Below are 72089 nucleotides of genomic sequence, written 5' to 3' on the forward strand. Positions count from 1 at the left end.
GAAAAATGAATGTCAACAAATATAGGCTGAAAAAACTTTACATCATGATCAGACTTTCAACACAGCCCTGTCTCCCAAAAATGACATTCCGTCACAACTAAACTGCATCCTCATTTACATGTTGAAGGAATCATCTTACATTACATTAGGATACATTTCAAACACCTTGTCTTTGTCATATGTTTTGTTACTCAGTTTTAGCCAACCAATCCTATATAAGAAAGGATGGCAACTAGTAACCCAGAAAATGAAGAAAAAGTTTCAGACATATTGTGAGAGGGATATACACACACAAAAAAAGGTTGCAGACTCTAATATTTTGTTGGACTGCCTTTAGCTTTGAGTATGGCACTCATTCGCTGTGGCATTGTTACGATAAGTTTTTGCAATGTCACAGCATTTATTTCTGTCCAGAGTTGCATTAATTTTTCACCAAGATTTTATAGTGATGATGGGCGAGTCGGACCGCTACGCAAAGTCTTCTCCAGCACATCCCAAAGATTCTCAGTGGTACTTAGATGTGTAAAATGATGTTTCATGCTCCCTGAACCACTCATTCACAATGTGAGCCCCATGAATCCTGGCATTGTCATCTCAGAATATGCCTGTGCCATCAGGGAAGAAAAGCTCCATTTATCAAAAGACCTGGTCATTCAAGGTCAAGGTCAAGGTTTACTTTATTATCTCCAGTGGGAGAAATTTGTTCTAGACAAAGGTAAAACAGCTGCACAGCAACACATAAAACAGAACACATACTACTAAACACATAAGATACATGATATATAATAAATAAATTAAAATAAGTTAAAATAATATAAAAAGCCTAGAATACACACACACACACACACACACCCATACATACATACTTACACACATACAGACAACTCTATGTGCCCACCATTTGGCTACCTCTCTTTGGTAGCTGCACCTAACTGCTCATTGATGTGCTTGATTGAGAGGGGGATGAAGGAGGTTTTAAGACGGTTGAGCCTGCACAGCAGGACTCTGTACCTTCTGCCAGAATTCAAAAGTTCATACTCTGTGAACAGGACATGTGATGAGTCAGAGAGAATGTTGTTTGCCTGCCTGATTGTGGCCTGTATAAACAGTTTTTGTGGCATGAGTGGAGCAGGAGTACCCATGATCTTGCTTGTCAACTTGACCAGGTTATGAATCTGTGTTTTCGATTTAACTGTGACAGCCCCAAACCAGCAGGCGATCCAATACCTTAATATGGACTCGATGATTGCACATTAAAAAATCACCATGATTTCTCTACGGACACCAAAAAGTCAGAAAATGGAGGCGCTGATGGATTCTGGCACAAACTCTTGTCACCTGCATGCGCTAGCTCAAGTCGCTATCAATGTGCACACCTAGGTACTTAAAAGAAGTGACCTGTTTAATGCCGTTATCATGTGTGGACACTGGACTATGGTCTCCTAGTGATTTGGGGTCAAACAACATCTCAACAGTTTTTTCCATGTTTATCTGCAGTCTATTGGTGTCACACCAGTCAACAAATTTATCCACTGCAGTTTTATGACTGCCTGCATTATGGGTGAGCAAACTGAGAAGAACAGCATCATCAGGGAACTCGATGACAAACTGATTTGACTGAATGCTGGCACAGTTGGTATACAGAGTGAGGAGGAAGGGTGAACTGACACAACCTTGGGGGACCCCAGCTGCTTACAGCTGTGCTGGAGAGGACAGAGGTGAATTTCACCTGCTGTGAATAGTTTGAAAGGAAGGAGTGATACCACCTAATTAGAAATGGGTTGACCTGCAGCTAGACCATTTTTTTTCAAAGAAGAATGTGTGGTTGTACAGAATTAAAAGCAGAACTAAAATCGATAACAAGCAGTCTGGCATATGCTGCAGGCTTTTCTAGATGCTTTAAAACCAAGTGCATCACAGTAGCCACGGAATCACTAGTGCTGTGTTTCTTTGAATAAGCAAGCTGAAAATGATCCAGCAATGGCTCCACCTCTGTGAGTAAAAGACCTATTAGGAGTCTCTCCAGAGATATCATGACAATAGAGGTGAAAGCCACCAGTCGATAATCATTGTCCACCTGGAGACATGCGTTTTTAGGCACTGGAATTATGATAGACTTTTTCCAAAGCTCTGGTATGGAGTGTGTGTCCATGGAGAGCTGAAAAAGTCTGTGCCAAACTGGTGAAAGCTCTTCTGCAAATGTTTTGAGAAGAAAAGCGGATATGTTATCAGGTCCCATTGTTTTTCCCACTTTCATGGTTTTAAAAACTCTGGTGACAAATTGAAGGTCAATAATAATTCTGTCCTCATCCCCACTGCAACATACATTCTCTAAAATTGCATTGCTTTCCCTACCATTGTCCATTTCAAAATGTGAATGAAAGTTATTTCACTCATTTGCTCTGGCTGTTTCATTATAAGTGAACAAGGCCTTCCTTTTGGTGTCCACGTTGGTCATGTCTCGGATAGAGTGCCACAATTTCTTTGTATTGGAATTGGACAGCTCCTGTTCTGCCCTCTTCTTATGGTGCAGCCGTGGTGTTCTTAGCTGCTGGTTGAGGTCCTTCTGTGCAGCTCTGACTCCTGCCTTGTTTCCTCATTTGAAGGGTAATTTCTTTGTCTTTATACATTCCTTTACTCCCATTTTGTTATAGGGTTTATTCAGTATCTTCAGGTAGTCAGCTGACCTCTTTCTTTGTGAACATAACGTTGCTGAACCTGACCAACCCCAGATCATAACCCTGTTGAAGAAATTTCGCTCTTGGTTCTTCAAAGTTTGCTGTAATGGTGTGTTTTTTTAGTATTTCCAGTAATACGGTGGATTTACCGACACAGAGTATGGGTCTGATAACTGAATTATTGAATTGGCAAGTAAACTTAAAGCTTGATGCATAAACTGACAAATATTGTTAATGGTGAAAAAAAATACTGTATATAATTTTCTTCATAATGCTTACTATTCTTCCAAATCATGTCTTCAAGGTAAAGGAGACGCTCAGGGGTGTCAACAGTTTCCTCACACTGACTGCTGATGTGTGGACCAGTGGTGCAACAGAGGGTTACCTTGGAGTGTCTTGCCATTTCCCGAGTGAAGATTGGAAGATGAAGACCTTCAACCTTTCCACCATGCCTCTTGAGGAGAGGCATACTGGTGCAAATATAATGACATGGATGGAAGAGGTTTTAGCAAAGTTTGACATCTAGCCCACCAAAATAAAAGCAGTAGTTCATGACAGTGGTTCCAATATGGTGGCAGCAATGTGACTGCTTGAAGAAAAACATGGACGGGCCTCTATCTGCTGTGCTGGACACACACTCCAGCTCATAGTCAACACTGCTCTCAAAGAAACCACCATCAGCAGAGCACTAGGTGCTGCTAGGCAGCTAGTGGAGCACTTTAAGAGAAGCGAGCTGGCTAGTACAAAGTTAAAGATGAAACAGGAACAAATGAATGTTAAGCAAAATGCATTGATCCAAGATGTCAGTACAAGATGGAACAGTACATTCCACATGACTGAAAGACTCCTTGAACAACGCTAGCCTCTCACTGCCACTCTGTCAGATCCCGAGGTAACTCCAAAGGGGAAACACTACTTTGACCTGAAGCCAGAGCAGTGCGAGCTGCTTGAAGAATTGAAGCAAGGGTTGGCACCTTTTGAGACTGTTACTGTTTACCTTAGTAGACAGCAGTACACAACCATTTCAGGTCTTCCACAGGTGGTCAAAGGGCTGACACAGGCTGTACACCAAAGCCAATTTGAAACAAGCTCAGGAAAATCCTTCATTTCCAGTGCAGAAAAAAGGATAACACAGAGATGGGGGAGTATTTGCAGGAGACAAAGAAAATCCAGTTGTTCTTGCGGCTGCCTTGGACCCGAGATACAGAAAGCTGAAGTTTTTGACTCCTGAAGATGGCATCAGACTGCAGGGGAGTATTGAAGTGCTTGCTGTCAAAGAAGCAAAAATGACTGGGACACAGGATGCAAAACTGCAGAGGGCCAATGGTTCAGGTAGAAAGAGTGCTCTGGAAACCCTTCTTCAGTCTGACACAGACAGTTTGAGTGAAAATGAGGGTGGAGAATCTGAAGAGGACAGAAAGATCCAAATTGTGATAAATGAAGTTCGGCTATACTTTGGAGAGGCCTCACTCCCTAAAAAGGAGGATCCACTGAAATGGTGGAGCGAAAATGAGGGGCATTTCCCCACACTGTCAAAGCTAGCTAAATCTTTTCTGTGCATCCCTCCAACCTCCACCCCATTGGAGCGGATTTTCTATGCAGCAGGGAACATCTGCTCTAAAAAGAGAGCAAGCCTTTCTCCAAGACATGTAGAAATGCTAACTTTCCTGGCTATGAACAAGAGCCTTCATAAACTTTCAACAAGAGACAATAATATCCCGGATCAGGTCTACTGTAACATTCCCGGGGCATACAAGGCTGTTGCAGCCACATCTCTGTGAATCTCATGCCAGCCTATAAATCCCTGATCTGCAGGATACGACCAACCACCAGAACCGTACAGGTATGGGCTGATGAGGCATCCTCAGTTGATAGCATCTCACAAAGTATACGGAGAGGCATCAGGACCATAACGGACTATAAGCACAGTGATCAGCTGATTAGCCACTATTCCACTCTCCCTGACAAACTGAACGCATTCCCTAGTTTTTCCCCTAGTTATGCTGCTATAGGCCTAGGCTGCTGGGGAACCTCTCTGGATGCACTGAGCCCTTCTCCAACTACCTTTATATTTAATATATATACTGTTATTGCATTACACTCACTCTGTTTCTCCCTGTGTCCTTTTTCCGAGTGTCCCTGGTCACAGAGCTGGATGCTTCAGATCTGCGGGTATTGTCCCACTAACTGGCCTAGTCTCCATCTGTAGGATGCTGCTGACCCTTCTCCAGCCCACTGCTTCCAGCTGCCCATTTCCACCAGTCGACTCTGCATCACCCTCATTTTACTTGATATGCTTATCTACTTACTGTTTGAATTTTACTACCAGCTATATATGTAGTATATTTAATGCCAGAGTCATACATACATCATAACAGTAAACTATGAATCAATTTCAATGCTAGCTTGTACTTTGTATGTATCATATAGCTTATCATACTGTATCCAACTGTATGTTATATGTTCCTTGTTTCCCACCCCCCTCTTCTCCCATCCCTACCCCTCTACCCCTCTACCTTTCTACCTCTTCTGTCCCTCTCAACCTGCCCAGCCAGCAGGCAGATGGGTCCCCCCACATAAAGAGCCGGGTTCTGCTCAAGGTTTTTTTCCCTGTTAAAAGGGTGTTTTCCTTGCCAGTGTCACCTTAGGGCTTGCTCTGGGGGTCAGGCATATGGGTTCTGTAAAGCGTCTTGAGACAATTTGACTTGTAGTTGGCGCTATATAAATAAAACTGAATTGAAAATTGAATTGAAGTCTATGCTTGCTTTGACACACCTGGCAGCAGAGAGAGCGTTAATCTTCCCCGATTGGAGGAAGAGCATCAGTCTCTCATCTTGCAGCTGCACCAAGTTAGCTGTAGACAACACCAACAAAGCTGAAGGACCAGACAGGGTGTCGGGTCGCACTCTGAAATTATGTGCCAACCAACTGGCAGGAGTTTTTCTGGATATTTTCAACCTGTACTGCCGCTTGCTACAGTCCCCGTCAGCCTCAAAACCGCCATCATTGCGCCTGTGCCTAAAAAATCAGCAGTGACCTGCCTGAACGGTTAGCACCCTGTCGCTCTTACTCCGGTGAATGTGAAGTCCTTCGAGTGGATTGTCCTAAAGCACATCAAGAATGTCATCCCTGCTGGTCTGAATCAATATCAGTCACATCAACAATGTGATATGGCAGCTGCACAGCTAAGGACATTCTGGGTGGTGAAAACAGCACAGGGGATTGTGAGAAGTCTTCTTCCAGACCTGGTCTCAATTTACGTAGGCTGGGTCCAGAGGAAGGCCCACCTAGGAAAAGAACTGTTTGCTCTGCTTCCCTCTGGTAAACGGTACAGTAATATAAAAACTCAAACTACCAGACTGAAAAGCAGTTTTTTCCCCAGAGCTGTCCAATCCATTTCCCCCTGCACACATAAACAGACACGCTATGTGCAATAAAGAACTGAGTCTTGCACTGGACTGCACTTTACCTACTATCTCACTGCTCATTTTGCACTAATTCAGCTTGCATATTTATACCTTTCGAATATTTTATTTTACCTGTATATAGTGTAATTTTTTTTATTTTTTATATCTACAACTGGGAGCCACCAATCGAAATTTTGTTATGTGAAATTATAATGACAAGATTCTTGATAAAAGGAAAGAAAAGTGGGAAAGTTTAATATTTGGATGCAATGTCTAAAGTGCACATGCCACTGCAAGAACAAAACTATCTCTTTCTAGTCTCTCTCTCTCTCTCTCTCTCTCTCTCTCTCTTTTTTTTTTTTTAAAAAAAAGGCTTTTCAAAGCACCTGCCTTCAGATTCTTACAGGGCCTCTTTGTTTTCAATCTCTCAGCTTATGTCTCCGATAAAAGCTTTTCTAGTCAAAGTGTATCTGTTCACTTCTGAAATCATCTGAGTGCAGCCATCATCTGTTTCATCATTAATAAAACCAAGCCTGTACCAGAAGCAGCCATGCCAGACAAGTTTGGATTGTGGCCATGTTATGTTTTTATTCACCACTGAGACTTTATATTGCTGTGGGTCATTTTGGTCTCATTTATCCAAAACATTTCCAGCTTGTCTTCCTATGTTTTTTGTCAGATTTCAAACTACACTTTTGACTCTTGTTTCTATTGAACATTCAGCTTTTGATTTTAAATCGAAACATTTTAATAGCAGAAAATTTCCAGTTTTACTCAAATGTTGGAAGACCCTGTATCCATTGGTCCTTTTAGCTTTACTTGTCAAATGAGATTCTGAAATGCTCGTTAAACTTTTCCAGAAAATACAAAATAAAAAACTTTTCCTTCTCCAGAGAGGCAGTGAACTAGGGTTTCATGAAACTTGAGTGCAGCTCAGACTTTTGTATGTTCAATGATCATAAAGAGAGACACTGTTAGAAGATGGCATACCCTGAGGTAAAGCTGTAATGAGACACACATCTGATAAGTTGACAGTGTGAAAATGTCGGGGATGGAGCTCTTCAGTGCACTATTACTGACTCCTTTGCATCTTTTTTCTGTTTGTTCTGTATGTAGTGTACTGTGAGAATAGCAATGTCAGTGAGTGAACATACAGTACTGTATGCACACAATCTCATATACAATATTTCAAGATGATAAATCAGCTTACGTTAGCACTGCAGATCACAGGTTTCTGTGTGGGCAAATGCTCCCTAGCTAAAGACAAATAAGCTGACCAAGTTTATAATGAACTGTCTCAATGTGAGATTGAAATTTGAGCTCAGACTGTTTCAAGTTCAGAGGACGACCCTAAAGCAATAGAAAGCATGCGATTTGTCCTTCTTGCATGGGTCAAGCATTAGCTGAATTGCTTGCAGTTTGCTGCAATATGAGACTTAATTGCAGAGAACGGTCTTTGATATTCACTATTTTTACAACTATTATTTCATAATAACATGTTTTTCAGCATGGGACTCTTGTCAGGAAAATGCTAGCAGTTCACACCTATGCTGGGGGAACATATTTAAAACCATTGAAGGGATCTTTGAAGGAGGTGGTGAAGATATAGCATCCAAAGCTTTCAGAAATGTCAACAGATAGTCCAGCAACTGCTGTCTGAATTGATGGCGGCATTTGCCAATCAGGCTGCCTTGGTGTAGGATGATGCCCCACACTTTTGTAAAGCAACAGGTACAAAAAGTAAAAAGTTGATAAATTTTCCAAAATATACTTGTATAAAACATCGTGAAAACCATAATGAGAAGATCAACAGATGAACAAACAAAACTAAAAATATTCCCATCGAATTACCAACATAAAACTTGGCATAATATGTATTGTCGTAATAATTACACATTACAGACCTACTATAAAATCAAAACCAGATGAGTTTGAGATGAGATGTTTACAAGTGCCATCCTGCACCAATCTGATCAAAACAAGTGCAAAAGGGAGTATGTGGTGTGTGGGAAGGAGATGGAGAATTTGAAATCTCTTCTTTATGGATGCCTTTTCTCCCCTCTGTTGCCCAAACCTGCTCAAGAAGGACATGAATAGTTTTTACAAAAATGAAAAGACTAATTGTCACGTAACTAATGTCGTAATCATGCTATTCAAACACAGCAACCTTTCTGACAAGGAATTTTGCCATGCATCAAAGCAAAATGGTAATTCCATGGAAGTTGTACTGTAACTTTTTAAAAATGCATTTAAAAACACTACATTAGTCATACAAATGTTTACAGAAAGTATAGCTTAACTGAACTTATGTTCATAAAAATCCACAAAAAACTTAAACCCTGTTTTCATCTGATAACAATTACTGAATGCATTACTGACATCAGATTCTGCAGGGTTAAAAGTTAAACTGCATTTAACAGTAAACGTTTAGCATCACTGATGCTGAAACATGCTAAAATCCTGCAGTGCACAGAACATCTCAGTAAACATTAAGCATCAACTATGTTGAAAGATGCTAATAATGAAACAGTGCAAACACAAGCTTTCTTACCTACATAATACCTGAATCCAGAAAAGGTAGTTAGGCAAATTAAAGTTAGTTTAAACACAAGACACTTATGCTCCTCAAGTGTGCAGACATTCAAAATAAACACAACACTGAACCACTGTGCTTTGCTTTACTTTAAACTTGTACTCTACACAGTGCAAAAAGTAAACAAACGTCTGAATCCCAATTATTTCAACACATCTACATCTGGTCATGAAACCAAACATCCAGGTTCACAGCAATCCACAACACATAACGCTCAACAATGTTTTCTTCTCAGTATCCATAACTGAACACAAATACACTGATGTGTAAACAAAACCAAATGTAGAGTCAGCTAACAAATCCTGACAACTGACTAGACCTCACTATCCTCCATGTCCTCTTCAGAATCTTCTTCCACTTCATTCCTTTCAACAGCCCCACTGGTGAGTCGTTGGTTGTGGTATAAGAAGACCAAGGCTTTCAGGTTATTGTTTGTCATGAATCTCCTTCAGCGGGATGACACCAGCTTGTAGATGCTGTTGCTTCGTTCAGCATCTGCTGAGTTTATAATGACATCTTTGTATCATTTGGCCAAGGTGCTCAGGATAAATAGTCTCTCCTTCAGTCCATCCCAGAACACCTCCAAATCCACCAGCCCAGATGCTGAAGCTCTGACTGCTGCTGGACCAAAGCATATAAAGTAAGCATTCAGTACCTCTTTAGGAATAGCACTGAAGCCTGGGATGTATTTGTAGCTGGAGACATTCATAAATGCAGTGTGACGATGATCAGACACCCTGACCTCATGAAGACACTTCATGGCAGGCTGTCCCTCTGACACGTACTTGCTGAGTTTCTTCTCTGCATTGTTGTATGCCTGTTGCACTGTGTTGAGGATGTGTGTCTTGACAGGTAAGGTTACGTCAAATCCCTCAAAGTACTGGGTACATGCTTCATACTGTAGCTCTTTATTTGCAGCAAAGTTCATTTGCAGATCTTCCAGGTAGTTGAGTTGAAGAAGGATTTTGCACTTGTCTGCCATGATGCTGATCTGGACCTGCAGACTTTGAGCCATATCTGGATTTTGCAGCATTTCATGGAGTCTCTCGACAGGCTGTGGTGTGCCTCTTCTGCAGATCTATGAATAAAATCCCTAATTAGTCAAAACTGTGTCAACACAAACAAAATAATACTTATCACAGAAGCACTGGTGTACATATTATCTTTTAGGGCTGCAAAAGAAATTACAGAAAATTGTGAAAAGTATGATCAGTGTTGTCTTCAGGCTAAATATGACTTCCTCAGATGTCTTGTTTTGAGCAATGGAACCAGAAATTATTCATATTTAAAATGCAAGAATCATAGAATTTTGACCTTCTTTCTTATAAATTGAGTCAATCTGACAAATGATCAAAATAGCTGCCAATAAATTTTAAAAAATGATGATTTGATCATTTTACAGCTCTATGATTAAATGTTTGCTCTGTGTGTGTGTGTGTGTGTGTGTGTGTGTGTGTGTGTGTGTGTGTGTGTGTGTGTGTATCTTACATTTATTTCCATCTCCATGAAGTCCTTGTACCGTCCAAAGTGCGCCGAATGGTACTGTACTGCAGCGAACCAGTAGTTCCACTTTGTTGCACATGGATTTGGAGGCATGGTTGCCTTTCTTCCTGGTGGCAGCTTTTTTGTCATGAACTGAAGATACCTTCTTTTGCGGGATACACTTTGGGAAAACATCTGTGAGAAACTCAGCATGAATGTGTTCAGCTGATCAAAAGGTGTGCTGAAGGCACCGCCAATGTGGTCCATTATGTGTGCCATGCATGTTACATGCAGTGTGTTGGGGAATAAAGACTGCAGTGCAGCTTTATATGCTTTCTTCATGTATATTGCATTGTCTGTGTCAAACACGATGACATCCTCACTGGCCATGCAGCATCCTTGTAGACATTTTACCACAGATATCAGTACTGTAGAATGATTGCACTCCTTTAGGAAAACAGTGTCTGCCAGGTTGGCCAGGATCCTTCCAGCGTCATACTTCTCCAGGGGTGCAATGAGGATGTTCAGTACACATCTTCCCTCAACATCTGGAGTCTCATCAAATATAACTGCAACAGGCTTTTTAGCAAGATTTGTCTCGAGAGCTTCTTTTTCCTTCTCATATACTGCTCCTACATGCTTCTCTTGAAGTTGGTGAAAACCAGGAATGGCTCCTCCATTGATTACCTTTTCCTTCAAGAATCTTCTCATTGCAGGGTGGTCACTTTTGGAGAGTGGAATGTTGACAGCAGTGCAAGTGGCAACCCAACCTTCACAAATCTGGGAATCAAGATGACAAGGAATCTCAAACAGAATAGGAAATTTATTTTTAAAAATGTGAACATCTACCAGCCACTGATAGATAAAGGTTCAAATTTATCAGCCACTCAATAGTAAATCATTTTACTGGGTCTGAAATCTATCAGACACTTTCATATTTTAGCAGTATTTGGCTAGTGGTTGGTGTTAAATTCTTACCCTGTTCAGAACTGCTGAAAAAAATTCCACCACCCAACACAGTAGCTTATCTTTTATATGTTATTTTGACTTATTTGTGTTTGACTATTTCCTCTCTTTCCTCTGTCTCGGTGATATCTCTCACACTCTCATGCCCGTGATCTCTGATTTCATTACACATCCAACTAAATAAATTGAAGACAGCTTTTAGAACATGTTTCAACATTTTAATTGACAACATGTATTCCTAAGCTAATTATTTAACATGCTGCATCCCATTTACACAAGCTGGCACACCACAGTGGGAAACTAGCACCAGCCAGACACTGGTCTAATATGAAGCAGTTGGTAGATTTAAGGCACAAAATGATAATTTCACTATTGAATGAACCACATTTGGACATATTTGTCAGTGGCTTAAAAAGTTAATTTCACATCTTGGCACACACGTATTCACACAAACATGATCACAGCTTGTCACGTCAATTAATTCATTTAACTTACCTTCATTCTTTCAGTGCTCGCAACAGATCTGGGTGCAACAGCTTCAGTCAGGGTGGTCTGTCTGCTCTGTAGTCTGCTCATTTCAGCCATTCTCTTAATGTGTTTTGCAGTAGTAAAGTGTTTCTCAATCGATGATTTTCGTTTATATTCCACTACAATATTGCATGGGATGCAAAACAGTTTACCTCCACTTTCATGAAGAACATCAGGAAATTGCTTTTCGCGGTCTTTGGCAGCAATTTTTGTTGGTAAATGAGACACATTCGAATTGCACATGTCTGCACCTTGAAACCATAACCAAGGAAGTGAATTCAGTGACGTACATGCATTACATTTGTGCTGGAGATTGCTATGACTGGTGGAGCTCACGGGAGGCTGGCCAAAATTGCAGAAAAATTGCAGTGATTGGACAAAATTGCAAGGTTGCACAGAATTCACGGAGATTGGCTGAATTTGCATGAATTGGTACGATTGCAACATTGCAAATTCCTGGAGGGACTGTTTCTTGAATGAATTATTTCCCTCTCAAACTTAAAAATGAGTGAAAAGCAATTTTATTTTCTTTCTTAGCTTCGGGATTTTATCTTTAATGGGACACAAACGTGTGTGGATCAAGTGTTACACAGGCAAAGAATAATCATAATTAGGGCTTAATTTATTAGGCTACTGCAGCTCTGGTGCAGGCATATTCTTAAGTATCATATAGGATGTAGCTTTCTGGCACAACGCTGCAAAGTTCACTATATGTTCAAAACTAATTTACAATTCTGGGGCTCACAGCAGTTGTACTTTGTTACTCATGGTTCAACTTAAATCAAAATTTCTGGAACATCTCAGCAGAGTTTATTATCTATTCAAAGCAACAGTCCTGGAAACTCACAGCAACTGTTATAAACAAAGTCACAGCAGTCAGACAACATCTGGATCTGCAACGTGCACACATCTGTCTCTACTGATCATGGCGGATCAGACAACATAAAACTCCAAATTAAAATAACCTGATTTTCAATTCAACACTGATCTGTGTTGATGATCAATCATTACAATGTGCTCCAATTAGCAGGTACAACACATATGAGCATTAGGTAGCTAATCTAATGACACAGAAGCTATAAGTGAACACAGCTAGAATGACTAAAGTTTCATAGTAACACTCACACTGGTTCAGCTGATCAGGACATATTAGACTAAGCACGGAGAGTTTTGTCCGTGTCTGTCTTTTAACTTTCATCATGTAACTGAGAGTCTTGTCACTACAGGACTGACTTCAGGGTTACTTTACGCATGTTAACTTATGGGCTGGTTCCATTTTTTTAAGTTACAAAAGGGAATTAATATGTCTAAGCGTTATGACCAGCAATGACAGCAGTCTGATTAACAGTCCGTATTGACACACATAGGCTACACAACGACAGCATGTTTTCCTTTATACAGCTCATGGAGTTGATCCTTTACTAAACTGTAGTGTATATATTGATATATTTCTTTGTTACAGGGAACAGTGGTTGTAATAGCAATTTCATCCTACCCCTTTAGTCTGCTGTTTTACTATTACTGATGGCTGAGTTGGATTTTTGTCTTGACACATAGAATAGAATATGCTTTATTGTCATTATACAGTGTATAACAAGATTGGAGAGCTTCTCCTTTTCAGTGCAAAGAAATCTTAAAGATAGTGCAAACAGTCTATTTACAAATATACAGTATAAATAACAGAGTGAATGAGGCAGTGGTGTATATTGCACATTTCACATTATATTGTTGGCTGGGTGTGAGACATGAGACATGTGAGAGTTCAGACACATGCAGATAAAGATGAGTAGAAGTGGATCCAGTTCATCCCAATGACCATTTATTGCTTTATTGTTGTTGAATGAATATACAGATAAGTTGAAAATAAAATAACAAAGCTTTAAACTAAAGAGTCTTTTAAGAAGGCCTAATTCCTTCATGCAGCCATATGGTCCAAAAACTTTTTCCTTCGTCAGCCACTCCAGATGCTGTGGCAGCTGGTATTTAAGCCTTCCCCATGGGCTCCACCTACAGCTTCCTCAAGGGCACACCTGCACACAGACTCTTCCATTCCTCCCATTCACATAAACATACTAATAAACAGAAAGAATTTGTGAAAAACCACAAATCGCAATTTGGCTCCTACAGGTGGTTTAATTTTGCCTTGCACATGGCACCAATATTGTAACTATGTAGTGGAAATAGCTTCATACATAGAAATATATTTAAATGTAGCAAAAATGTTTAGCGCAATCCGCAACTCATAATTCTAAAAGTACACTTTATGACTAAAATTACCCTCGTTTATGAGGGGTACCACTTAAGTATTTTATCTAGGCCACCTAAGAGACCTGTTGGAGACCTGGAGAAGGTAAGATGAGGGGAAGTAGCGGGGCTGGCTCACCAAACGCGCAGGAAAAGTAAACCATATTACTGGCTGGAATGCTAACAGGGCGTGGAGGTCAAGTGAAGGTCCATACAATATATTTTGGCTGTCACCACAAAACATAAGAATAAACCGCTACGGAGGGGAGTCAGAGAACCCAAGCGCAAACAGACTACAGGCAGACAGGTGGAGTATCAAAAGGGATTTATTTTTACAAAAACACAAGTCCATTCATGAAAGGCAGGTAAACTACAGTACTAACAAAACTAAACAAGACGGGAACCTCACAGACCGGGAAACTAAGATTGACTGGGAACTAAACCAAACTTAATACAAAAATATTGGGGGGTGTTCTTGCTCATACTGGTCCTCATCAACCTGCATCAGAGACTGAGTCCAGATTGTCAGTCCGGTGATGCTGTATTTCTTCAGTGTTCTAAGTTAAACTGTTCATGCATAGCAAGTTCTGCGTGTTAGGTAGGGTGATCAGGGTCACCATGAAGAATGCAAATCGTCTTGGCCAGAGGTGTGGTTTTCCCATAGACTGTATAATGAAGATGGATGTAGCTAACATGATGTCACCAATTGGTTTCTGCACTGAGAAAATTAAGCCAGGATTTTGTTACTTCCTGGTTGACATCTTGGATTTTTGGAGTCAGATATGAAAAAGAGATTGTAAGAGGGTGGGGCCAGAGAGCAGCGATTGGTTCGACTGACTGACAGCCAAGGACACTGTCCCGCCCACCTTTACCAGCTTCTGCTGTTTACTAATGCTGCTGCTAAAAATGCCAGCTTCCAAAAGTGAAGATAAACTCTACAGGTAAGTACTAAAGTCACCTTTGTAACATGTTGTACTCTTCTTCACATCTGGACAATAGTACATATAATGCAGTGACCTCCGTTACTGTACCCGAAGTTACTGTAAGTTAACATCAGACTGTAACCTCTGATGATAAACCTGTTCTAACATTGTGTTTTAAATTTGTTCTGTAAACGTCTGACTATGTTTCCTGACTTAGTGTTAACACTGATGCTAAATCTGGTTTGCCAGCATCATAAATTGTTAACTGTTAGCTGTAGCTAAGTTTCCTTTTGTTCACATCTCTGTTCTTTGGTTCAGGATGTTTTTAAACAGCTTCTGTCAATTTCACTGAAAAAAACATCTGTTGAAATGATTCTTCCAAAAACAGTAACAATCCTGGGGTCTACCCACCATCACATTGCACCATAGAGGTGATCGGTACTTTTCTGCTATTTAATGTAGAACAGAAGAGCAGTGTTTTCTCTACAACAATGTATTGTCAGATAACGGTGTGGAGCTCATGTTAATGCACATTAATGATAGAGTAGAATTAAAATGAAACTTTATTGGCTAGCTAAGGCAGTAAAATGTTTTTTGACCTCAACCAGGAAAACAAACATTTCCAGCAGATGAAAAAAATAGGACAAAAACATCACTGTCTTCTGTTCCGTTCATATTCTGCTGTGTTCACTCTGATATTTAATGTTCCAGCAATTGGAAAGAAAGAACCTTCTTGATCTTGTTCTCACTGTGAGTGTATTTTCCTTCTAGCCTTGGTCTGGATCATTGAGAACATCTAGTCTGATGTGGGCTGAGAGCTACAGAGAACATGAACATTCAGCCGTGGTTGTCTGAGGTGAAGAATCTTCTCTTCTTCCTCTCTGTGAGGAAGAGTAACACTGATGTCCTCCTCATCCTTCTAGTAATAACAATAATGCTGCACTGCAGATTCAGCTCCAGTCTTCATAATAATAATAATAATAATAATAATAATAATAATAATAACAATAATAACAATAATAATAATAATAATAATAATAATAATAATAATAATAATAATAATAATAATAGTAATAATACAACTTGTATCCGTTAAGGATTTACACTTCACTGTAAGCTGGGCAACACATTTATTTCATCCATTTATTACATGCATTTACACATATTTACAGTTCTGAATTGTTAAATAATGTAGTTTTTACATGTGCAGTAAAGTTAATAATAAGGGTCTTTCCTTGTGTTGATGATTTAATACTGCATATCTGCAATAAATAACATGTACTTTTTATATTGTACATGTTTATGCTACAACAGCAGAAATGAAGTTAAAGGCAAGAAGTGGAACCTGTGAATACTAACACCAGAAAATAATAAACTGCTGACAGAGTTGGTCTGTCCTGTAAGTGAAAGCTAAACAGGAAGTGGTTCATTGAGGATGTTGTCCATTCAGTCTCCTTCTTCACAACCAGATGAGATTTTCCTTCTATTGGCTTCATTCAGAAGATCCTCACAGCGAATATGGGAGACCTGAGATGAAGACAGATGTCACAGTATTAGCATCAACAGCAGAGGGTCATAGTAAAGTGACCCTGGAAAGATTTCCTATTTCAAATATAGTTTTCCAAGCATGAAAGACAGAAAAGCCTGTAGTCACTTTACATTTAGGCGAGAGGATTTTATTCTTCAGCTTACTTGTGATGCAATTTAAATGTAATAACAGTAGTGTTAATCATTACTTTGGTCATATTCTGGGACTTTATTTTTCCAATCTACACTGCAGTAAGAAGTACTACAACATGTGAATCAGTCATTTGACAACATTAATGATTAGAAAGCAGATTTACTGTTTAATCCAGTTCAACTTCAGATACTCAGTAGCTCTTCAGGACTGACAACACAGAACCTTGTGTTGTTATTGTTTTAATCACATTTAGGTTTTCTAAACAATACATTAATGTGATTCAGCATCTCCACTGACAGTTGTATTAACTAAATGTACCACACTACAGTAACATAACAAACTTCAGCTGTTTTCATAAAACACAACACAAACATCATTAGCTTAATGCTGCCACATTAACTTTAATCAGGCTACAACTGAGCTAGCTCCATTTGTTGTGGCATTTTAAAATTGAACAAAGGATAAAATTAGACAAATGGGATGTGTGAATCAAATTTAAGAGCTAACAAAGATAAGCTGGGGAGACCTAATGTGTCAACTGAAGTTATGAGTACACCAAATAATCCTGTAGAGAGCAGCAACCCAGTGGAAGCCTATGGAGCCCATATAAGACATAAGACAGGAAGTTCATGCCCTCTCTTCATCTGTGCTCATGAGTTGAAACCCAGAGCATGCTGAACCGAGCAGAAATAATGCCAACCCAGCAGAAATAAAAAAGAGCAGGGGGTCCAACGTTGGATACGATCACTTCACGGGCATCCTGATTGGGTCTTAGGACGATGGGTTGTGGCTTTCCAGAGTGGAAGAGGTGTGTTTAGAAGAAATTTGCATAGGTATAAAAGCCGATGCAATGCTTTGTGTAGGCAATTAAAATCTCGAGATTTTGCTCATGTTTGTTCTTACAACCTCTGTATTGAATAAACATTACTCACATCAGACTCTGAAGATTGCTTAAGGACTCTTTCTTGAAAACTTTTTGAAGACTCCAAGTTTTGATCCAAAATTGATTTTGACTATATGTTTTACAAAGCTGCCTGATGATCACTGGCCCTTTGCAGGCGGATTGAGTAACAACACGTTAGCATCGCTTATTCACATTAAAGATAATATTTATTGAATGCTAACTCTTGTCTGGTAAACACACACAGAAATAAACTCCATCAAAATCTGGAGTGCATTGCACACATTATATCTGACACTAAAATTGCATATGAAATGCGTTAAAAGCAGCACCAATAAGTAAATAAACATTTACTTACCAAACTATCAGAGTCCTTTCAGTGTCTGCTTATAGAATCAGCTGAAGTTAGAAAACTGGTTATAACAAGCCAATGGGCAGAAAAACTGTCTGTGGAAAATGTTCTGCTGCTCCTCCAATAAATAAGCTAACAGTAATTATTTCAGAATTAAACCCAAACGAGGAGAACAGAATTTACACTGAATGAGCATCTAGGCTGCCTGACCTGTCAATCAAGTAGCCACGCCCTGTGATGTCTTAAAACTTTAACACTTTCTATAAAATTCAATATTGATTCATTTTCAGATCGAACACCTGATCTCTGGTTTTGACCATGAAAACTAACAAAACCAAAAAAAAAAATCCTGAGGTGTAGAAATGCCGTCTTTCGTGTTTTACTTTTTGCTGTGTAGAATTGGGGTCTATGAAGACAGAGCTTTTTGGAGCCAGCCTCTGTCGGATGGAGTAGTACTGCAAGTTTTTGACACTTCCGGGTAGGCTTCACTTTTGAAGCCAGTTGCTACTTCCATCTTCATTATATAGTCCATGGATTTTCCTCACAGTTTACACTCTATGACCCTTATCAGGTCTGGTGGAGGTAGGTGGCATCCTGTTGTCTCCAAGATAGCTGTGAGTGGTCCTTTAATAGTAAATGTCTGATCGGCAGATGTTCCATTTGGATGTGAGTTTTGGGTAAGCTGTCTTCTGAAATGGTTCCTTATCAAATTTACAGCTTTGAGAAAGGGTCTCTGAATTCTGTCTGTGTTGCTCTGGAATGTTCTGCACCTCAGTTGACTACAGAGGATTCCCCAAAAGATCTTGAGGCATCCTGGCTACTACCTGTTACATCACCTCAATCATCTGGGAAATTGAGTCCTTGGTCCACCAAACTCAGACCCATGTAACCTGACCAGGTAACAGCCCTCTAATTTATTGCTTGTTTCTGATTCTCCCCACTCTCAGGTCTTGCAATGGGCTTATTCCACCTGACTCACCTGCCACGGTGGAACCTCTCTGACTCTGGATGTTCCACAACAGCACTCCATTCTGACATCCCCAGCAAGAAACTGCAGTCCACTTCTCAAATTTTGAAGACTTTTTTTCCTGCCCAAGAGCCACAGTCAGCATAACCTCTGGCTAGCATCCCCAGTCCAATGGGCAGACGTAGATGAGTAGATGAACCAGGAGATCAAAACCTTCCTTTGCTGTGTCACATCTAAGATGTTTCACCCCGAGGTGCTTTAAGTACCTCAAGGTACACCTCTCTAACACCCACTTGTTTAAATTTAATTCTGGGTCTCTGATTCTGATTCGGGCTGCACAGTGGTGTAGTGGTTAGCACTTTCGCCTTGCAGCAAGAAGGTCCCTGGTTCGCGTCCCGGCTTTCCCGGGATCTTTCTGCATGGAGTTTGCATGTTCTCCCTGTGCATGCGTGGGTTCTCTCCGGGTACTCCGGCTTCCTCCCACAGTCCAAAAATATGCTGAGGTTAATTGATTATTCTAAATTGCCCGTAGGTGTGAATGTGTGAGTGCTTGTTTGTCTCTGTATGTAGCCCTGTGACAGACTGGCGACCTGTCTAGGGTGTCCCCTGCCTTCGCCCGAGTCAGCTGGGATAGGCTCCAGCCCCCCCCGCGACCCTAGTGAGGATTAAGCGGTGTATAGATGATGGATGGATGACATTTATCAGGTAGAGATTCATCCTGAGAGCCCTGAAACCTGCAGAAAGATGCTAAATTTATAAGAAAAATATCAGAATTCCAACATTTATCAGGTAGAGATTCATCCTGAGAGCCTTGAAACCTGCAGAAAGATGTTAAATTTATAAGATAAATATCAGAATTATAACATTTATCAGGGGCTGCACAGTGGCGTAGTGGTTAGCACTTTTGCCTTGCAGCGAGAAGATCCCTGGTTCGCGTCCCGGCTTTCCCGGGATCTTTCTGCATGGAGTTTGCATGTTCTCCCTGTGCATGCGTGGGTTCTCTCCGGGTACTCCGGCTTCCTCCCACAGTCCAAAAATATGCTGAGGTTAATTGATTACTCTAAATTGCCCGTAGGTGTGAATGTGTGAGTGATTGTTTGTCTATATATGTAGCCCTGTGACAGACTGGCGACCTGTCCAGGGTGTCCCCTGCCTTCGCCTGAGTCAGCTGGGATAGGCTCCAGCCCCCCCCGCGACCCTAGTGAGGATTAAGCGGTGTATAGATAATGGATGGATGGGATGATTCTGATTCTCCGCTTGGGTCTCTGATTTCCCATAACATCTGGTGAAAATGCAGCAACCTTAAGACTGTGTGGTTTTTAGCATGAGTTCTACCATATATGATGTCACGCATCTGCCCCTTTGGGGAAATTTTAAGGAATGTTCTAGGGGATATTTTGACTGCTCCTAATTAAAAGGTGAATAAAATGTAGCTACTAAATACTTCTGGCTGTGGTTAAACAGTGTGTTTAGATTCTTAAACCCAAATAATGTAAATTTCAGTCCTGTCACTGTTAGTCTGGGAACCCAGAAGCAGACACAAATCAGGCAGAATGGTAGATGTAACAGGGTTTATTTACCAATACAGAAATAAGTGAATGCAATAAAGTTAGCTAGACACCGGGTATCTGGAGCACAGAGCAGGACATGAAATACTGAGAGCTGTGCAAGTAAAATCAATCATGATCTCTTAAGCTATCATTTACTATCTATATGTCCATTTTATGTGCATGTGTCCTTGCTGTGGAACTAAATATGTTAGTAGTCTTCTGGTGCCTAAGGGTCAAAAGGTCTGAGGCCAACAACAGAAGACAGGGACTGACAAAATTGGTACTGGGTAAGATCGTAAATATTAGCTACCAATGCTTCAAAACTGAATTGGGACATTAGCTTAGCTTACATGACATAGGTGATAGGAGCTGTTCACAGTTTACCTAGCTCAAACTACGGAGACTGGGTGGAACAGTCTATCTGGCAGGAGTCAGGAAGCCAGGCAGGAGAATGAGCTGCAGAGAAGGAAAGTGTAGGCTATGGCTGCGTGGTGTGAATGTTGCAGCGGCAAGCAGTAGTAGAAATTCTTCAGAAGATTTACAAATGGGTCTGGGTGTAGCTGGTTGAGCTGGAGTGATTCCATTGGTTTGACAGGGAGGCAGAAGGAAGACAAGGTAGGAGACAGGTCACAAAACTGGCAGCAGAACAAACAATAGTTAGAAGCAAGTCCTTTGACTTGCTGGCAAAATGTTTAAATAAGCCTGAGTTTGCCTGACTGATGGGTTTTTGAAGGAGAGAGTGGGCTTGAACAGGTTCTTTTATTATTTAACATTCTTGTTGAGCTCATGTTACTGCTGCTGCTTGTAGCTTTTGCCCAGTCTTCTTGAGTAAGCAGGAAAAGACTGGGTTGAATAGCATTTCAACTTGGGCTTGTTCTTTAGAATGCAGTTACATTTTTCAGATTCCATTTATACCGGCTGAGATCTTAACAAAATGTAAACCCTGTGTGGAGCTGCTTCTTCGCCAATAAATGACAACAAAAATACATGGCAAGAATAAATTCAGAGATTAGTCCTATTTAAAGGCTATATTGGTGCACAATACAAGATTAATTGCACGGATTCATAAACTTGCTAGAAAGAGACAGGTATGTAATGTGTTCCTACAGGCTTTAAAGCATTATCTTTTCATTCTTTCAGCTTATTTGCTACACACAACACTGGTACCAGTCTGCTCATTCTGTGAGAAGGTGCATTGCAGTGACAAAGAGTCTTCCTGGTATTAATTCATCAACTGCACTAGATGCTGAAAATCCCATTAGCTTCCCTGATGCAAATGTCAACTTAGTTTCTTAGACCATAAATTGTCATCATAAAAAAATCATGTTTTTTTTTCTTGTAATTCATAAACACTAACACTTTCAAGGCAAAAACTTGACTGCTGTTTTGTTTTTGAAACGGCATTTGCACATAAAATAAATGTCAGAACATATCGTTTTTCATTTGAATGCATTTAATTAAACTGTTTTCCAAGATATGCATGTTTTTATCTGTCATTTTTCTAGTTGGTTTGAATTTTAATGCAGGCTTCCAGCTTTCCTAGCCACTGAAAAGAAATCAGCTCTCAGCACATTTTGACACACAGGTCAAGAGCGTTTAATTCCAACTTGATGAATAAATAATGAGCAGCACTTCAATATCAGATTTGTTATCTGCCATGGTGGGGCAAACACATTACATAGTGGCCATGAGTGATGGCTCACACAAAAGCTTTAAACAAAGGGCAAATATTTTCAGGGGGAAAAGTATGCACAAGAACAGTATATATTTGTTCTTGTGCTTCATCATACTTTGGAAGAAACAAAATCAAATGTACAGATTTTGGTAGCAATTTTAGAAAAGTGGTTTAAAAGAAGTTCATTTGGGCATTTAGGAAATGTGCTATGTCATAGGCAACTTTCAGAGCTTTTGTGCTTATTGCCGTATCTCCCGATAACCCATGGCCAATTGGTGCCATTTTAAACTCTTTTTTAGATATCAATTTATTAATGGCGGAGAATGTTCTACAGCTTGATTGTCATGATTCCTGCTCTAGCCCATGCCCTTCTTTCTCCTTCTTCCTCTTTTCTTCCTTATCCCTTCTGTCTCCCTCCTTTTTTCCTGTCATCTGTCTCTCCTTCCTGAATGTTCCACCTGCCTGCAGTCTGATTGCAGCAATGTGAATCAGCTGTCATAATTAGCTCACTCCACTCACCTGTTTGCAATTCCACCTCTCAGTATTTAAGTCAGTTCTGTCTTTTACTCCCTGTCGGATCACAGACTCGCATCGCCCCCCCCGGTTTTGTACGTACTTCATTTTGTTGCCTGGTTCAGTTATACCTGTTTGGTTTTTGGGGTTTTTGTAGGTCTAGTGTAGCTTCTTTTAGTATTAGATTTGGTTTAGTTTTCACCTGGTTGGTTTTCTCTTTTTGTATTTGTTTAGTTCCTGTTTTGTTAAAATAAAACCTGTTCCTATTCACCACCTGTCTGCCATGTCTGTGCCTGCGCCTGGGTTCTCCAACATTGATGAAGAAAAAAAAAACATCCTGTTGCTGTTTTTATCCAAAGGCTAGTATCTACATGCCAATTTTGGTAATCATATGTCTGGAGACACTGTCCTTCCCCATAGTGTTGCCTCCTTCTTCCAGTATTGATAACTCTCTCCTAGACCCCTTGATCTCATCACCCCTTTGTCATGCACAACAACAACAACTTTATTTTTATTATTTTTAAATTTTATGACATCATTCTATGGAAGGAAAACCAATACCTTGACATCACTGATACTGTTCATCTATTCTGTGCTCCAGTCCACTGCTGTTCTTCAAACACCTGGATGTGTGGAGCAGCATGATAGAATTTAAATCTGGATTTGCAGAACCAAAATTAAATTTGAAAAACCATATGTGAATTGTGAAAGCCAAATGCCGAGAATGCAATTTTCAGTGAGGATTAAAACCAGTTTCAGAGAAACATAATTCAATTTAAAACTTTTGTATTTGGTTTCAAGTTTATTGAAATACCATTTCAACTTAATTAATACAAATTGAAATTACATGATTAAAAAAATAGTTAATAAAGTTAAGCATTACAGATTCAAATATAAATCATGCAAATTCAGTTTCTGGAGGAACACATTTCTTCACATATTTAATGATAATCTTTGTCTTGCAATTTTAATGTTTATGTCATCCTGACATTTTGAGACTTGTTGCTATGTTTGAGTGCAGTTACCATGGTTACAGATGTTCTTGTATACTGCAAGGACAGTGGAGAAGGTTCTGTTTATTTGTTCTCACACACAGTGTTCCAGTCTCTCTCATGTGCAATGATGCAACACACTGACTCTCCCTGGCAAATCCAATTACAATTTCCACATTGTAGTTAAACAGAACCATACATCTATATACATAGACACCTCATCGGTCCCTGATTAAACATCTTGTGGAACATCAATGGCAATGACTTTTTGTCATAAGTCTGTCATTTACTCTCTCTTTCAAAGCTCACTCTGAAGAGCCTAAGGAGATGTATTGTTTTTCAAACCTCCCCCAAGTGTCTCTAAGCTATAAAGCTCAGGGTTGTTCATTCTGGCCTTCCAGTGGAGTTCATACTGACTAATTTTGTGGCTATAAGATATACACTACCAGTCAAACGTTTAGACACACCTTCTCATTTAATGGTTTCTCATTATTTCAATGACTATTTACGTTGTAGATTATCATTGCAGACAACAAAATTATGAATGAATGCATATAGTAATCAAAAAAGTGTGAAATAAGTCAAAACATATTTCATATTTCAATTTCTTGCCTTCTTTATGGTGTTGGGACCATCAGTAGTGTTGTGCAGAAGTCAGGTTGGTTCATAGTTCACAGCCTTATTTGACAACTGTTGGAATCCATATTATGGTGAGAACCAATTAGCTAAATAAAGAGAAATGACAGTCCATCATTATTTTCAGAACTGCAGGTCAGTCCGTCTGGAAAATTGCAAAAACTTTGAATGTATCCCCAAGTGCATTTGCAAAAACCATCAAGCGCTACAATGAAACTGGCTCCCATGAAGACCGTCCCAGGAAAGGAAGACCAATAGTCTTCTACTGGTGAGGATAAGTTCATCGGAGTCACCAGCCTCAGAAATGGCAAGTTAACAGCACCTCAGATTAGAGCCCAGATAAATGCTAGTAGAAGACACATCTCTACGTCAACTGTTCAGAGGAGACTGTGCGAATTCAATTCAATTTTATTTATATAGCGCCAATTACAGTCAAATTGTCTCAAGACGCTTTACAGAACCCATATGCCTGACTGCGAATCAGGCCTTTATGGTCAATTGGCTGCTAAGAAACCACTACCAAGGAAAAGCAACAAGCAGAAGAGATTTGTTTGGGTGAAGAAACACAAGGAATGGACGGTAGACCAGTGGAAATCTGTGCTTTGGTCTGATGAGTCCAAATTTGAGAGTCTTTGGTTCCACCAGCTGTGTCTTCGTGTGACACAGAAAAGGTGAATGGATGATTCCTACATGCATGGGGTTCCCACCGTGAAGCATGAAGGAGGAGGTGTGATGGTGTGGGGGTGCTTTTCTCGTGATACTGTTGGGGATTTATTCAAAATTGAAGGCACACTGAACCACCATGGCTTTCACAGCATCCTGCAGCAATATGCCATCCCATCTGGTTTGCATTTAGTTGGACCATCATTTATTTTTTTAATGTGACGGTGACCCTAAACAGACCTCCAGGCAGTGTAAGGGCTAGGTAGAGTCAAGGTAAAAGGGCCAAGAAGTGCTCAGCATCTCTGGGAACTCCTTCAAGACTGTTTGAAAATCATTTCAGGTGACTACCTCATGGAGCTCATTGAGAGAATGCCAAGAGTGTGCAAAGCAGTAATCAAAGCAATGTTTACTACATAATTCCATATGTGTTCATTCATAGTTTTGATGCCTTCGGTGAGAATCTACAATGTAAATTGTCATGAAAATAAAGAAAAAAACATTAAATGAGAAGGTGTGTCCAGACTTTTGCATGGCAGTGGGGTGTTTATTGGTATTCTGGCATATAGTGGGCTTTTTGAACATTTGGAGAGCACACAATTTATAGGCATGGACAGAGGGTAGGGAGTGGGCCGTATATAAATGCAATGTGCTATGGTGCGTGTGCGTGAGAGCGCGCACATGTGTGTGTGCACTTAATCATAATCAATTTCAGTATTAAACAAATAATCAAGGTTTTCTTCTTGTATTGCTGCAATAGGCTGAATTTCTGTGGAGTTCATAATATTAGTAGTAGCTCTGGTGATGAATGATTTACAAAAACACTTAAAACAAAAATAACACAACTAACAGTAGGCAAAATAATGAAACCAAGCGGCATGAATTCAAAAATTGTGTACGCCAGTAGTCCTATTTTGTTCTTGATCCAACTGAGCCTGCAGCCTCAGGCTCAAGATTGTGGCAGTGCTCTCCCCTCCCCCTTCCTCTGTTCCAGCCAGGTGTGTGCAGGGTGTCGCTGGAAGCGGCAGGTGTGCCTCATCAACCAATCAGCCTGATCGGCGTGAACAGGTAGGGGCGATCCGATCACCACTCTCCAACCATAAAAGCAGGCTGCAGTCTCGCCTGACTGTGAACAACCACCAGTTAGTCTGAGTCTTTGTTCTGTCTAGCTCTCCAGGTTCCTGTTGATCCTGGCTAATTCTCATTCTGCTCTTTCTAGTCTGGTCTTCCGCCTGCTCGTGCCTTAACCTGGACCCCCCCCCCACACCACAGCCGTTGGCCTTTGTCACCCTCCGGATTCCTGGATTCCCCCACCTCGTGCACCTGACAGCCTGCCACATGCCAGTTAAGTTCCTCCACTCTGGAGCCAGGCTGTATATTGTGCATTGCTAGTTGTATCGATAATCCGATTGGTTTGTATAGTTCATGTTTTTCCTGGTTTATTTCACCAGTCGATTCTATGGTTGAATAGTTCTTGTAATTCCTGGTTTATCTCATCAGTTGATACTTAGCTGTGTATAGCTCATGATCACTTTGTTAGTGTATTTATTTAGTAGTCTTTCCAGCCCAGGTCTTATCTTCCGTGGGTTAGCTTATGTTTTCCACCATAGTGTAATTCTTTGTTAGTCCACTAGCGGGCCTCAGCTTCCTTCTGACTTCCGCAGTTAGTTGTGACCTTACGTCAGTTCTGTTTGTAGTTCTTTGTTTGAAATTGTAGTCTTTGCTCCCTGTCATTTCTGTATTGTAAATAAAAGCCTTGATATTTTCCGGAATCTTTTCTCATTTTCTTGCACCTGAGCCTCACCAGTGAACCGCAACATACAGACCAGTTACACAATATTTTCTGTTTCATGGTGAAACATGAAACCAGGGCTCCTTTATTATAGCAACTTTATTATTACATTTTAGGGGGAACTCCACACTTACTTGATATTTGTAAAAATATTTTCAAACATTCTTCACAAACTTAAAACATCCTTTTAAGTTTGTGAAGGGTATGTTTAATCAAGAAAAAGGAGGGCAACTTAACACTTTGATGCGCAACATGGGTCAAAAGTGACCCAAATTCAATGGAAAATAGGTATTTCCTGACCTACAATGTGCATCAAAGGGTTAAGGCAGCAAAGTCAGAGGTTGAAGAGTATTTGAGGTAAACATATTCATATTCAGATTCAGAGGAGAATAGGAACATAGGTCTTCCACCTGACATGCTACCATTGGGGGAAATGGGTCAGGAGATGGATATTAGCCTACCAAGATGGAGAGAAGTTGGGGAGGTGATCAGGCAAAGGTTTTATCGGCCCCAGGGCCTAATGGAGTCCCCTACAGGGTCTACAAGGGTGCACCTGGCATCTTAAGGATACTGTGGAGACATCTGAGAATAGTCTGGGAGAAAAAAGCATCCCAAGAGCATGGCGTAGGGCAGGAGGTGTGTTCATCCCTAAGGAGGAGTCATCAGACCTTAGCCAGTTTGATGATTTCTCTCCTAAATGTTGAGGGAAAGATTTTATTCAGTATTGTAGCACAGAGGTTGGCTAGTTACTTAGTGAAGAATGGTCTGACAGATTCTACAGTGCAGAAGGCAGGGATACCGGAATTTTCTGGGGGCTTGGAGCATAGTAGCGTGATTTGGCATCAGATTCAGAAAGCTAAGAGGAAGAGGAAACATTTGAATTCCATGTTTTTAGATTTGGCTAATGACATCAGATTTTAGATTTGGCTAATGACATCAGATTATGTGCAAGTACAGGAGATTTTACAACAGGCTTGCAAAGATTGGAGGCTAGTATTATGGCAGAATGTGCAGTTTTGCCATCAGCTTTCACAATGGCTATGGAGTTAATTATCGGGGCTTCCAAGTAGGTCGTAGGTGTAGAGAGATGGCAGAATGGAATGCATCTTCCACCAGTTAGAGCTTATATGGATGATATGACACTGGTTACTACAACAGTGCCATGTACAAAGAGGCTGTTAGATAGAATAAATAGGAATCTCAAATGGGCTAGTATGAGGATCAAGCCTAGTAAATCAAGGAGTATTTCGATATATAGAGGGAAAGTAAGTGATAAGAAGTTTTCTACAGATGGTGAGAAATTTGCTACCATTAGGGAGAAGTCAGTGAAGAGCTTTGGAAGGTATTACAATGTGGACCTGAATGGTAATGAACAAGTTGTGCAATTTAAAAAAGATGTTGCAGAAGGGCTGGATAGAATAGATAAATCAGGGCTCCCATGAAAGCTGAGGTTGTGGTGCTTGCAGTTTGGCTTATATCCTAGATTAATGTGGCCAACGTCCATTTATGAAGTCCCATTTTCCATTGCAGAGAGAATGGAAAGGCTAATTAGTTCTTATATTAGGGAATGGTTGGGTGTTCCCAGGTGCTTAAGCAGTGTAGCTTTGTATGGGAAAAGGATACTTCATCTGCCAGTATCCAGTCTAACAGAGGAGTTTAACTGCACAAAGGTTAGGACAGAGTGGGGTGGTGGTTCTTCATCACACATGTGATTCTTCATCACATTGTTTCTGGTATTTAACAGAACCTTAAATCACACATTTCAATTTGGTTACTGTCCTAGCAGTGCTAAACACTGTGCTGTGGAGATTGTTGGTTTTCCCTCTGACTGCTTAACGGAGGTGCCACAGACAAGGTTAATTAAATTTTGGTAATTTCCATGGGCAGTTTCTTACCCATTGATTTGGATTACCACATTAAGTGCAGTTATCAAAGACTTTGTTTAAGAAGGGTGAAATGTAGCTTTGTCTGTGGTGTGAGATCTCAGCTATGGCCTCACCTTTTCCTCTGAATGGTCCTCTGCCACTTTGTCCTCAGCTTTGCCTCACCTGTAAAGTGAGATACTCGGAACTCCTCAGGAGGTCGAAGGCAGCGGAGGTGGAACTCTACTGGAAGTGTGGAAGAAGGCCTCTGAGAAATATGGTGGAACCCCTCGGGAGGCTGGCAGCAAAAGAGTTGGAACCCTTGGGAGGGCAGCGATGGAGTATGAACAGGATCAGATGAGGCAGCGTCAACCTCCTATGGAACTGGAATGAGTCAGACGGTGTCGACTCGGGAACAGGTGAGGCATTATCCACCCCCTTGGGGAGCAGTGAGGGCAGGACACTGGGAAGCAGGTCTAGGTGCATTTAGATCCTGCAGTTCTTGCTTACTAAGGAAAGGATATTTTTTTACCTCCACTTCAATGGACCAAAGAAGTTCATCCAGCAGACAACAAGAACGATCTTATTTTTACACTTTCTTGGTTCAAAGTCAGTTCTCATTTAAGGTCTGTGTGTTAAATCTCTATGTAGATACTGTTTTAAAACAGTCCTCCTTGTGCCTTTGTGTGTTCCTTAGTCATGAGAAGTTCATTTCTTGCACTGAGAAAATTTATTTCTTGTATGACATCACTACATCTGCCTTCTCTCAAGATAAGCATAAGCAATCTATTGACCTTAGGCTTTCAAGTCTGATTCATACTATTGTAACGGTGCTCCGATCTTCATTGCCAGCACTCATGTGCTTTCTTTTCCCTCTCTTCCATGATTCGGTGCCTGGAATGGTTAACCAATGCAAGCGGAGATGAGCCTCTGTTTGACATAGACTCTGAGAAGGTCCCGTCCAGGCCTTGGTTTGCTGCCTCCACATCACATGCCACTGTTGTGGACTCTCCCCTAAGCTATACATCCTATTCCCTCCGTTCATCCTCTGCATCGTATAAACATTTCCTCTGCCTGAATGCCATCGGTATTGCTCAAAGGCCATGAAAAGTTCAAATGATACATAATCTGATGACGATTATATATAATTTGGCAACTGTTGTGTGTTAGTTCATGAAGGTTACATGCTTGCACAGATTCAAAGGATATGCATCGCGCTTGATGCTACTCATAGTCTCACATAAAATGTTTCCTTTCTATCAAGTCACTTGCCAGATGTTTGTCTGTGTGTGTTCAGTATGACACAGATCCCCTGCATCCAGACGTGACGGCCATGCAGGCTTGCACAAATTCAAAGGAAATGTGTCATTCTTGGAAGTGGACAAGGAGCCAGCTGAGAGCAGTGCACATCTTTTCTTGTCATCTCAACAAGCTGCAAACCTCAACTGCTCATTCAGAGACACCTTTTCTAATCCATAAAGGAAGAAAGAATTAAAGGAATGGATGTTTCTTATAATTTGTACAATTAGAACACAGATTGTTCTTAATTGTACATTAAAATTATTTAAATTGGATTTTGTATAATAATGACCATTTAAGTTGGTCGCTTTGTTTCTGTGTTCACACTGTATGCATTTAAATGTTGTGAATCTTAGGCTCTATCGGGGGGGTTTGTGATCTCAAGGTCAGTCTGTGTCATGCTTTCTCAGATTGTTCCAGAGCATCCCTTGATCAGAGTCACTGCCAAACACAAATGCATGTCATTCCAAAATAAATTTTGAACTCTGACAAAATGTCCTGTCTGAAATATAACTAAAGGGGAAATAGAAACACAAGCGGGATAGCTGCGATTGAGAATAGAGGGAGAAATACACTCAGTCACACACACACACACACACACACACACACACACACACACACACACACACACACACACACACACACACACCTACACACACACCTACACACACACACACACACACACACACACACACACACACACACAGGGGTATTGCATGGTGAACTCTCCTGGGAAGGGAGGCATTTCCACCTCAGGGATCTGTGAAGGCCAACACTCGGCAGAGTTGACTTGAGCAGCAGAGACTGGGTGCATACAGATGACTGGGTACAGCTATAGGTGTGGGGTGGAGAGAGTATGAGAGAAGGCTGTTCTGTATAGTATGCATGTTGGGGTTGGAGTAAAGGACAGAACATGAAGGGTGTCAGGAACAGATGGCATTTGCAGCTGAGAATGTTAATATAAGCAAGAGACAGGGAAAGGCTGCAGAGAGGGATGGGGGGGGGGGGTGACAAGCCACGTTCACATCTGGAATGTACAGATTATGGTTTTGACACGTAGTGGAGTCACTGATGTGCAGTAGCAGGATTCACTGAGATTTTACCTTTTGCTGCGATGCAGCTATACATTATTTGGTCAGTCCATGGAGTTTCTAATGACCATCTCAGATTTTGGTCAGAACTTATTTATTTTTTTAAATGGCACCCAAAACTAAAACATGTAAAATATTTTGACTGAGAGGCTGAGAATATACTGTTTTGTTTTGTTGCAAGTTGTATTTATGTCCTTTCACAGTCAAGAGCAAATAATTAAAAATTTGGTCATTGTTGGAGTCATTTCATCATTTGAATCTGCTGGGAAAAAAAGTCTGTGCCCACACCCTGTTTGTTGGAAATACATTTCTGGATATATTGAAACTTTAAAGTGGCTTACTAGGCAAGGTGTTTTTGTAAGGGTAAACATACAAAAAAAAAAATCCCAGGTGTGAAAGCATATGAAATTCTCAAAATTCAGCCCAAATATGTTGGAAAACTTAAACACTGACCCAAATTAAACTAAATTAAATTAAATTTATACAGTGCCAATTCACATCGTACACCGATCAGGTATATAATTATGACTGACAGGAGAAGTGAATAACACTGATTATCTCTTCATCATGGCACCTGTTAGTGGGTTGGATATATTAGGCAGAAAGTGAATGTTTTGTTCTCAAAGCTAATATGTTAGAAGCAGGAAAAATGGGCAAGGATTTGAACTAGTTTGACCAGGGCCAAGTTATGATGGCTGGATGCCTGGGTCATAGCATCTCCAAAACTGCAGCACTTGTGGAGTGTTCCTGGTCTGCAGTGGTCAGTATCTATCAAAACTGGTCCAAGGAAGGAACAGTGGTGAACCGGCGACAGGGTCATGGATGGCTAAGGCTCATTGATGCATGTGGGGAGGAAGGCTGGCCTGTGTGGTCCAGATAAGCTACTGTTGCTGAAAATGCTGAAGAAGTTAATGCTAGTTCTGATAGAAAGTTGTCACAATACACAGTGTTTCATAGTTTGTTGCATATGGGGCTGCATAGCTGCAGACCAGTCAGGGTTCCCATGCTGAACCTGTGCACCGCCACAAGCGACAACAATGGGCACGTGAGCTTCAGAACTGGACTACAGAGCAATGGAAGAAGGTGGCCTGGTCTGATGAATCACTGTCTGAAGCTGTAGGACTATCACCTATTGGTGACTATCACCAGTGCTGTTTCTGCACTATGATGCATTCTAAATCCTGCCGAAAACTCTTCAAATAAATAATTTTTTATGCATTTGGTCACATATTTGGCTTGCAACATTTTTTTTTCAAGAATTTTAGAAATAAAACAGGCTGAATTTGGGTCTATAGTTGGCTGAAACACCTAAACCCAGAGTCAGCTTTTTGAGAAATGGCTTTATTATAGCACCTTTAAAAGACTGTGGTACTAACAGGCTTGTTAGTAATGAGAAGCTGATGATGTTTAAATACTGTAGTGTTAAAGGAAATATGTCCTTGAACAATCTTGTGGGGATAGAGTCTAACAGACAAAGATGTGAGCTCTGAGAGATTTAGAGCAGAGAAGCAGTCCAAGTATAAATCTGGTCCTATGCTGCTACAGACATGCTTGGGATTTTTTGTCTAATATTCAAAACTGTATTTGTGAAGGAGGTCATGAAATCATCACTACTGAGAGCTAAAGGAACAGAAGACTCCACAGAGCTGTGACTCTTGTCAGCCTGGCTACAGTGGTCAAAAGAAACCTGGGATTGTCCTTGTTATCCTCTATTAACCATGAATAGTAGGCAGTTCTTGTCCTACAAATCACTTTTTTTTTTATACATGATAAATCTATCGTTCCAGGCTATGGAACGATAGATGGAATAATTTCCTTAAATGCAATTACTGCATTATCAGATAAACCTCTACTGTAATGGAGCATCCTGGTAAATAATCTGTAGTCCATTACTGAAAATACAAATTTTATTAAAAAATTATCGGACAAAAGAAGATTTTGTTGAATAACAGTTAGATGTTCAATTTCTATGCCATATGTCAAAATAAGAGCAAAGGTGTGGTTAAAACTGTAAGTTGGTTTATTTGCATTTTGAGAAAAATTAGAGTCTAGCAATGAGCTAAATGCAAACATGAGGCTGTCATTCTCATCATCTACATGGATATGAAAGTCACCCACCATAATGACTTTATCTGTACTGAGCACTAAGTCAGCCAAGAATTCTGAGAATTCAGATAAAAACTCAGTAAGGGGCGGGTGGTCAATGCACAACAACAAATAGAACTGTGCAGCAACAGTTTATTCAGTTCTGCCTGAACTGACAAGGACTAACAATACATTTTCTGCATCTTTCAGGGCACCCGTGGGTGCTGGCTACATTGCTGGTTATGAACCTTTGTTATAAGTTGCTATTATGACCACTGACAATTGTGGATTTTGATTTGTTTGGAAGACACCGTTGCTGTAATCAAACCTTTACTTAAAAAGCCCACTCTAGATCCAGATGTTTTAGCCAACTATAGACCAATATCCAACCTCCCATTTCTCTCTAAAATTCTGGAGAGAACTGTTGCAAATCAATTATGTGAACATTTACAAAGGAATAGCTTGTTTGAAGAGTTTCAGTCAGGCTTCAGAGTACATCATAGCACAGAAACGGCTCTGGTGAAAGTTACTAATGACCTTCCCATAGCGTCAGATAATGGACTGGTCTCTATACTTGTTTTGTTGGACCTTAGTGCAGCATTTGACACCATCGACCACAAACTTTTATTACCATGACTAGAACATTCTATTGGCATTAAAGGGACAGCACTGGACTGGTTTAAATCCTACTTATCAGACAGGTTCCAGTTTGTGCATGCCAGCAATGATTCTTCTGAACATACTAAGTTTAATCATGGAGTTCCTCAGAGTTCTGTCTTAGGACTGATACTGTTCACATTATACATGCTTCTTTTAGGCAATATTATCTGGAAGCACTGTATCAATTTCCATTGTTACGCTGACAACACTCAATTGTATTTATCTATGAAGCCAGATGAAACTAATCAGCTAGCCAGACTGCAAAATTGTCTTAAGGACATAAAGACCTGGATGACCTGTAATTTCCTACTACTAAATTCAGACAAGACTGAAATCATTGTATTTGGCCCCAAACATCTTAGAAACTTGCTTTCAAAGCATTACTCTGGATGGCATTACATTATTACATTATGGTTTATGAGTTGAGGAATTGGACTGCCCTGGGTACAAAGGTAGCCCTTCTCCTCTGTGTCCTGCATGCAGGGCAGCAAAGCCGTGCACCCCTTAGAAACCTTCAGTCTAGCTATGAGAAACCTGAGGAAGACACTTTGCTCAGAATAACAATCTGGCTTCTGACACTTTCATTTGATTTAATGTCATCTTTCCCGCTGTCACACGGACACTCAGTGAGAAATTTTCTGCTGGAACTTGAGGTGTAGTCACGTTTCGAACAAGTGAACAATAGCTGCAGGTTGATTTAGTTGAACAAGCCTCTGATGAGTCAAACGCCACCTGAATATCAACTGAATGTTGCAACAATGAAAGAATGCACCTGAAGGAAATCTAACCTTTGTACAGAGAAATTATATTACATACAATCTTTTCCCACTGTGAACCTACCTTAAGGCTGCAAAGCAGTCTGAAAGCAGGACCCGCAAACATTTGGCAAGCTCAGAAATAAAGTTTCCCTTGCAGGATGAGCAGTAGATTTGAAAGAGTAATTTGTTAATTGCTGTTGAGTTTGAAGGAGCTAAATTATCCGCAGGGTGAATTTAATTAGTGCTAGGCCTGAGGACAGGAAAGGAGAGGTGGCATACATATAATCCTTTGAAAGTGTATTTCAGTGCTTTGGCATCATGTCTTCTATGACACGACAGTTCTCAGTTTAGGTAGCATTCTGCAGTCAAATTTGTCAACCTGTGAAGTATTAGGATCAGGAAGTTTCTTTTTTCTTCATACATTAAACATCATGAAAGCAAAACAAAAAATCAGACAAAAAACAAAACTGAGTAGAAAGTCAAAAACTGCACATTTTCAGTTTGGAAAAACAGAGGGGCGTCCTGATCGGCAAATGTCAGTCTTTGCCTGTGTTCTCTACTATGACATTCAAAAATCTGGCCATTGTGCTGGGAAGCATTCATAGTTATGAATATTAACATATAATAACACAAATAGTATTATCATAATTGCACGATGTAAGATGTTTAGGATGTAAACTGGGAAAGTGCAAAGTCACAGATGTCATAGATGTTTTTCACTGGCATTTTATTGTATAGGATCAGTTTTTTTGTTTGTTTCTTTGTTTGTTTTTTAATGGTAACAGTCATGTGGAGCTGTTAAATATGACACCAACATGCAGAATCCTTCAAAACTCAAGCAAGAAATCATCCAAACATGTTTTGGAAGTTCATAGACTATATAATGCATAAAACAATTACTTCAAAGAATGAAACACTGAGACAAAGACAATACAGAGTTTTCAGGAGAATAGCAGCAGATCTGTCTGCTCTGGATAGATTAAATAGTGTTATCAGGCTACCGTGGCACAATATTACTAAAAGTATGTTCCCAGAGATCCATGCATCAAATCAGACCCCACTCTCAAACCTCAGAATATGTACTATGGCTTTAAAAAGTGTAAAGCATTTCACTGTTAGTGTATTTGTAAGCTGTGGCATCTACCTTATCAGAGGTTAAGTGTCCAGACACACCCTGCTCTCCACTCCCCATCCACTGCACAGCAGGACCACCAAATACACAATATATGGACTGCACTGCAATAACAGCCACGTGCTGAGGGATGAATGTGTGTGCACATGTGTGGGTCTCTATGACTGAACAGCATGTCAATGGATCTCTGGCGATAGATGGAGGTATAGTAAGTGACTGTGTGAGTTATTTTTTAAGATTGGTGTTTTGCTAACTCCCGAAGCCCTGAATACATTAAGCATCCTGCTCTGCCCTACATTCTCTGAAGCTCACCTTCAATAGAGAGTTGGCTCCTGCCACTGCATGAGTTCTTATTGATCCTGGGATAAACATAGGTAGATAAACATATTGATTGTTGTTATGGTCTGTGCATGAGTTGCATTTGTGCTTAGCTTGTATTGTCTCTGACCTGAACATACAGCATCATTATTTACTCATACAGATGAAGTTACAGAAAATGATGAAATTGTATACACCAAGGTCTGAAACAAAACATGCTTCACTCTGAATTAACAATAAACAATGAAGGGGAATTCTGGTTTATAACAACTTGGATTACTGAGTAGAAAAATGTGTTCACTATTCATGGGCCCCAGTCCTCAGGAACATAGGAAATTCATAAGTGTACAATTTAATCCCTGTTATTGGAAAACCAGTGGGAATAATTAAGGCATACACTCATTTATTAATCCTTTTCTTTCATTACTGTCATATTTTTGGTTCAGCTGTAAATTGTCAAAATTTGTACTATAGCTAATCATTATGACCTAGGCCCAAAGAAAAAGCAAAAAAGATTAAAAAAAAAAATAATTTAAACAAAAGAAAAATGTTGCACAGAGGAGTCACATATCACTTCCATGTAAATTTCATGTAAATGGAATGATGTCTGTCACACAAGGGTGAATTTCTGTAGCCAGTAGATGGTGATATGACTATGACTTAATGTTGACATGTAGATTGAGTTTATGCTTGGACTTTGATTGAACATGAGGATTTTGGGGGAAAGTTCGGCAGTGGATATTTGAATTACAACAATATTCGGTTTAAAATCACAATTTTGATAATGTTAAATTTTTCACATCTGGTTTCAATAATTAATCCAAGTACATACTGCCACAACTGCAGCTATTTTAGGATTTTCAGACAGCTGCAACTGGTCATCCACAATAGGACTACCAATGGCGGTGACCATTCTAATAATATTTAATATCTAAAAACACTCACAAGTCATTTTTCCTCTTTTCACACATTGTCAACAATTTCAGAGAAGTCCATGCAAAGCTGAAATGGAAAATGAAGCTCCAGGCTTAGCCATTCACAGTCAGCACCATCATCAGGTAATAACGTGTCACCAGAACAGTGTTGCACTGTGATAGAGAAACTATTAAAATGAATTATTTGATAGCAACTTATACATATAGGGGCCTTTATATGATTGGTTCCATTCACATGATGCTGTTTATCTGCATGAACTTTGCCTAATGAAGGACTAGAACCAAAATGCCATGGTATATGACTCTTGGTTGACTTGCGTACAACTGGTTGATTTGCTTGACTGTATATTTGTTTCAACAATTAGGTCGATGTGTTCCCAAATCTCAGCAATTACTTGTGATTACTGACTACAATATTTTTATAATCTTGAAGAATACTGTAGACAACTTAAAAAACTGTAATAAACTGGAATTGAGGACAATGATAAGGTGTAGTGTTGCCTGTCATGAATTAGATGTAGCTGGTTTCATCCCTCCTCTTTCTGGCTCGGATGCTTATGAATGGAATGAAAATATGAAACAACAGTTTTTGACAGTATGTGAAACATGACATCTGCTCCTGTCAGGTTGACATACTATCTCCTGGTGACCTGCAGCAGCAGCTTGCCACAAATTTGATATGCTCTTTTATCCCAGATTATACCTTTAGTGCTGGGAGATTATAAACAGGTAATCTGCTTGCACTCTCTCATCAGATGAAATGTGAGGTGTTAGGGTGGGTGTGGCAGTTGTACAACTTAGCTCTATGGTCTCCAGTGTCACCTTTTATTATAAATTGAAAGTGAAAACTCTTGGTCAGTTTGTCACACTGATATGAACAACTGACAGTAAAATTCTGCACGAAAAATCTTCAAAACAAGAATGCATTTTTAAAGTTTGTCTAAATATTACATTCCACACCTTGCAATATCTTCACAGCATTAAAAGCATTTCAGAAATAAACCTGTGAATGATCATTCCATCACCAAATGACGAGTGGGTGTGATGAGTTTTCAAATATGTGTTCACAGAAACCCACCTCTCCTACAGAGCTGCCCACAAGGAAAATTGTTTATGGAGCACAATCTTTCTCTTGTCTTTCCAACGTGCATTTCTTGCCATGAGGCAGTGAGGTGGATATACAATTGTCCCTCTCCTCTAGCAAAGTTAATGCCGGAAAGAACTGGGTGACCTCAGAGCAAACAGATATGGAACTGTCTTTAGATATAGCACCACAAGACTGTATCCCTGAATACTTCACTACACCATTATACTTTTTAATGGTGCCTGTCATTATTAATTGTAATTAGAAAGAGTACAAACATGGGATCAAACTGGAACAGCTACACCCCCATTACTAACATCCAGTGTACTGTTAAGAAAATTACATTATCACATAAAGTATATTGCCTAAAGAAATGTTGAGGTGAAATGCAAATGCAAATGTTTACGGGAAAACATGGAGGTTTGGCTAACCAGTATTCCCCTTGTGACTCGGTTAATGGTAACCCAGTCCTTTTGATGGATGGGTACGGCAGGTGGAGGTAAAGTGGTCCAGCTTCGCGTCGTAGAGGCGGGCATTTGTACCTCTGAAGTTTCTTTCTCTGTGATGTTCTCAGAGGCAGATATCCTGTCTTATGGTCAGGGAGATCAGGTGTTCCAGACTAGTGGCATCATCTCTGGCTGCTAATACATCAGTGATGGAGTCATTTAAAACTTTGCAGAAAACCCCTTTTATATTTTTTTAATATTTTCGTCATGACATGTATGATGACAATAAAGCCATTCTAATTCTAATTCTAATTCCTTTGAGGGGGGGTGGGGTGGGGGTGGGGGTGGGGGGGGTTGAAGATGCATGAGAAGAACTTTGGCCAGCAAAACTGCCAGCTTAGCAGTGGAGGCAGCAAGCCTGGTTTCCAGTTCCAGCTGTTCCTTTCTCTTTATTTGTTGCTCCTGTTCTTCCACCGCATGTCTCTCCTTTAAAGCTGCCACACGAGCAACAAGTGCAGCTCTCTCTGCTGCAGCTTTAACTCGAGGAAGTGGTACTTGGATTATAGCTGGCTTCACTCTTGTTTAAGATTTCACTCACATTTAAAACACTGTCATTGGGATTGACATCATCTGGCTTAGAAATTCCACAATCATTATTGATAGCATCACTTTCAGACACACCATTGCTCAACAAGCAGCCCTTTGTGTTGACAATAAATTCATCATTGAACATCATCTTTGACTTAAATCACTTTTCATGTCTGTCTTGTTCAGCTTGTGGCAATCAACCCAAAACAAAACCATGAATGGACCTTATTTCATCACATAGCTTTTCTGTCATTTTGCAACCTCTCTAACTTTTGCCCAAGATCTTTAGCAGAGAGTTTGCTCACTCTTTTAGTCTGTTGTGTGTCACTACAGCTGGTCACTGTGTCCAGATTACCATCTGTGGACACACCCACACCAATATGTTTGTCCCCGTCCGCAATCGCTCTTCCATTTAAACAGTACTGACAGAGTCAATCACATCGAAACAATGATATAACGTTGTTGTTTTTTGTTCATCCTCTTCAGCCACCAATGCATTGGAATTACGGTGTTATGTGTGCACACAAACTTTTATGGCCATTTAGATCTATGGTAGCACTACCCATACCTTATCCAGAAGAATGCTGCTCCATGATCCATATGAATGAAATCCCTCAGCGTCCTCCATGCTGCCCACACCACTAAATGAAACACCCACGCGAATGGCTCTTCATCCGGCTCCGCTGGCTCTTTCCTCTCTGGCATCCTCTCTGGCAGGTGAGCAAACAAGGTGTCGCTGTGGTGGCATCCCCCTCTCTGGTGTCCTCTCCGGCAGGTGAGCAGACAGTTGTAGCTAACCAGGCTGCTTAAGCTCACAGCCTGCTCCACATATGGCTCTAATATTTCCTTTCGCTCATCAAACAAGAGCGCACTTTCTCTCAAAAGTCCAGCGTTTCACGAAACAGTTTTGACTTGAATGTAGAGGCTAAGCCAATGCTTGAAGCCCCTGAGGTGCTTCACCAGGATTTAAAGAGTTGACGCGCCAACAGACTTTACCGCATCTGATGAAGAGAGCTGAGAACAATGCTTGCGGTTCCAATAATCTGTGTTTTATTACTCCAAACAATTGTAGTCCAACAGTTTTTATCTGAAACAAACAATTCATTATTACCGGCTTTTTCTGCGGCTTCTTCGGCGGTCACAACAGTTTTTCCTTCCAGGCGGAACACCTGCCCGGACAAAGATTGGTTCCTATTTATAATATAATGAGCCCATTGGCTTCTGCAGTGTTGAATCATTATTGATCGTATTTGCACTTTAGAGTTTATCGAGGTCATGCTACCAAATCTGAACATTTATTTAAATAAAATGTTATATCATTTAGGAACTATGTGTTATGCAGTTCAATTCAGTTTTATTTAAATCGTGCAAATTCACAACACGTCATCTCACAGCGCCTCACATATTTTAAACAAAGAGCAGACAACCTAACAATCCAAAGGTGCCTTTGGATTCCTTATGAGCACACAGTCCGCAATGTTGTTAAGGAAATAAAAAATAACTTTAATGAGGAGGGGAAAAAAACACACAGAACCAGGCTCAGTGAAGGTGGCCATTTGCCTCCACTGGCTGGGGTGAGAGTGAGGATGGGGGGGTGGGGGATAGCAGGTAGGGTTGGGGTGAGGATAGCAGGATAGCAGATGGAGAACAGACAAACAAAGCAAATAGAACAATGAACATCTTGGAAGTGTGCTCCAAAATGTGTGCTTAAGTGGATTAATGGAAGTTTATACAGAAAAGTTACACAATGTAGCTTTGCATTTGTTCAACAAAAGGATCAAGAAAGATTGTGGAATTTGGAATTTGGAGAAATTCACTTGGTAACAAAAGAGAATTTAGGGAGTTGCACCAAGTTCTCAGTGACTGAATGTTACTTCAACACACATTGCAATAATGCAGCAGTGGCCCTGATGATTGATGGATCTATTGATGGATGGTAAATGAAAGTCTGAACAGGGGTGGACACTTGAGAGCCTTCTCTCTTTTTTCCCAGTCAGATGAACTTAAAAAAAGAGAGCTTGAGATAGTACTCAAGAGGAACTTCAACAGCACTCAATAAGAGGCCAAGAATGATTTCAGAAGGATTCTAAAAGCACTCAAGGAGGACAAACTGAATTTCAAAAGCAAGAAGTCTAGAGCACAATGCGGAGTAGCACTCAGAAATGCTTCTCATGGATGTCACCATATTGACCGGAGAATTTAATGGACATGTTGGAATGGATCACAAAAGTATATTTGAAAGTAAAATTGATGCCTTTGGTATTGGAGAGAGAAACCAAGAAAGGAAAGCTGTAATTGATGTCTGCATTAATAATGTGTTGGCTGTCATGAATACATTCTTTTGCCATCAAGAAAACCATCAGTGGACATGGTACAGATGGAACCGTGTTCTACAGAGATATGACACGGAAAGATAGATCTTCCTTCTGACAAGAGTCTTTAATGATGTGAAAGCAGTACTCTCAGTATCAGGTGATTGTGACCATAGACTAGTGGTTGAATTTCTAAGATTTGAGACTCCACCACTTGCCAAAGTCAACAAAAAAAGAGAATTATTGTGGAAAACCTAAAAGAAATGGAGACCAGCACAAATGTCCAATTCAAGATACAAAATATTATGCAACTCAATAAAGGTAATGGAAAACTATATAATTTCTTTCAAAAGTTTGGAATACAGCCGAAACAACTTTAGGATCCAAATTTGTTGGAAACTGAAAGCCAAAAAATACACTGGGGCAGAGTGAAGAAGTTAAAGCGGCAGTGCTAGAAAAAAACAAAACCTTCAGGAGATGTATACAATATAGAACTGAACAAAGAATAAAAGATTATGTTGTAAAGGAAGTTGATGAAATGGAAGGGTGAACGATGAACCTAGAAGAAATACATATGGCTGTCAAGAAAGGGAGGGGAGGCAAAGCCAAACCAAATGAGATCCCTATAGAGCTGCTAAAGATGGAGGTACAGCAGTATTTACTTGGATGCATAAGATACTATGAAGAAGGGTGTAGCAAAGCAATCATTTGTCCTGTATAAAGGAAGGCGATAGGTTGGACTGTCAACAGTATTGAGGAAGTTCTTTGCCCTGCCATGTCATGAAGGAGCATGAGAGAATTTTGATATCCAGACTCTGGAGCAGTGTTGATGGAAAACTCTTGGCCCACCAATATGAATTCCATTCTGGCAGGAGCACTGTTGATTTGACATTTGCTTTAAGGCAATATGTTTCAAAATCCTGGGAGTACAGCAAACTGCTGTACCTGCTGTCTTTATACCTGGATAAAGTATCGAGTCCTATGTGTGGAAAATGCTTGCAGATCCATTTTATGGAATTCCAAATAAACAACAATGAGACGTTCGTTCAATGTACAAAGTGTGTCAGAGTACTGAACTATGACAAGGAAGGAACTGTGGTTTAATGTCTCATCTGGTGTCAGGGAGGGCAATGTCCTCTCCCCTTTGCTGTTCATAATATATATGAACAGCATTTGGAGAAGACTGTAGACTCAACAGTGATGTATGCCAATGATGCTGCAGCAGTTGCAGAAATCTACAGAGATTCTCCAGACTCCAGTAGACAGTTGAAATACAGAATAGGCAAGAGTGAAAATTAAAGTCAGCATTGATGCGTGTGAATTACTTGAAGTCTTGAGGCCACAATTGCAAATGAAAGATAATATAACTCTGAATGGAACAGAATCAAGAGAGTTAAAGAATGAATGAATTGATCGAATTGATCACGAGCTGAATGCAAGATTACAGAAGTTTGCGAACAATGTTGAATTTTTCTGCCCCCTCGTGAAAAATGAGAACATTGGAAGAGAAGTGAAAGTACTATTGCACACAACAATTTTAAGACCAATTCTTCTCTATGGTACTGAGGTGCGGGGCACTGACAAAGAAAACTGAATCCAAGATCAGAGCTGCTAACATCAGAGTATTGAGATTAAGTTATGGAGTCTCCATACAAGATAGAATAAGAAATGTGAAAATCATGGAAAATCTGAATGTTGAACAGATTTTTTTTTCTATTATTGAAAGGAGAAGACTTCAGTGGTTTGGTCACATCAAGCAAATAGAGGAACATAGAATCCCGAGAAAAGCCCTGGACTGGAAGACCCAGACAGAGATGATTGGATAACATCAAGCAGTCTTTTGCGTTAAGAGAATCCTCTTTGAGAGAAATTGAAAATCAAGAACTGTACAATGTTTGCAAGACATGGAAGGCCTTTGTACCAGACAGACCATCCTCGGCCCAACCAAGAGCTGGTGAGAAAATGAGAAGATGAGAAGTGCAAAACCATAAAAACCAAGAAAAAACTCTAAATTAACAATAAAGCTGACACTAATAGAAAAGTAACATGCATAAACAAAGCAAGACTGTCAAAACGGTGATACTCACTGAATGGGGAAACTAAAGGGAACCGGCAGGATCAAGGAGGTCAGAGTCTGGCAAGATGAACAGGCAAAAGGTTGGAGGAAAGCTGGAGCAGGGCTGGCAGTAGGCATAGGTAGGATCAGGTCAGCGAGTGTGTCGCCAATGCATGACGGGCAGATGAGAGCAGCTCGGAGAATGCCAGCAGGAGACAGGTCGGGGACAGAAACACGGGGTATGCATGTCTATGGTCTGACAGGGCGTGGTGGAGTGGAGCAAGGTGATGGCGATCCGATCCCCCCAGGTGTCTCTAATACATGTAATCACAAACACTGCATGCAGGGCTGGGATGTGCAAGGCTGAGCGAGAGGAGGAGAAAGAGGAAGAAAGAGAACGAGGGAGCCGGATAGGAGCAGTTTTTTTACGATCGCTTAACCACGATTTTGAAAACAGGGCTCGGAATTTCAAATCACTACACACAATTAGCACAACCACACACACAATATGCAGAACACTTCAGATCCTGTACAAAATGAAGCACTGTTGTAAAAACTATATACACGTTTATAAAAAACATATTATGTTACCATGTGAAACACACACATTTCATAAGGCTTAATTCTGTTTGAACCAGTTACACACCGCTGTGTTTAACTAAAAAACACTTTCAGCAATTCTACCTCTCAGTGATTAGATTACTGTAAGTGAAGTACACAGAGAAAGTGGAAATATACAACATAGTAAATTCACCAAACACAACACCAATGCTGCAGACTATCGAAAATATGATTTACTTCTCTTCATGTAACCAAAATCAGTCAACATAGACAATCACAACAAAACATGTCCCAACACTGTAAGCCCAGAAAATAGACAAATAAAAATACTGTACTACCAGTACAGGTTAAAAGTACTGTAGAGTAAAAGAAGAAAACAAAAAGAAATCTGAATGAAACAAATTAAATACTACACATCTCTTCGCCTAGCTGGATCTGGACAGAGAATTTCATCAACATCGCAGGCAATATCCTCATTGGCAAGACAACGTGGGAAGAACCGTCTTGAATGCCGGATCCATCCTTGCACAGCTGCAGTGTCGATTTGGTCACAAGCCTCTTCCATGGACTGAATGAGGGGCACCTGAGCCTGGGGTCGGAGATCATAAAGCTTCCATCGCCATGCCGAGAAAAACTCTTCGATGGGGTTCAGAAATGGAGAATATGGTGGAAGGTACAGTACTGTAAACTGTGCCTGGTGTTGAAACCAGTTCTGGACCAGAGCAGAGTGGTGGAATAACACATTGTCCCAGATGACAATGTGCTGCATCTGGTGTATTTGGTTAATTACTGTGACGAGGTTGTGCAGTCGGTCCAAAAATGTGAGAATATGATCTGTGTTGTAAGGGTCCATATTGGCATGACGGTGGTTTTATAGTGCTCAGACCTGATTGGTGTGTCTACAATAAAGCAATCATGTGTTTGCACACCTGATGTGTGAGTTTAACCAACTGGCTCATGGATGTGGTAATTTGTCAGTCAGTGCTTTGGAACTGCAAGGAAGTGACATCATGATATACTTCTGTGTCTATTGTGCACAAGTGTGTGTAATGATTCGCCAATCACTGTGTGTATTGTTCTCCAAAAAGTGTGAGGCTGACTTTGTGTTTATAGTGGTGAAAATGTGGTCCAATGTTTTGTTTCTTGAGTGTAAGGTGTTGATAGTTATGTAATTCTTTTGCTTTTAGTGTTTATGTAATCATAAAAAACTGTAAAAAGGGATCCTCAGCTTTATATAGTTTCAAAACAGTACCATATTGTAAAGCATCATTTACAAGCATGTACTCCTGGTAGACAAATGATCAAAATAAGACTAAGTACATTATATAAACATTACATTCCTGATTGGCAGGTAAACTACCATATAAACTGCTTTAGAAAGACAGTGCTGTGTAACTGATCATAAGGAAGTTATTGACATCCATGTTTAATAGTTCCTTTAAATAAGTGCACAAAGAATGGTTGATTCCAAGCAAGTTAAATAACTTCTATGTCTTGATGTGACTTAGGTGTGACTTGTAGCATTGTCAGAGAGAATGGAATTCTTTTGATGGCTTTATCAAGATTTTGACCACCAATTCCTACAGAGTCCAAAGCTGGTCAGGATGTTTCTGATGGCCATTTGGCAGTTGTCATAGTCACTGGGGATGTCGGCCAGCCACTTATCCAAAATGTGGTTCATACAAACATTTTGGTTGCCTCATCTGGAAGTGTGTGCTGCAGAATCCTCTCCATCCTCCCTGTGGCCTCCTCCTTGGAACACAAACTTCACACTATACTGACAGACCTGGAAAATGCTTTACTTTAAGGTTCCACATCTGATGCCTATTGGTGTCACTCTGTCACATTGGGCCCTGTTGCCAGCCTGAGGACTGTAAATAGATGAAAATCTGCTCTTTCTTTATTGTAAAGTTAGTTCGCCTGGTTGATTCTACATATACATAAAACAACAAACTAAAAAACACAAATTGTAATACCTAATATTATTAATGGAATACCTTCAATAAGCTGAAAAAGAGATGGGAATGAGAGAACTTCCAAAACCACAGTAAGATGTAATATAACTGCTGCATTTGTTGTACAGGCTCACTCTTCTAGCAAAGTTCAGCTCTCATTTTGGAGTAAATTTGCAACATTTAGTTGGGAAGAACTGACCCCCCCACTTCAAACTGATGAAAACAGATGGGCTGGTCCCTGCTCCTTTGAGCACAGACATTTGTCACATGTGATCTTGTTCATATCTTCAATGCAAAACCATAATGTCCTAGAATATAGAGTACTTCTGTAATTATTTTGTGCCATGCGTGGGTGAGAAGCCTGGGCAAATATACTGAATTTACTCACGTAAGCCTTGATTTAGGTGTGTGCGTGCGTGTGTGTGTGTGTGTTTGCACCTGTGAGGTGTGCAGGTGTACTGTCAGGCAAATCCATCTGAATTATTGAGCCTAAAACAGCGAGGTGTGTGTCTGTCTGTTGAGCTGCCTGGCAGGCCTGGCTCTATAAATGGTGACCTCTCGATCAGACACTGACACAGAGTGGCCTTGTTACCTGCAGACCTGCAGAGACGAATCACTGACTGTTATGATAAAAGAAGGGTGCCAAGGTCCTGCGGCTGTCAAACAGAGAAATGCATTTTTCAGGAGGTTTAACTCTGTGAGCTGTTACACCTCATTAGAAATTCAAAGTTTTCTTACCTCCTGTCCAACCTTGCAGAAAAAGTATTTAATAGATGATAGGAGATCATGTTTTCTCCAAAACAACATGGTCTCTTTGTCTCTTTGCACCTGAATTGTTCTTTGTTAGTCCAGATTAATTATGTGTATTCAAATGAGACACCGCAAGGTCAGAACAGAGCACAGAGTCTGTGAATTTAATTAGTTTTGTTAAGGGATAGTTCTGTATTGGCTGATTTCAGGATTTCAACGCTACTGGACTCAACTTGAAACTCATAATTGGCAGTATTGCAAGAAAAAAAAAGAAAAGAAAAAGAATTCTTCCACTCTGTGGTTTAATAGACAACAGTGTTAGGCACGTTACTTTTAAAAAGTAATTAGTTAGAGTTACTAGTTACTTCTCCCAAAAAATAACTGAGTTAGTAACTGAATTACTCCACTATAAAATTATTGCGTTACTCCTTTTTTTTTTTTAGTTTAAATATATCTAAGAATTTGGATTTTTTTCTAAGCAGGTTTCACAAGTCAGTTGCGGTTACATATTCTAATTCTTCAAATCCCCTTTTGAACTCAGCATTCATTTTAGGTACTCGGCATCTATGCATTTAGAAAATGTCTTTCTGCATGGCGGACCGGCACCTTCATTAGATTAGAGTTGCTTACAAAAGACGTGGACAAACACTTCACTCCGGGACATAATGTACACTTCACATGTACATCCTTGCCTTTTACCTCAAGGAGAATAAAGTAGTGTCTGTACTTCCATTTTGAAAATGCCAACTTTCCTTCCAGACTGGCCATTGCTGCAGCGTACCTCTGCTAGTTTGGGTGTGTGGGGCTGCTGTGTGCATGTGGTTTGTGTGTAAACTCAAAGTTTACTCTATCTTAGCCAATCATCATCACTTATGCAGTTGTCTTGCCCCTCCTTCATCCCTCACCAAAGAAGCCCCCTAAAAAACGTGCCCCATTTAATTATCTGTAACGGTGTTGCAACGATGGAAATAGTAATTAGTTCAACAACCCATTACTGAAAAAAAATAACGCTATTAATAACGCCATTTCTTTTAATGCTGTTATTCCCATCACCTATAGACAATGATGTGGTTTGTGGTGATCATTAATGTTTAAGACTTTCCACAAAACTTAAATCCTTATTTTTCATGACTGATGTTTTATTCCTATTTGTAACCTGTGGGTGAGTTGTTGAGTCCATATACCACTGTGTGCTTATATTTTTTAGACCATGTGATTAGAGAGACATACAGTCAGATCCACAGGTATTTAGACAGTGACAAAATGTTCATAATTTTGTCTTGGTACACCAGCACAATGGATTTGAAATGATGCAATCAAACTGTGATTTATGTGATTAAACTTCAGCTTTAATTCAACAGCTTGAGGAAAAATATTGCATTTAGGAATTATACTCAGTTTTTACATCATCCAGCTATTTTCCAATGCACTAAAGTAATAGGACCATTAATTAGAAAGCCGTTTCATGACTAGGGGTGACTGTTTCCATGCTTCATGACAAAGAAATTGAAAGGTCTAGAGTCAATTTTGAGTGTTGAATTTACATTTGGTAGCTGTACACTCACAGTATATAGTCCAAAGTGCAGAAGAGGTGCCGATGCAAGTGAAGAAAGATTAAAAAAAAAAAAAAAAAAAAAAACCTAAACAGCGAGAGAGCAGAAACTTTCAGAGCAGCCAAATCAATATTTGATACATTCTTTAAAAGAAGGAATGCACTGGTGAACTGAGCAACGGCAAAATATGGGAGACCATGAAACTCATTTAAAGTGGATGATGGCTGAATTATTTCCTTGTTAAATTACAACATACATAACATCAAAAAAGTCAAAAACATCTTTGAGGAGGCTGGTGTATCACTGTCAAAGTCTAGAATCAAGAGACGGCTTCATGATTATTCAGAGATTTTAACTTAAGATGCAAACTACTGGCAAGTCTAAAGAGCAAAAAGACCATATTAGACTATGCCAGAAATCAAGCATGTGTGGTTGCCAGTGGAACTGGGTCACCGTTTTTTATTAATGATGTATCTGGTATATCAAGTATCCAGATGAATTCTAAAGTGTAGAGAGCCACAGTTTGTGCTCAGATTCAGTCAAATGCTGCAGAATAGTACAGATGCTGATGATGTCACCAGCGCAAGATTATAGCACTTGTTTAGGTGATAATTTGGATTCACTTTTGTTGTGGGATAAAGTGGTATGCTGAATACTGCAATACCTAACACTGAAACATATATTACTCAAACAGTAAAGTAAATAACAAGATAAATGCTTCATGACTGCTTATTGCTTCTGTGTGTAATGGACTGCTGATTGGCATGCATAGTGTCTTTGAAATCTTTGATCAGTCACTTGCTCATTACGTTGGGCTTCAAACGACCAAATGTTAGACTCCAGGCTGAAAAACAGCAGTCCACAAACCAATGGGTGATGTCACAGTCACTATGTTGAACCATCTGATTTAGGTGTTGTCAGCAAATGAAATGGAGCAATGACTTGTTTTGGTTTGTGTTTTTCCTTGCTGCTCTGCCCCTCCTCTTTGTGTTCTAATCATTCCATTTCAGTGTGTGGCCGAAGGCGTGGCTACACTCACTGCATCTGACTTATTGACAGACCATCATCTCACCTCATCAAGACTTCCACAAAACCCAGGCTTCTCCTGCTCTCCAGTTCCAGATTGTTCTGCCAATATGGTACAGCGGCAGCAACTCTCCGGCCACCTCCAGTGCAGCAAACTGAGTCTCTAGTGCTTCTCAACTCCACTGATCTCTTGTGATCTTGTGCGTAGATCATTCTGTGTGCTTCACTACCAGCTACACCCACATGTGCACCAGACTTCTTCACTATCTTCAGTTGCACCACTTCACCTTCAGCTCCCCTTTCAAGAGTGTTTATTTAATAAATCCACCTTTTCTACCACAACATCTTTGTCCAAAACAAAAACCAAAACCTAACAAATGGCCCGTTATCAGCACAGCTAATTATTATACTTATGGGACAGTAGGGACCTCCTTCACTTTTTTTGTGTACTCAGTAGGCGGGTTACCATCCATTCTGATAATTGACAAATAAAAACTAACCTGGATAAACTGGTTAACCTCTTGCAGTCATGTGAATAGGGGGAATTGAATTTTCATATTGCAAATATAGTGACAGAGTGTATTTTATCCAAAACCATGACCCTTAACCCAAAACAATTTAAAAACAGTGAGCAAAAGCCACAGTGAAAACAAAACAAAAAATAAACATTAAAAGATAAAGTCTTTCTATACAGACATTACTGAGACATTACTTGAACTGAAGTCTGTGGGGTAAGAGTTTGCTCACTTAACCTCCTCCACATTCTTCAGTCCCCAAATGTGGACTTTTGTTCTTCTTTGCTTGTGCAGTGATAACATAGCACCCTGAGATGATAACATCATTCTGAACCTCTTAAAAGGTATTTCACTTAGAACTGTCTATAACCTAACATAAGCACATTAATGAACTGTGTTTCTGAACTCCAATACAAAAGTTTTATTCCATTGTCATTGACACTGATGAGATATACGATAGGTATTTCACCCACCCAACATGCATGAACTAAGTGCCCTTGATTCGATGTCTGTCTTCTACTCTCTGCCTCACTAAACCTTTGGATCTGCGTTTTACAACTACTGTTCAAGATGAGAAAAATCAAATAATATTATCATACAAATGACCACACTTTAACAATTTTGATTTTAGAGAATTTATTCAAATGTATCAGAAAATGTTAAATACACACATAACAAAGGTCCGTTAGACAGATGAATATGCAACTTCTTTTGGTCTCTTCCTCTTTCACTGCTTGTTGCTGCAGTCTTTTAACAAACCAGACAACCTTATAAGATCTGAATATGCACATATGTCTTTCCAGCCAATGGCACAGCAAAAACTGATTACATATGTGTTAAAAGGCTCTGTGTTGAATGCAACTTCTCTGGATAAACACACTGCAGGTAATTTCCCATGGCGTCTCATGAAAATCCTTTAAGGTGGAGATTTTGGTTAAAACTGGGAATGGACTGGCATCACATTGAGATGATTGCTGGTGCCACCCAGGTGCTGAAGAAAACCCAAGCAGATTAAAAGGTGATTAAGCTCCTCTTAATCTCATTAAACGGTAAAGAAGAAGCTAAATGAGATCACTGCTGTGGAAGCTAATTCATGGAAACTCCCACGTTATCTCAAGCAGCCTCTGGTGTCCTGTCTGTGTGGGAAGTACTTTGGCAAGCTGAAACACTGCAACAACAATCAGATTCTAAAGCTGCACATTGCAACTTTACACACAGCTGATTTCAAACGGCCATCAGAACTAAACATTTAGTGTCTTTAGTTTAAGGAGTTTGTTCTGTGATGCTCTCTGCCAAAAGAATGAAAGGCAAAAGATAATGTTAGTAAGTCTCCCTTTCCAAGGTTGATTTTTCAAATGGGAGCCCAGGGGATCAGATCATCAGGGGCCCCAAATGGCCACTGTTAATTGTGGTAATGAGTCTATGGTAATTTGATTAATTGCACATTTAGTTGGAAATATGCTCACTTAAACACAAGAGGCCCATGTGGTCAGATCAATCAACAAAATATATCAATCTATATTACACAAATTCCATGTTTCCTCTAATACAACTTAATTGCATCATTTTACTACACGTTGTCTACCTGGTCAATGTGTATGTCTTTCAAACCACATGACCATAGTTGGAGGACTGTAGTTCTTTTTGCTTAAACAATTGAATCTCTAGAGATGATGCACACTTTACATTTGCTGTTCATTGTAAAGCGTCATCTCAGGCTGAGTACAAGTACAGCTGCTTGGCCTGGCTGTGATGGGTGAAGCTGTGGATGGATTTGAATACTGCTCGGACTGCAGTTGCTACCGTGGATATGTTACTGTGTACTACAACTTTTTTTATAAATGTTGGACCAAAACTGGCAGAGGAAATCCCTGATCCAATGTCATCTGAGGATTGGAGTGATTATATAAATAGGAATCCCAGCTCAATGTCCCTCACAGCAGCGGAGGAAAAACAAATAGTAGATATTTTTAATAAATTTATATACAAAACACCTATTGATTGTAATGAAATAGACATGAAAATTATTAAAACGGTCATTGAGGGGATTTCAGAGCCACTAACATACATCTGTAATTTACCATTCCAACTTGGTAAATTTCCAAATAAAATGAAAATAGCCAAAGTTGTACCACTGTATAAAAGTGGGGATAGACACCACTTCACAATTACAAAAAAAAGGTTTACATGAGGTACAAGGAGGAGGAGGGGCTTTGATATGGGTATATCACTGATTATTTAATATTTGTTTATTTATATTACTAATTTTGTATTTTATTTGTAATATGCACATAAATAACTATGATAGTGGGGGACTGAGTTACAGATGGTTGAGATGGAGAAGGGGTAGGAGTAAATAAGCTTATGCTTTGTCCTACTCCTTTTTGGATATGCTGGGTTATTATTTTTTGCTTTGTTTTGTTTTGTTTGTTTGTTTTGTTGTGTTTTATTTAGTTTTGTTGTTGTTTTGAATACAGTGGTCTCTCGTCTATCGCAAGGGTTAGGTTCCAGAACCCCCTGCGAATAGGCGAAAATACACGAAGTAGCGAAATTATATTTATTTAATTATTGATATATATTTTAAGGCTTTATAAATTCTCCCCACACTCTTCTAAACCTTAAACTAAGCCTTAGGAGGAGCAGAATGTTTGATCGATATTGTAGGGCTTGAAATAAATTATTTTTTTCCAAAAATGTCACAAAAACACAACACCACAGAGCAACACTATGCGCAGCAATCAGGCATCAATGTTAAATGGACAAAGTGAGATGCTGAATGCATGCTATACATGGGAGATGGAGGAGACTGATGCTACGGTGACTGAGCCAATCAGCGTCCAGCACTGGTTGCTATGTATTTTCTTTAGATTTAATATTCTTTTAATATGTTTTAATTATATTTTTTTTATATTGCTTTCAATTCTTTAGGATAGAAAATGCTTATTTTACCACAACAATAATTGAAATAATAAATATAGAAAAATACCTATATACCGCAAAATCCTGCGATATAGCAAAAAATCCATGATACAAAATTAAATATATACAATTTAAAAATCTGCGATACAGTGAGACTGCGAAAAGTGAACTGGCCCCTTCCTCTTCCAACATGACTGTGCACCAGTGCACAAAGCAAGGTCCATAAAGACATGGATGACAGAGTCTGGTGTGGATGAACTTGACTGGCCTGCACAGAGTCCTGACCTCAACCCCATAGAACACCTTTGGGATGAATTAGAGCGGAGACTGAGAGCCAGACCTTCTGGTCCAACATCAGTGTGTGACCTCACAAATGCACTTCTGGAAGAATGGTCAAAAATTCCCATAAACACACTCCTAAACCTTGTGGACAGCCTTCCCAGAAGAGTTGAAGTTGTTATAGCTGCAAAGGGTGGACCGACGTCATATTGAACCCTATGGATTAGGAATGGGATGTCACTTACATTCATATGGGAGTCAAGGCAGGTGAGCAAATACTTTTGGCAATATAGTGTATATATATATATATATATATATATATATATATATATATATATATATATATATATATATATATATATATATATATACATACATACATACATACATACATACATACATACATATATATATATATATATATATATATATATACACATATAAGAGGCCAGATTGAGATGGTGTGGACATGTACATAGAGAGAGAAAGATATAGTGAATATATCGATTGAAGGATGTTGACTTTTGAACTGCCAGGCAGGAGACCTAGAGGAAGCCCAAAGAGGAGGTTTGTGGATGTAGTGAAAGAGGACATGAAGTTAGATGGTGTAAGAGAAGAGGATGCAGAGAATAGGGCTAGATATAAGCAGATAATTTGCCAGCACACATAATTTGTATACATTTGGGTCAATAGGGACTTCCTCCATTTTCTAATAGACTCAGTAGGGTGTTATCATCCATTTCAGCAGCTGATAAACAGAAGACAACACCAACAACATTGCCAACCTCTTGAGGTTGTGTGAACAAATGCATGTAAAATCTCTTGTGAAGTCATCACTATGGACATGAAAAAAATGGCAGTGACAGTTGAATTTTAATCCAAATAATTTTCTGTTTTCAAGTCAACCAAGTCATTTTGAGTCTTGAACTTAAACACAGACTGGTAAGGCAAGTCAGCAAGTGAAAACTGAAGTCAAATTGAGACTTAGGTTAAAAAAAAAATCCTTTTTGACAGGACTTAATCTCAACTCACCTGGGTGAAAGTCCACTGACTTCCACCTTCACCAACCCACCATGCCTAGACACCGGGCTCTGCAACAATGGAATGGCAGCTTCACATTCATTAAATGAAATCATAGTGACTTACTGAGCCTGTTAGGAGGTTGGAAGGTCTCTACCAGCCCCTATGAAAGATGAGCAATGATAACAGCCATTTAAAGAGTTGATAACATCAGTAATAAATGGGTGATTATATCTGCTCAAAGTTCATTGTAATGCATGCAATATTTAAGAAGAACAAAATGTTACCGTTTATGGCACTTGAATACAGATCAGAGCATCACTAATATCAGTGGCCTCTGAACATTTCCTGTCCTCTGATTATTGTAGCAATTGTTTCAGTAGTTTCCAAAGTGGTGGCGTCCCTAGAGCAACACTGCTAGTCTTGCTAAAAGTTCCTCTTTTTTTTTTTTATCAGAATTTCTTATATCCTACTGAGTGTGTTTTGTCAATTTTATGTGAAAGATGTACTGTGTCTGGTAATATATTTTTAGCTATCTGGGCATTGAAATTCAACACACACTCACACATCACTGAAGCTAAAACATGTGCCTCTTTGCTGCTGAAACAGTTTACTGCAGTTCTGTCGTGTTCCACTGCTGCTTTGAGAAGCTAATTGGCCTTAAAAGAAAACTAAATAGTTTTCTATCAAAGATCAGCTTGGAAATGCTTCCAATTAACTGACAGCTGAGTGCTGATTGGACCACTTAGTGCTAATTCAGAGAAGGTTGGGTGTGAATAAAGGTCATGTGCTGTGGAGAAGAGTTGATAATGTTTTTGTTGTGTTGGTCATGGTATGCAGGAGAAATCAGGACAACATATACTTAACCGAAATTAAATGAACTTGATAAACTGTATGTGCAACATTTGACATGACTATTTGAGAGTAAAACGTCATTAATAAACATGAGTGGCAGTTGAAATGTCACACAAGTACTGCATTAAAATCTACAGCCGACTTTGCATCGCGCTGCTATCCATGGCACAATCTGGCCAGTGAGTAATGCACATAAATCAAATCCATTCAGAAAGTCTGCACTTAATTTTAGAGTCTGCAAAGCTTATTAACCAGTTTAATCCCAATGGCAACAATTGTTGCCACTCATTTTTCTTTGAATTTTTATTCTCTAAAAGTGTTGTTTTGGCTTTGGACAGCTAATGCAAGTTTTAAAATCAAAGAATAGGTTGTTTCCTCTAAATTGCATCAATGTCATGTAACGAGTGTGAATGGTCACATGATTAGGCCTCTTTACTTCCTGCCTGCAGTGATGGAAGGAGATGTCTGCCTCAAACTTGTACAAGAAGAATTTATTTAAATACCTTAATTTACAGATATGACTGAGATATTTTGTACATACAGTTTTAAAAGGGTCTACTACTGATATATAATGAGAATTTTATGCCTGCATGCATCTTTTGATCACAAGAAGAGTAAACGTAAGCATGGCAACATTTGTTGCCACTAGTATAATACATAGTCCAATACATACATACATAGTCAATACATAGTCCATCCAATAAACCAGATTTTGTGACCTATGGAGGAACTGACTGCATGAAACAAACTAAAGCAGACCTTGTTGATTTGTTCCTGCTGATGTATCCTCTAACTCTAAGGATGCTCACAAGATGATTCCATACACAAAACAGCTATCAATTGCATGAAAGCATTATGTACACTCATCTTCTGGCCACGATGTTAGTGGTCAGTAAATAGTCAATCTGAGCTACTGCCACAATGTGAATTTATTTTATTTTTGTAAACTATGGTCAGTTCTTATTTTGTAAGATCAAACACTCTTAGCTCTACAGTTATTTAACTGCTTTATGAGACTGTGAAATGCAGTAATTGCAATGTTGTCAATTTTAGTTCTCTTCAGTATGCATTGCCATGGTATCTTTATTTATCTTATAAAGTTGTGAACACATTTATAACCATGCCCAGTTATAATATATTACACTTATTAGTGTTATTTTTACTTTTAAAAAAGTTAGATTATGCGGTTTCCCACCGGCAACAATTGTTGTCGAGTATAAACCCTACATTTTCACAAACAAAACCAACATGAAATGAAAAAAATATATACATATTATGTGTTAAGAAGGTCTAAAGAGTAAAATACATGCACTTATTTTGCAGGGAAAAATTTGGGATTAAACGGGTTAAGAGTAGCAACTCTCATTATGCAAACTTTGCCCTGAAAGTTGTCCAGAATTTTCCATGGTGCTCTGCCATGATTAATAAAAATGGCACTGCATGTCTTTCTGCAGATCCCGATGGGAGGAGAATATGAAAAGCTTGACAAAGCTGGTTATAAGTACAGTAGCAATGTCAAATCAAGAGTTTAGCTGTGAAGAAACACATGGATTAACCCTTGTATGATGTTCGGGTCTATGGGACCCGTTTTCATTTTTGTATCAAAGAAAAGTAATACGATAATTTTTTTTTTTTCAAACTCAGATTCATTGGGCTTGACTCATTTCCATTGAAGAACATATATCACAACACATTTTCAATGACTGCACACCGTACACCCCCCTCTACACATTTATGTTACATACAGGATGTTCGAGTCTACTGGACCCAGGGCCAATGAAAGTGTGGCAATTTTAGGTCCTGTGTACCTTCACTCTGTCCTCCTCCTTTCTGGGCCTCGGGTGTGTGTGTGTGTGTGTGTGTGTGTGTGTGTGTGTGCGCGTGTGTGTGTGTGTGTGTGTGTGTGACAATATTGGAATTATCTGTCCTGCTGTTCCCACACAAGGTTGCAGCACTGTTGCAAAATTCAAGCACCAACACCATCTCTCTTGCAGGAACAAATCTTTATTTTCTCATAGTCTATCCCAGCTGCAAATTGGGGCTGGGACACAATAAATATAGCTTTGCCAGTGTGGTTCTTATTACAACTGATCAAGATGACCAAAAGATTCTCTGCTCAGAGGGCCTTGCCACTGATTTTGGAAGAGAGGGAAGTATTTGATAATGATGTAGAGGAAGAGATTTCAGAATCTGAGGATCACATTTCTGAAAAATCTGGGTCAGACAGTGACTTTGAAGAAGAGAATGCGATTGAGCATCAGCTAGCTCCAAAACAATGACGAGCCACAGGACCAGTCCCTCAGCAGCCAGTCCAGGACCAGCCAGTCCCAGGACCAGAACAAGCCCATCAGCAGCTAGCAAGTGAAGAAATATGGATGTCAGTAAATGATAAAATCGAATGGTCTTCTTGCCCAAGAAATGAGCCACCCCAAAGGGCTGCCAAGGTGACAAGGATGCAAACAAAAAATGATTAGCAGTTTAATTCATAAATGTGATTTAACAAAAGTAAAGAGCAAATATTTACCATTTATGTTGTTTATATTGCTTGTAATTGGAATGAGGAAAACATCTGTTAAGTATTTTAACATAAAATTGATTGTGTTGAATTGAAAACCCCAAAATGCAACAGGTCCACCAGACAGAGAACCATTCCCCCCATGCCACCTTGTTCCAGGACACAGACTGGCTTGCTAAGCTGTTATCTGGCAAATGTTTTCTGCAAACTCAATGAACTGAATATGTCCCTACAGGGCAAGGACACCAACATTTTAAACCTTTATGACAAGGTGAGTGGTTTTCAGAAGAAAGCTGATCTGTGGAAAATGACCTGTGCACAGGAAAATTTCACCTGCTTTCCTCATGTGGATGATTTTCTCTCAAGTCAGGATGTGGACAGAGCTCCAGTCAAGTCAGTCATTGTGGGATATTTGAAAAACTTATTTCAAGATCTTCATTCCTACTTTCCTGACCTGGAGGAGAAATCTGCACAGCTGGATTGGGTGAGAAATCAATTTCTGCTGTCTGAAGCAAACACAAGCAAGCTACCTGTCACTTATCAGGAAAAACTCCCAGAAGTGTCATCCTGCCGTGGCTTCCAGATGAAGTTTTCCACCTCTAAACTCACACAGTTCTGGGTTTTTGTGAAGCCGGAGCACCCTGACCTGGGGCACAAAGCTTTGGAGCAGCTGTTGCTCTTTGCCTCCACATATTTATGTGAGACCTCCTTCTCTGCAATAACTGTGATCAAATCAAAGCAAAGAAAAAGTCTGTGCCTGGAGAAGAGCTTGATCACAGCAGTTGCCTCCCTGCCACCAAGTCTGACAAAGATCCTCAGTGAAGCACAAGCTCAGGTTTCTCCCTAAAATGTCCATAAAAAGAACTCACTTAAATGCAACTATGCAATTATCAGTGTTGACAGTTAGATTTTTTGTGAAGATTTACCATAAACATTGATGTTAAAGATTTTTTTTTTTGTGAGGAAATGTTTATAGTTCTTAAATCCAGATGGAGAGCAGATCTCTATTATAATTCCATAAGAGGACACTTGACGTTGATGATTATTTCTATGCAGAAATATTTATTTACAGTTGAATCAATTATTTATTTTTCAACAAGTTTTTTGTTATTTTTTTCCAATTAATTGAAGAAAGACCACTACAAATGAGCAATTTTTTGCACTGGTATAAAATTGAATTTATCAGAAACTGATGACATAGTGCTGTATTTTACGTCTTTGTCTCTTTTTTCAGCCAAAAATGCTTTGCCTTGGTTGGGGGGTACTTGAATGAAAAAATATTTCACAGGGGGTAAGTTACTAAAAAACGGTTGAGAACCTAGTGCTTCCAAATGGCACAAACATTCCCTTGGTGTATTTTGAACAGAACAGAAATATAACTCACCAAAATCGCCTCCCTTAGTCTTTTCATTGCTCGAATAATCACCAACTGTGGTTTCACCAAAATAAATCTGTAATTCACTGAGCTAAGTTCGATGCTACCCTCTGGCAAGACTGGCCATAACACTGTCCCACCTGCCAGGCCCAGTGCAATCAACCAGTGAGGCGAAGTAGAGATACAGTTTACTTGCTCAAATGTAGCATCTAATCTTGTATAGCTGTATAGACAGTTTTTATGTTACAGTCCAGAAAAAAACACAGGCTCCCTTCAAAATATGTTCTAACTTTCATAGCTGCGTTAAATTAGAAGTTACAACCAATTTTACTCACCTTACAAAAGAGCTTGAGGTAATGGTGATGTCCACAGCAGGTGGTTTCTGAAGAAAAGAGTGTGAAGTCGCCCACCAGTTTCCCATAATGCACTCGGACAATGATCGCAAACACATGATGGCACAGGCTTTTTATTCTATGCAACTGCTTGACTGCATCGAAAGTCAAGTTGACATAGATAACTAATTTAGGTGGACTTGAATTTTCAATTTAACATTTTTTTACTAGTAATGTATTTAAGACATTATCAACTTGTAAATTTGTGTTATCGTGGCAAATTTGGTAATGTTTTGTCATACGGACATATAATAACATGCTAAGATAACAAACAGGCAAAATTACATTTTACAGTAAGTGTTGTTAGTTTAGTAAATGTTGTTAGTTTAATAAACGTATACAAACATAAGTTCAGTGCCTCCACTGTTTTGTTGTTCACATTTTGGTCCATAACTTGTAGAGAATCCAACTTACTTAGCTTTTATCAATAGCTTTGAACTTAAATAATTTCCCTGATCATATCTGAGCTCTTCTTGAGGTGCTTCATACGCTGCATTGTTACAGTAGTCTGATCTAAATATTTTGCTGGTCAAATATCAGGTAGATTGTGTAATAATTCTGCATAAGCATTCAAAACCTATTTGAGCAAACACCTTCCCGATAAACGACAGTAACAGAATTAATAATAAATAAGTAAAATAAATACATACGGAAAAAAAGGGTAAAAGAGAATAAAATCAACAATTAAATAAATAAAGGTTGAAAAATTATGATTAAAATGGACGATATAAACATAATAATAATAATACAAAAATAAAATTAGAAATAGAAATAGATATAAACAACATCACATAAAACAAATCACATAATAATGGATTTCAAGAATGGCTGTTGAAAATAATATCAGACATCAATAGTTTCAAAGCTTGTCAAGGATTATATTGTAATATGCACAAAGCATGTATGCATGTTATTGTTATTACTCTTCACACTGTGTGCATGCTCAGTAGGGCTCAAAATACATTTGCAGTGCTGCACATCACTATTATGTATTGGCACTGCTTTGTTTAGATGCATAAAATAAATTGTAAATGGTGTGAAAATTTAATTTGTTGCTGTAAGAATGTTTTGACATATGACTATGTGGCATATGTTATAGGAAACACATTTGCTGAGGTCCCTTCGACTGCAGTTTTCCCACAATAAGTGCATAGTCACTGATAACCTGTTATGTGCAGTCATATCCAGATGAGCCTCATCAGTGTCCTGCTCAGTATTCTCTGCTGCTATGACTCTTCCCCATTACACCACCTAACGAAGCTTAACAGAGCCGAGCATGTGCGTTCATTTCTTTCCCTGCTCAGATCGATATGGCAATAATATGAGCTCCCCTGATCGTAGCTGGTCAAATTAGCGTATGTCTGGCAGATGCAGCAGTTGCATTTGTCAGCCCTCTCAGATTGTGAAAGCACTGGGGCTGTTTAACAATTCATGGCCCCCAATCACAACATGAAACTGTTCACTGCTCTGGACTCTGTCTGCTGGTGTTAATTGGCTGAAACTGGAGTCCAATCTGCCACGATACCAACAGGGATTGGGATGGATCTAGTAGCATATTTGTGTTATGTTACATGTCTTTCACACATTTGAATATACTGAGATGCTACATGTTCAGATGAATACTTTAAAAAACAGTGGCTGGCAGAGTGGATATTTGTTATGAATTCATGAAGCAATGTTGAGAACTGTACTGTATGTACCAGCAGCATTGGAGAACAGATTGGAATTGGAGAGGGGGAAGGGGAGATCAAGCCCTTTGCCTTATACACTGAGATCAGAGAGAAAAAATAGAAAGCCTCAAGAGAGAAGTAATTTAGGAAAATAACAAATGTGATGCAATGGCACAGGGAACAACACTTGCAGTAGTAGGGATATTTCAGAATGCCACAAGCTGCTGACTAGTAAAAAAAAATGTTTTTTCATGTAACTCTGCTGAACTGTACTTTTTTTTTATCAGTTAGCAAGAGTCAACAGTTGTGTAAAAAACTATATTAATTAACTGTATTAATAAACAAGTATCCATGGCCGGACTCATGGCCAACTTGGAGTCACCAATTAGCCTACCATATATGTTCCACAGGATGGACATGCAAGCTCCACACAGAAAGGCTACAGCTGACCAACAGGTTTAACCCAGAAACTTCTAATGGTGCACTGAGTTTAAACCTTATCAGTCTAATTGACCGTTTTAAGTGTACATCGTCCCCATACATACAGAACTTCCTTCACCTTCTAGTAGACACTCTGATCGTTGATAAATGAAGTAACCTGCATATCAGCAACCTCTTGTGATTGTTTGAATAAGTGCATAATAAATTGCCCTGGAAACATACAAAATGGAGCTTGTTACCAGTGATAAACATCACCACCGCAGCTACACTACCGGTCAAAAGTTTTAGAACGCCCCGATTTTTCCAGTCTTTTATTGGAAATTGTGCATGTTAACGTCTCATTGTACTTTGAAATGAAAGCATAGAACAAATAAACAAATGAAGTTTTAGAAAATCAATTTAGAAACCATAATGTATTCTAAATTTTTGACTCATCAAAGTAGCCACCTTTGGCAGATATAAAAGCTGATCACACTTTTGGCCTTCTTTCTACAATGGAAATCAAATATTTTTTCAGAAATTTCTTCCCAACTTTTTTGCAGAAGTTTTCATAAATGTGTGGCATTTGTAGGTTGCTTTGCTTTTACTCTTCTGTCCAGTTCATCCTAAATCAGCTCCATGGGGTTTAAATCTGGAGACTGGAGACTGGTGCAGACTAGAGGGTACTGCATGGCGCTGCAGAATGCTTTGGTAACCATTTTGTTTCAGGGTATATATATATATATATATATATATATATATATATATATATATATATATATATATATGTGTGTGTGTGTGTGTGTGTGTGTGTGTGTGTGTGTGTGTGTGTGTGTGTGTATGCATATTGGTGCTTCTGTATGAGACTACTCAATTTACACTATCTTGCTACTCTGTGGTTATTTATTTTTACTTAGAGTAAGGTTGAAATTATACACTTACACCAGCACTGACAGGTGACTGAAGAGCTTATATTCCAAAAGCTTTTAAGTCTTGTATAACAGCTATTTCCATACAGATATCAGTTTGGAGATTAAGGCAGACAAGATTTAATGCCTGTCACAGCAGTGTGCCTTGTTTTTTACAAAAAAAAAAAAAAATCCCACGGAATCAAACATCCAAAAGTATCTGAATGACAAACCCAGCTCATTGTTCCCTTGGCCACCTTCTGAAAACCGTCTTTTCACATGGATCCTTTTTGCACACCCACCTGATATCTGCACCGTTTCAGCCACCTATCTTTTTTAATTGCTTTTTTCTCCCCTTGCCTTTTCAAAACAATTCCTCATCCATTTGCCCTTGGAAGGAATTAACAAAGAGACAACTCATTTATAACCATGGGCAGTAATTATTTGCTGGGAGCAGTTTTCGGAACTGAACATATTTCTTACTCTACATTGTTATTATTTTCTCCCTAATTGTTTCCCACAATTGGCATAATAAGTTAATTACAGTCTTCCAGCAGTCAGATTGCCAGTGATGTCCGATTTCCTGTTGTGGATATTATATTCGTCTGACTTGCTGCAGTATAAAAATACGCTTTTGCTGATCTTTTGTGACAAACTTCTGTTTTAATACTATTCAGTGCATGAACTGATAATGTCCTCATGTTTATTTCATTAAACATAAAATAATATGGCATAATTGTATTAGGCAATGCTATAATTATGTAGTGGTTGAATGCACAATACAATGAAACGTGTGAATGACAAGTACAACATCACCAGGCCAAGCCAAGCCAAATTTCAAAGCGTATTTGCTCATTATCATGCATGATAACACAAACTGTATACGTGCCTCTGCTTGAGAGGAGGATTCAGATGTATTTTGTAACAGCAACAAGCATCACCCCTGGGAGCTGCAAACTAAAGTAAGGTTGTTAAGGTGGTGCGAGTTACTTTTTCTTTTTTGCATTTACATTGCAGAACAATGAATGGAGTTCTTTAAACCAAACGAATGTCTCACTTCACACGTAACTGCATATTTTCAGACAGAACACATACAACCCTTAAGTGTAAGCATACAACCCAGTCAGTAAACTTACTTTTCAGAGAGAACAGAGCTTTTTTCACACTTCTGTATTAGGATTGGTCTAGATTGAAACTTAAGATGTCAAAAGCTTCAGAGTATATATCATGTGCTGTCGTGTGGTACACCCTCAATAGGTTGTTAGTTCATCACAGGGCTAACACACCCTTAAAGCCAAGGCACAGGGAAAACATGCCACATAGAAAGGCATCAGTCAACCAGCAACTGTATTGCAGGCTGTTATTTGACATACAGTTTGTCATGTTGATGCACCTTGACATATAATTAAGGATGTTTCCTGCATGTGTTTCAAGTCATTTAACATCATACATTGTCACCCAGACATGCCCTGGCTTGTGTCTAGGCTGACTATGTGACTATTGAAATATCTGTCAAAATACAGCTATTAATGTGACTCAGGCTTATCTGAAACATATTTACACTAATGTCTAAATCTTACAATAATTTTATTCAGGTGTCACTGAATGTGAATCTCAAATTATACTACACCTGCTGATGCCCTGTTTGCTGCCTACAGCTGTCTGTCAGCTTCTCAGCAGAAGCAGTAAGTGCTTTTTTAAATGGACATTTGTGCTCGTGGCACAGCAGCAATAATTTCCCGAACACAGGACCTGACAGTAAACAATCTTCTTTGATTTTGTACACACCCAACAGGTCAGATGTTCTAAACAGACTCCAGGTTTTTGTGGTGGAATTATTTGCATTAAAGCTTCTATAGAGGAATCCTGAGCTCCATCAGAGCTGTCAGGACATGCTTTTTAAATTAAATCTGTCAATACCAGTGATTTAATTCTGGAGTGTGTTAAATTTGACAACATCAAGATGATATTTACAAGAACAAATGGTGTGCATTGGATGGGGTCATGTTGCACATATGCCAGATGAGCGTCTGATCTAAAAGTTTAGATTTACTATATTAGGTTGACATAATGAACTGTCCTTTGCACTGTCTGAGTTGTCACAGACAGTTCAGAATTCCAATAATAACCCCTGTGCCATTTCCTTTGACATTTCTTTACCATGAGGAGACAAGATGAAGATAAACACAGCACATAAGTCCAAAGTGGGAAAGTTGTGGTGTTCACAGTTGTACAGACGAAGCTTGGCTCTCTTTGGGAAACCAAAGGAGAGGTCAAGCCAGGTTACAAACACTTCACTTAAATTCTGGACCTTGATCCACAATAAAACTGAAACACAGAAGAGTAAAACCCACCCATTCTCTTTACGCGACAAGAAGAATTATAGCAGGAGACTGTAATCAGCATCACTATTTGCAATTCCCTTGCAGTACGGACATGAGTCTCATTCCTCATTTGGAGTGATGAGACAACATAGGGGATGCTAACACTTTGGAAATAGCAACTTCAAAGGTATGGCAACTCTCATCCAATTGTGAATTGCCTTTCCTTCCTATGGACACCATTCACTCCTTTTACAAACACACACATAAGTCACACACACTCTCTCTCCTCCAACTCTGACCCTGGCCAGCAGGGCAGCTGATACGTTAAACTACCATAAAACTGTTGCTAACTACCAATGGGGATCTGAAGCAAAGCTTTCACTCGTGAAATTTTTACATATATGGACTAAATAACTGTTATACAATTCTCTGTTTTGTGTGTTTGTAGGCATATCAGACTCGGAGCCAACACTTATTTAGTTACTCCCTATTAACCCCAAGGGGCCATCCAAAATGTGTACTGAACACTGACTACCTATGGACAGAACCACCACCTGTGTGAAAATGACATTTTCATTTCTGACACTGCGCTGCTGAGAGCTCCATGGCAGAACTCATGGCCAGGCAACCACATGACGCTTCAGGAGGAGACAGCCTGAGTCCATTGTGAAGAAGTTTCCGGCCCAATCACAGCTGTTCCAGCTTCAGAAGTCTCCTACCCAGCCAACAATGCACGAAGTAGGCAGAGCCCACATCTTCTATCTGCTCCAGAGCGGGTTGATGTTGTAATTGCATAATAATAGACATAAAATTTTTTTTTTTACTCGTAGCCTATCGATCATAATCTTAAACCCTAGATCCATAACTTCAGATTGTTTGCTAAATATCCACCTTTCACCATAATCCTTTTCATTTAATTTGGTGATCTAACATCATGCATCCACCACACATTACACTGTGATTTCACTGTTTATAGCTCAATTTTGTAATTTTAGGAGAGTAATTATTAAATATTTTCATTTTGACGAACTCATGGTTTTATATTATGCTTTGTGTAGGAATTGAGGTCAGTTCAATCAGAATTTATCAGATAACAGACTGATCATCCATCCATCCATCCATTATTTATACACTGCTTGATCCTCATTAGGGTCGTGGGGGGGCTGAAGCCTGTCCTAGCTAACTTAGGGTGAAGGCAGGGGACACCTGGACAGGTCACCAGTCTGTTGCAGGGCTACATATACAGACAAACAATCACACTTACATTCACACCTACGGGCAATTTAGAGTAATCAATTAACCTCAGCATATTTTTGGACTGTGGGAGGAAGCCAGAGTACCCAGAGAAAACCCACGCATGCACAGGGAGAACATGCAAACTCCATGCAGAAAGATCCCAGGAGGACGGGACGCGAACCAGGGATTTTCTTGCTGCAAGGTGAAAGTGCTAACCACTACACCACTGTGCAGCCCACAGACTGATCAGTTTCCTTCAATGACGGTCTCTCTGTGACCTAACCTAAAATGATAATTTCACAGTAATCTGACATGATGCTCCTAAATTTACAACAGCAATTAAACTGTAAAGTGTGGCTACGCTACACATATTATCATGGTCATGCAGTTAGGCTGATTGGAAATCACAGGTGTGCATTTTGTTTCTGTGATCACAGGCTTTCTAACTTACAAGTCAGTGGTTACAGGTATGTTCACCTGAATGTTTTATGTAGTCTTTCTAAGATATTGTTTTTTGATTGTTAATATTAGGAAATACTTTTCAACTCTGAAATAATGCAACTATTGAGAGGTGATGCAATTTAGAATTTTAAATTATTTAGAATTTAAGAGATGTTGCTCCAAATTGCTTGTAAATTGTCACAACTGAATTAATTTAGGTCCAAAAGAAGATGACCCAAAGCAGACGATCAATCAACAAAGAGTTGTTCAAACACATGATCAGATGAAAAAGTTTGTCAAAAGAGGCAAGGCAGGCAGATCAAATTTACAGGCAAGAAATGGGTTAGATTTAGGCAGCATGGTCAAGGAGATGAATAACACTGATGATCTGGACAGGTTAAAGAGAGCTGGTATTTATGAATGCCAGGGACAATAGGGTAGTGGGAACAGGTGTACCAGTGCGAACTAAAGGGTAACTGTTTAAAGGAACAAAGTGAATGGGAACCCTGGTTAATAGATACAGAATAGCACAGCGGAAGACTTCACATAGATACCCCAGGAGAGACTAAAGCTTTTGCCAAAGGTTTTTTGACATGCAGTATTACTTGTCTTGAAGCACACAGTCATGAAATTCCTCGTTAGGCACCAGTTGTTTAGTTTCTAAATGCCATTTTGGCTGTTGTTCCCGATGGTAAGAACTGATTCAATGAGTCAGAAATGTAATGAAGTTTGCTGAACATAGGCTGAATGTAGCCACTTTACCTTTCCAGTCATTATGGCTGCAAAGAGCACATATAAGCTTTTACTGGCAAAGAGGGCAATAAAATAATAATAATGTGAATGGATTTAAAGCACTAGGATAATGCATTGATGCAGAGGATGATGCTCAATAGTTTCTCTGGCTATGGCACTGTTTGCACAGCTGTGGTCTAACCTATTACACATGAAGCCATTTAGGACTTGTGGTGAGTCATTAGTTCCTGCTCCTAGCTCTGTTTTTGCTATCAGCTCCATTCCATTTGTATCATGTCTATTACAGTAAATTTAATGCCCCTGTGTGGACAGGGATAGTAACAAAATACTAAAACCATCAGCATCAACTGAAAGCATGACTGTTTGCCAGCTAATGTCAGGGTCCCTATCTGGTCCCCCTGTCTGTCCTTCTCTCTTGCTCCCTCTGTCTGTGCCTCTGTCTGTCTCTCCCTCATCCTCCTTCTTTCATCCTCTCTCCCTCTCCCTCTCTCATCCGATCCATCCCTTGTTCTTGCTCCCTCTCCCTCTTGCTGTTCCTCTCTCTCACTCTCCCTTGTTCTTACTCTCCCTCGCTGTCTCTCTTGCTCCTTCGGTTCCTCCCTGTCGATCTGTTTCTCCATTTCTGTCTCTCTCTCTTTTCTCTCTTTTGGTTCCTCCCACTCTTCACTGTCGCCCTGGCTGCGCATGTCACAGCATATCGGAAGCAGCTGTGGGAATGCCTCACCTGTTCCTCATCACCTCTTCCCATAAAGCTCGACTCATCCATCCACTCGCAGCCAGATCGTAGTCTCAACTATCTCAGTTAGTCGATCAGGTCGTTATTCGTCTTGATACCCGCTGTGATACCCATACTAACACTGTTCTGCTCTGCCGTAGTTCTCCGTCGGTCCATCCTGCCTTCTGCCTGCCAGCCCCGACAAGCCACTGTCGCCAGCTTCTTCCTCGGAACTCTACAAGCACTCGTGTACTTCGTCTCGGGCCCACGGCAGCCTGCTTCTGTGACCTCCCTCTGCCTGCACCAACGCATCTCTGCAGTCGTCGGTGTTCCTTGAACCTGATCAGGTTGTGTTCAGTTTCAGATTTAAATCGGAAACTAAGGTGCATTGCGTTTCTGAAACGCCAGTAACAAACAGGCAATCATAATGAGGTTTTGTAACAGAAAATGCAAAACGCACAGCTGAAACAGGGAAGTAAATTAAATGGAACAAATGAGCATCTAACCAAGAACAATGCTGACATAGCCAAAAGCATGCTACGATGCAGAATGGAATAAAATTTAATATCCGAGGTAGGTAAGTGCTGGTGGTCAGAAGCATCACGGATCTGGACAAATATCAATGATCATCATGACCTGGACAATAACAGTCAAAAATATATGCAACTATGGCACTCAGCGATAGAACTCGATCTAACATTAGTTTCACTTTGATTTGGCCACAAATTTAAGTGATTTCCTGCATTATGGGACAGTGTCAGACCTAAATGCACTTCAGTACGATATCATGTTTAAATATATAAAGTTTAATAGTATAATTGAGCAGCTGTCAGAAATAATCAGCAATCACCATGGACCACTAAAATAAATACATTATGCACATTTAACAGTTTTCTATCAGCATTCCTGTCTTGCATCATTTCCAGTAGCAGGTTTATACCGTCATAGTTTTTTCTATTCCTCATTGTTTTCCATTAAAACAACCTGTTGACTGAAGCAGCTGAACACCATCAGTTCATTTTGGGCAGAAAACGAGTAAAATGCTGCATTAAACTAACCTTTTTGTGTGGATGAGTTTGAAACAAAGTCTGAGTTCACAGAAAAAGTTCATAAACAACACTCTGTTATCTCTGACTGAGCTTTTAGTTTTTGTCGAGCCAACTTACACATTCACATGTGTTGGCTGGTATTATTGTATCATTAGTATCAGTTGACAGGTTGAATGATCCGAAGAAGAATGAAGTGAAGAACTGTTTTAATACTGTTGCAAGGAGTTGGTGATTTGATCAGGAACAGGTGTGCAAACAGGCTGACATTGAGGAATCAGCAAAGAGTCATGACCACATATGGAGAGCGAGAGAGAGAATGACATACAGAGAATCCACAAGAAGCACAAGGAAGGAAAGAACACAAGATTGGTTCAACATCAGCAGCAATGTGGGTGTTACATTGGATCGTTGTCATGAATTAAGAGCGAAATAAAAATCTTATTTCAAGCTAACTTGATCATAACCATACCCTAACGATAATTAAGCCACCAGGTGATGACGATGCATTGTTGTGCCACAGCTGGCTGCTCTCTGCAGCAGCCTAATGTCAGAGGTTAAGCAATCGAAAATGTGGGTTAGATTTATTGATGGTGCAGCTACATGCATTTTGTGTCCAAGGGTAATTGCATGTAAAGGAAGTAATACCAGCAACCTCATGAAACATTTACAAGTACAATGTGCAATACATATATAACAGTGCAGTGTGTTTAACAGCTTCAGCAAAGCAACTAATGCTAGTACAGTAGTGAAGCCACTGAGCCCCACTAGCTCCAGTGGAGATGCTACGGGAAGTAGCTAAACTAAAAATCCAGATAACAAACCTAAATAATTTTAGACATAAGTCTATACAATTAGTTATTGGCTATGTCACAGTTGTTGGCATTGATTTAAGTACTTCAGTAACATTATGTTCCAATGTGAAAATCATACACATGTCAGTCAAGCAGCAGCCTCTGTTTCCTTGTCAGCTGATGGAAACCAGACATCCAAGTCCAAACCCTGTACCATTACCAACAAAAGGAGAATGACACAGGAAAAACAGCAGAATGTCACAGGGCTGTTGGCAAGTTCATCCTGAAAGACTTTGAGCCCTTTACTACAGTGCAGTCAAAATGGTTTAGGTATGCTAGATAAATGGAAATAGGTATGCTGAATAAACAGCTAACATTAATGTGTAATGTTTTGTATAGTTGTTAATAGCTTTAAGGAAGATGATTATATTGGCGTCCATTAAATATTTGTTAAAACATTTCTATCTGGGCCAAACTAGTGGATTGACTAATAGACTGACTTTGCCATTTGTAGAGCCATGCTGCTAAAAACTGTACCCTCAACAGTATGAGTTAAACCACGCTGCCTGGCAGCTTTTCAGCTGACATTTAATTTATCAGTCTAACCATTTCATCCAGTTTTTCATATACTGTAGTCATCTGTTATTCATATATACATGCTAATGGCAAGAGATAGGTTTGACATATGCATTTCAATTAGAAATTAAATTAAATTCAAACAGTGTATCTATAATTCTAATTGTTACATTTAGACTGCATTAAAAATATCAAAGTATACTAAATCATCTTAATGAAAATGAGGATGTCCAGTTTAAGTGTTGCTGCAGTGCTCTTTACAGCTTCGTGATTATTTTATTGTTATTACCATATAAAAATTAAACAGCTGAGTGTGCAAACCTGTTTCCTCATGCCTTCCAGTACTCTCTCCACCAAATTACCGACTGACGTATGAAGATTAATGGTAGCAGTGCCAACAGACCACATTCTTCCTCCATTAAATGCCTACAGATATGCTCCATCAAGCAAACATGAGGTTTTTTTTTTTCATGTCTTATGTTTACAAAGTGCTCCCTGACAGAATCAAATCTGCCCTTGAGGACTTCAGCCTCTGATAAGTCCTCTCAGACATGTATGTTCCATGTGGTGCCAAATATTTAATTACATTTTTAAAGGGTGGAGTAAGAAAGAGAAAGAGAGGGGAAAAAAAGCAGACAAACAAATCAATATTCAATTAGAGTCAGAATTTGTGGATTCCACAGAGGAGTGAAAGGAGTTTGCAACAGAGACAGATGATGATCAGATTTCCATTGCCTGAACATTAAATATATAGACTTCAGGCAGGAAGAAAAACACCATATTCTATTAACAAATCAATGTTGGGTCACTTCAGCACTGCAATTTAATGCCATGTTATATAATCACTGCAGCTTCCCTTAATTATAAAGGCAAGTGTGCAATACCTAGGTTTAAAATATAGCACGCTGTAGTGGCACTTACATTGCTTAGTTTGCTTGCCTCCGGTGATAATTAGAACCCGACAACTCTTAATGGCTAATTAAAGCACTAATTGAAATCAGCCTGCTAATTGTCTTATCATTACTTCTACTTTTTAGTGGCAGGTAAAAGACAAGGATACGCTTGAGTGTGTAGCCAGATTGAAAAACTATTTTATTCAGTTGATGTGGAGAGTAATTCTATAACTGGAGTTTGCAGTGGCCCTATTAAAGTCATCATTCTACATTTGGTTGACTGATGCTCATTTGACCTTTAGCTAAACTATTCTACAAAGATTATTAGAGTCTTCATAGAATTATTGCATCTCTCAAAAGGAATTAGTCTTCATCTGTATCCAGTTCAGGAAAAGAAAAGTGTGAATGAAGTAATCTGTGATGTTTCACGTATCCTGAAGCAGCTACAGTGATTTGTGACTTGATGGAAGACGCTACTAGCTGGTATTTGTTGGTGTCACAATGGGTAAGCAAATCTACGAGCCACCCCAAAACATAAAAAGCCTTCAAAAGATGGGGGGCTTACATTATTTAACAGACACATGCACAGCCCTGTGCAATATAATTTAAATGTGAAATGACATTCCATCTCTTCTCAATAATTGCATTATTTATAAGTTGACACATAGGGTGTTTTCTTATATGCATCATCAAAAACAAATATTTTAGAAAGACTCTTGAAAATACAACCCCCTGAAGTAGAAAGTAAACAGAAAAAGTTAATACAACTGTTATCATTTGCACAATCTAGCTTTGAAAGCTTGATGAGCAAGTGCTTCAGACTTGGGTATCAGTTGAAATCAGAGATTGTGTTCAGCTCAGACAGTCAGAAGGACAGTGCATAATGTCAACCTTTCAGAAAAAAAAAAGAAACGCTTGTGGTTCGGTCAGGTGACACTAAGATAAATTTGTTTGGCTCAGATGGGGTCCAGCGTGTTTAATGTGAACCTGGTCAGTGAATACTTAGTCCAAACAGCGAAGCACAAAGGTGGAAGTGTGGTGATATGGAGCTAAAGTGAGGCTTGTATTTTTTTAATATTGTAAATTTAATTTATTTTTTTCATTTACTTTAGAGCAGATATGTTTAATGTAGAAGTGATTGAATTATTGTAAGGTGATACAATTTTGAATGAAAGTTAACTAAGTTACCAATTTCTTACTCTGATAGTTCCAACTTAGCACTAAAATAGGGAAGTGTGGCCCAAATCATGCAAACATGGATGTGCCATAGTCAAGTCCAGTGACAAGGGAAATAAGTTGATACTTGTAGTTTTGAGGGTCATACAGATGCTATTGATTTATTCATTTGGTGCAAGAGGTTTAAGTTCCGGCCTCCACTTAATAGCTATAGATTATAGGTTGTAGCAGAGTGCCAACATCCTGTTGAATGGGT

Source organism: Amphiprion ocellaris, chromosome 18, assembly GCF_022539595.1.
Source record: "Amphiprion ocellaris isolate individual 3 ecotype Okinawa chromosome 18, ASM2253959v1, whole genome shotgun sequence".
Taxonomy (NCBI): Eukaryota; Metazoa; Chordata; class Actinopteri; family Pomacentridae; genus Amphiprion; species Amphiprion ocellaris.